The sequence below is a fragment of the Myotis lucifugus genome, unplaced genomic scaffold, assembly GCF_000147115.1.
Source record: "Myotis lucifugus unplaced genomic scaffold, Myoluc2.0 scaffold_110, whole genome shotgun sequence".
Lineage (NCBI taxonomy): Eukaryota > Metazoa > Chordata > Mammalia > Chiroptera > Vespertilionidae > Myotis > Myotis lucifugus.
The window spans coordinates 585,685-657,773 of NW_005871158.1; the positions used below are offsets into that span (position 1 = coordinate 585,685).

Below are 72,089 nucleotides of genomic sequence, written 5' to 3' on the forward strand. Positions count from 1 at the left end.
AGCTTGTTTGGCTCAGTGGATAGAGGAGTGAAGGGTCCCGGGTTTGATTCTGATCAAAGGCATGTATGTACCTGGGTTGTGGACTCGATCCCCACTTGGGGGCATGCAGGAGGCAACCGATCAATGATACTCTCTCATCATTGACGTTTCTATCTCACTCCTCCCTTCCTCTCTGAAATAAATAAAAAATATATTTAAAAAGAAAAAGAATACACTGGAAGGATTCAACAGTAGACTAGAAGAAGCTGAGGATCAAATAAGTGAATTAAAAGACAAGGTAGAAAAAACACCCATTCAGATAAGCAATTGGAAAAAAATTAAAAAGCAGGAGGAGAGTTTAAGGGAGTTCTGGGACGACATAAAACTAAGAGCATACACATAATAGGGGTACCAGAAGAAGAATCTGAGCAAGGAATAGAGAATCTATTTGAAGAAATAATGACAGGAAACTTCCCTGACCTGGCAAAGAAAAAAAATGACACAAGTCCAGGAAACACAGAAAATTCCAATCAAGATGAACCAAAAAGACTCACATCAAGACACATCATAATTAAAATGGAAAATGTTAAAGACAAAGAAAGAATCTTAAAGGCTGAGAGAGAGAGAGAGAGAATTACCTATGGAGCTCCCATTAAACTGTCATCTGACTTCTCAATAGAAACACTTCAGGCCTGAAGTATACAAAGTAATGAAAAGCAAGGGACTGAATCTAAGACCACTCTATCCAGCAAGGATATCATTCAAAATTGAAGGTGAAATTAGGAGCTTCACAGACAAAAAAAACACACACACCCCAAAAATGGCTAAAGGAGTTTATTACCATCAAACCAGCAAAGCAAGAAATGCTAACAGGACTGTTGTAAGAAGAAGAAATAGAGAGAAAGGGAGGAACACGGGCATAAAGAATTAAAATGGCAACAAATAAGTACCTGTCAATAATAGACTTAAATGTAAATGGATTAAATGCACCAATAAAAAGACATAGCGTAGTTGAATGGATAAGAAAACAAGACCCATATATATGCTGTCTACAAGAGACCCACCTCAGAACAAAAAAAATAATGCAGGGTGAAAGTGAAGGGATGGAAAAAAATATTCCATGCAAATGGGAATGAAAAGAAAAGCTGAGGTAGCAATACTCATATCTGACAAAATAGACTTCAAAATGAAGGCCATAACAAGAGACAATGAAGACCACTTCATAATACTAAAGGGATTGATACAACAACATGATGTAACCCTGGCAAAAATCTATATATATAAAAGGCTAATATGCGAAGTGTCCTTCCCACTGTCCAACCAGTCATTATGACACTCACTGATCACCAGGGGCAGACACTCAATGCAGGAGCGGCCGTGATATGCACAGAGAAACGGCACCACGGACCTGGCACCAACAAAGCAACACTTGGCTTCCCCCAAGTGGGACACAGGCCCTGCCACCACCCCGAAGCAACAGCCCACCAAATCACAGCCGACGCTGCCATGGCACAAAATGTGGCCCCCAGCCCAGCCCAGCCCACAAACGGTGGCTGTGGGTGCCGGGCAATGACATTACGTTTTTGTTGACATTCTGAAGCCAAAATTGTTGACAATATGTCTGAAGACCAGCTATTGCCACAACATTTCTCTGAAGCCAAAAGAAGCTGGCATCGTCTACAGAATGTATCTGAAGACCAACTAATTAGCACAGTGTACCTCTGAGACTGAAAGAAAGTGACAACATCGACAGAATATGTCAGAAGAACAACTTTTGGCACAACGTACCTCTGAAGCCGAGAGAAAGCAACGTTGTCAACAGAACATGTCTGAAGAACTGTCATAGACAAGTAATACCAATACTGGTAGGAACTGCCTTCCTAGTGAAAATGAGGTAAATGAGGATGCAATTATCGAACACAGTTGTGGTGGAATGACTTACATGTCAATTTTGCCTATCCCTAAATTTCTCTTATGAAAAACCATATGATGGAAAATTTACTCAATGTTGTAGCAAAGGCAGAGTTTGTCCAAGTGATATAAATTTTCCAGAATACCTGGCATATTTTTAAAAAATTAATGATAAATGAAGATTCTGACAGTAAAAATTTCATGGAAAATATTTGTTGTTGTATCATGCTATTGTTTTTTATTAATCAATTTGTATATTATTTTCATGTACATTTTACTAATTTTCTTTCATCTCTGACAATTCTATTATAGAGAAAGGGCGAATAGTGATATTAAAATATTTATTCTAATTAATTTCCTTTCAATGTGCATGAATTCATGCACCGGGCCACTAGTATATGCATAATATAAGAGCACCTAAATATCTGAAAAAAGCTCTTGGAGAACTTTAAGGGGGAGATCAGAAGCAATTCAGTCACACTACCACTGACATCACTGAATAGATCTTCCAGATAAAAAAATCAACAAGGAAACAGCACCCTTAAATGACACATTAGATTAGATGGATTTAACTAATATTTACAGAACATTTCACCCCAAAACAGCAGAATATACATTCTTCTCACATGCACATGGGTCATTCTCAAAGATAGACCACATGTTACAACACAAACTAAGTCTCTAGATATTCAAGTGGATTGAAAACATATCAAGCATCTTCTTGGATCACAATGGCATGAGATCAACTACAATGAAAACATTCCAAAACATTCAAGCACATGGAGGCTAAATAGCATGTTATTAAACAATGAAGGGGTTACCAATGAAATCAAGGAAGAAATAAAATAACTTCCTGGAAACAAATGAAAATGAACACACAACAAATCAAAATCTGTGGGACTAAGTGAAAGCAGTCCTGAGAGGGAAGTTCATAGCACTACAGGCCTAACTCAGTCGAATGGTCGCTTAGGCTTTTACGTATATAGACAGTACTGGAAGTCCTAGCCACAGTGATCAGACAAGAAGAAGAGATACAAGGCATCCAAATTGGAAAAAAGGATGTAAAACTGTCATTATTCACAGATGACATAATATTGTACATAGAAAACACTAAAGATTCACTCCAAACTACTAGTTTTAATAAATGATTTTGGCAATGTAGCAAGATACAAAATTAATAGCCAGGCCCTAGCCGATTTGGCTCAGTGGACAGAGCATTGGTCTGTGGATTAAAGGGTCCCAGATTTGATTCCAGTCAAGGGCACATGCCTGGGCTGCAGGCTCGATCCCCAGTAGGGGGTGTACAGGATGCAACTGATCAATGATTCTCTCTCATCGTTGATGTTTCTATCTCTACCTCTCCCTTCTTCTCTGAAATCAATAAAATATATATTTTAAAAAATTAACACCCAGAAATCACTGGCATTTTCATACTCCAATAATGAACTCTCAGAAAGAGAAATTTTTTTTAAAAAATCCTAATTACCATTGTAACAACAAAAAAAATAAGATACTTAGGAATAAACTTAACCAAGGAGGTAAAAGACCTGTACTCGGAAAACCATGGAATGCTGGAAAAAAATAGATTGAAGAAGATATAAACAAGTGGAAGAATATACCTTGTTCATGGATTGGTAGAATCAGCATCATGAAAATGTTCATACTATCCAAAGCAATCTACAGATTCAATACAATCCCATTAAAATATCAATAGCATATTTCACAGATCTAGAACAAACACTCCAAAAGTTTAAATGGAACAACAACAAAAAATACCCCACATAGCTGCAGCAATCTTGAGAGAGAAGAACAAAGTTGGAGGGAGCACAATACCAGATATCAAGTTATACTACAAAGCCACTGTAATCAAAACAGCCTGGTACTAGCACAAGAACAGGCACATAGATCAATGGAACAGAACAGAGAACCCAGAAATTGACCCAAGCCATTGTGTTCAATTAATATTTTACATCAGAAGCAAGAGCATAGAGTAAAGATAGTTTTTTTAATAAATGGTGTTGGGTTCATTGGAAAGTACATGTAAAAAAAAAAAAAAGAAAAAGAAAGAAACTACACCACTAACATCATACACGAGAATAAACTCAAAATGGATAAAAGACTTAAATGTAAATCATGAAACTATAAAAATCCTTGAAGAAAATTCCTAGAAAAATACAACCTTCCAAAACTCAAACAGGAAGAATCTAAAAACCTCAATAGGCCAATAACTATGGAAGAAATTGAAGCAGTCATCAGAAAGCTTCCAGCAAACAAAAGCCCAGGGCCAGACGGCTTCACAGGGGAGTTTTACCAAACATTCAAGGAAGAACTAAAACCTACCCTCCTCAGACTACTACAAAAAATTCAAGAGGAAGGAACGCTTCCAAGCTCATTCTATGAAGCCAGCATCACCCTAATACCAAAACCAGGTAAAGACATCACAATGAAAGAGAATTACAGGCCAATATCCCTCATGAACATAGATGCCAAAATCCTCAACAAAATCTTAGCAAATCGGATCCAGCAGTACATCAGAAGGATCATACACCATGACCAAGTAGGATTTATCCCAGAGATGCAAGGATGGTACAACATCCGTAAATCAATAAATGTGATACATCACATAAACAAATTGAAAGAGAAAAACCACATGGTCATATCAATTGATGCAGAAAAAGCATTCGACAAAATCCAACACCCATTTTTGATAAAAACTCTCAGAAAGGTGGGAATAGAAGGATCATACCTCAACATAATAAAAGCCATATATGACAGGCCCACAGCCAACATCATACTCAATGGACAAAAACTAACACCATTTCCCCTAAGAACAGGAACAAGACAGGGATGCCCACTCTCACCACTCCTGTTCAACATAGTACTGGAAGTATTAGCCATTGCAATTAGGCAAGAAGAAGAAATAAAAGGCATCCAAATTGGAAAAGAGGAAGTAAAACTGTCCTTATTTGCAGATGACATGATATTATACATACAAAACCCTAGAGACTCCATCAAAAAGCTACTAGTCTTAATACATGAATTTGGCAATGTAGCAGGATACAAAATTAACCCCAAGAAATCTGAGGCATTTCTATACTCCAATAGTGAACTTTCAGAAAGAGAGATTAGGAAAACAATCCCATTTACCATCGCACCAAAAAAATTAAGATACCTAGGAATAAACTTAACTAAAGAGATTAAAGACCTCTACTCAGAAAACTACAGGACGTTGAAAAAAGAGATAGAGGAAGACATAAACAGATGGAAGAACATACCATGTTCTTGGATTGGTAGAATCAACATCATTAAAATGTCTATACTACCCAAAGCAATCTATACATTCAACGCACTCCCCATTAAAATACCAATGGCCTTCTTCAAAGATCTAGAACGAACTCTCCAAAAATTCATCTGGAATAAAAAAAGACCCCGAATAGCTGCAACGATCCTGAGAAAGAACAAAGTAGGCGGGATCTCAATGCCAGATATCAAGCTGTATTACAAAGCCACTGTTCTCAAAACTGCCTGGTACTGGCACAAGAACAGACATATAGATCAGTGGAATAGAATAGAGAGTCCAGAAATTAGCCCGAACCAATATGCTCAATTAATTTTTGACAAAGGAGGCATGAACATACAATGGAGCCAAGATAGTCTCTTCAATAAATGGTGTTGGGAAAATTGGACAGATATATGCAAGAAAATGAAACTAGACCACCAACTTACACCATACACAAGAATAAACTCAAAATGGATAAAGGACTTAAATGTACGACAGGAAACCATAAAAATTCTAGAAGAATACAAAGGCAACAAAATCTCAGACATATGCCAAAACAATTTCTTCACTGATACAGCTCCTAGGGCACTTGAAACTAAAGAGAAAATGAACAAATGGGACTACATCAAAATAAAAAGCTTCTGCACAGCAAAAGAAACCATCAACAAAACAACAAGAAAACCCACCTCGTGGGAAAACATATTTGCCAACGTCATATCTGATAAGGGCTTAATCTCCAAAATTTATAGGGAACTCATACAACTTAACAAAAAGAAGATAAACAATCCAATCAAAAAATGGGCAAAGGATCTAAATAGACACCTTTCAAAAGAGGACATTCAGAAAGCCAAGAGACATATGAAAACATGCTCAAAGTCACTAATCATCCGAGAGATGCAAATCAAAACAACAATGAGGTACCATCTCACACCTGTCAGAATGGCCATCATCAACAAATCAACAAACGACAAGTGCTGGAGAGGATGTGGAGAAAAAGGAACACTTGTGCACTGCTGGTGGGAATGCAGACTGGTGCAGCCACTATGGAAGGCAGTATGGAGGTTCCTCAAAAAATTGGAAATGGAACTCCCATTTGACCCTGCGATCCCACTTCTAGAAATATATCCCAAGAAACCAGAAACACCAATCAGAAAGGATATATGCACCCAGATGTTCATAGCAGCACAATTCACCATAGCTAAGATCTGGAAACAGCCTAAGTGCCCATCAGTAGATGAATGGATTAGAAAACTGTGGTACATCTACACGATGGAATACTATGCTGCTGTTAAAAAGAAGGAACTCTTACCATTTGCAACAGCATGGATGGAACTGGAGAGCATTATGCTAAGTGAAACAAGCCAGTCAATGAAGGAAAAATACCACATGATCTCACTCTTTCGTGGATAATTAAGACCATTACAAACTTTCGAACAATAATAAATACAGTGGCAGAACTGCCTCAAACTGATTGTCGAACTGCAGTGGGAAGGCCAGGGAGGGTTGGGGGACAGGAGGGAGGGGAGTAAGAGATCAACCGAAGGACTTGTATGCATCCATATAACCATAACTAATGGACATAAGACAATGGGGGGTAAGGGAGGGCAGGGGCTTGTCAAGGGTGGGGGGGGGGAAAGGACACTTATGTAATACCCTTTGTAATACTTTTAGCGAAAAATAAAAATAAAAATAAAAATAAAAATAAAAATAAAATAAAAATCCTTGAAGAAAATGTAGCCAGCAAAATATCAGACATCTCATGTAGCAAAATTGTCACTGATAAGATGCCTTTGCAAGACTAACAAATGAAAAAAATAAACGAATGGGACTACATTAAAATAAAAAGCTTCTGTACAGCAAAAGAAATCAGCAAAATGAAAAGGGAACCCGCTGTATGGGAGAACATATTTGCCAATGATACATCTGATAAACGGTTAATTTCCAAAAGATATAAAGTACTCAGACAACTTAACAAAAGGAAGATAAGCAACCCAATAAAAAAATGGGCAGAGTACCTAAATAGACATTTCTCCAAAGTGCACATAGAAATGCCAAGAGACATCTGAAAAAATGCTCAATGTCACTAATCATCAGAGAGATGCCAATTAAAACAGCAGTGAGGTATCACCTCACACCTGCCAGATTGGCTACTATCAATTAAGTCAACAAATGATAAGTTCCGGCAAGGATGTGGAAAAAAAGGAACCCTAGTACTCTGCTGGTGGAAATGCAGACTGGTACAGCCACTATTGTAAACAGTGTGGAGGTGCCTCAAAAATTAAATATGGAATTGCCATTTGACCCAGTGATCCCACTTCTAGGAATATATCCTAAGAATTCTAAAACACCAATCCGAAAGAATATATGCACCCCTATGTACATAGCAGTGTTATTTATAACAGCTAAGATCTGGAAAAAGCCCGAGTGCCCATCAGTAGATGAGTGGATAAAAAACAACAACACTGTGATACATTTACACAATGGAATACTATGCAGCTGTAAAAAAGAAGGATCTCTTACCCTTTGAAACAGCATGGAGGGACCTGGAGAGTATTATGCTAAGTGAAATAAGCCAGTCACAGAAAGACAAGTATCATATGATCTCACTTTTATGTGGAACCTAAAGAACAAAATAAACATAAAAAAATAGATCCAGAGACAAAGAAGGATGCAACAGACAGGATTCTCAGAGGGAAGGGGTGAGGGCAGGAAGGGATCAACCAAAGTACTTATAAGCATATATGCGTAACCTATGGACACAGATAATAGTGAGGCAAAAACCTGGTGAGGAGATGGACGCGGGGAGGAGGGGCTCAATGGGGGGAAAGGGGAGATCTGTAATACTTTCAACAATAAAGATCAATTTTAAAAAATTTACTATGTTCAGAGATACTAAATGCTCTGGAGAAAACTAAGGCAGGGCAGGAGGAAACAGAGTGCTGGGTCTGTGGGTGGGGTTGTAATTTTACACCGACTTTGCAGTATTATCCAAACAAGGGCTGGTGAAGGCTTGGACCAGAGTGACAGTGACAGAGATGGTGAAATGTGGTTGGAATCTGGATAAGTTTCAGCAAGTCCTGAAGAAGGTCAGGGGTTGGGCCACGCAGATAACAACAAGAGGAGAATTCCAGACAAAGGATACTGGAAATGCAAAGCCCTGAGGAAGGAGTGAACCTGTTGTTCAAGCAGTTCCAATGTGGCTGGAGCAAAGCAAGAATGAAGGAGAAGGCTATGCCAGTGGTATTGGGGTTGGGGGAGTGCCAAGTATGAAGGGCCTTGTGAGATTTTTGTACAGATTTTGGCTTTTCCTCTGAGAAATAATTTTGAGCAAAGGAGAAACTCAATAATTTAATAGATCATTCTGGCTGCTCAGTTGAAACTTATCTGTATGAGTCAATGGTAGAAGCAGGGAGACCAATTATGAGGCTACTGCAATAATATATTTGAAAGATGATGATGACATGGACCAGGGTGATAGCAATGGAGATGAGTCAGAAATGATTACCATCTGGATACATTTTTGATAATTTGTTGCTTTTAAATAAATGTCTATCTAATATTTTCCTGATTCCTCTTAAAAGATAGAGTCTCAAAGTCTAGTAAGGGACCCAAATGATGCTTGTTATAGCAAACGATTACCTTTCTGGCTCTTGAATACTACAAGTTCAGTATCTTTTTTTTTAAAGAATGACGGTATTGTTCATTTGTTGCACTTCTGAGTCACCATAACTTCCCACAGTCCTCACTTTCCCATTTTTCTGCACTTGTGTGTTGCTGGTCATTTGCCATTAAGTTTCTTGACCCCAGTCATCAATGGTCACTACTGCACTGCCATTGCTTAGCACACACCTGTTCTTCTCTTCTTGCGGTCTTTACCTTATTCCATAGCAGGGCGAGTGTCACTGAGGCAGTCAATGAGAGTAAAGGAAAGAATATGATACTGCTAATGTTATAAAGGAGCCCAAGGTTCCAAATCAATCAGGCTAAGAACACCTCTTTTCTCATTCTTATCTTCTCTCTTCCAACTCACTGAACAAGTCAAAGAAAGATTTTCCTTTTCAACCTCCACATAAATCTCCTAAGAGGCCTTTTATGCCTTCTTTGCCTAAGCATAATGTAGGTGTCATGAAAAAGTGCAGAGTTGCAAAAGAAATCTAGTGGTTCTTTTCCCCAAAACCAAGTGCACCTAACCCTAAATTCTGGTATTCACAGAAATGTTTCTGTTATATATGTTTCACAAGTGGGAGAATTCTAGAATAGATATGCACTCATTTTTTTCATTCATTCATTCACTCATTCAGCAACTATTCAGTATTTTGTTTGTTTGTTTATGTTCCAGGCACTGTTCTGCATACTGGGAGATAAGAGTGAACAAAACAAAGCCCCCTTTTCTAATGGAATTTACCTTGTAAGGCGGGAGACAGAACAAAACACAAGTAAGCACATGTGTAATATATCAATTAAGATAATGCTGTTGAGAAAAGTAACTTGGAGGATGAAAAAGGGAATGCTGGGATGGTGTGCTACTGGTGTTGGCAAGTTGGTGTTAATACTGTAAATATGATGATCAGAGAATGTGTCTCTGATAAGACATTTGTGCAGAAAAATACAGGAAGCGAGAGAGTGATCCAATCCCACATCTGGTTGGAAAATGCCCCTTGCTGCTGGAAATCCTTAGGTAGTTTTCTTCTCTCTATATACTTCCTACGCGACTCCATTCTCTCCCGTGGCTTTAACTACTTCCTGTACCCTAATCATTCCCAAATGTACATCCTCAGGCCAGATCTTTCAACACTAGCCTAATGCATCCAACTGTTAATGGAGCCCCTCCACCTGGACGGCTGACATCTCGGGTTTAACATGTCTCTGACGAAACTCCTCCCCACCCCCTCCCCACAGCTGCTCCTCTGTAGCTTCCCCCTCCCTTTAGTAAATGGCAATTCCATCCTTTCTGATTTTCAAAGTCAGAAATCTTAGTGTCATCTCCCTGTCTCAACCCCCACATCGATCCATCAGGTAGATCATGCATTCCTTAAATCAGGGAAGACTCGAGAAGGAAGAATTTGGGAAGCTGGGATGAAGAAATTGAGGTAAAATAGAAAGCAGGGCAGTAACAGAAGTATCTGCAAGGTGGCCTCTGATGATATGAAGAAAACTGAGGCTGAGGGAACGTGAGCTGGGGAACTCAGGTTGATGTGAAATCACACCAAAGTCAGATTCCTCTAACAGAGCTGCAACTTCTGAGTTCAATACGTTCGGATATGTCTTCACGTCAAAAATTAGTTGGCAGAACTAAGGCTGTGGCGCCATGGATTGGACAGAGACATTAGGTACCCTTGGGAATTCTCTGGAAACATTGTGGGGCCTGAATGGGAAAGGCAAAATGCAGAGTCATAATTTTTAAAAAGCAGTGAACATTTGAACCATTTTTTTTAAAGGAAAACTAATCCTCTCTGTGGGTGCATCCGCGATAAAGCAAAACACTTCACTGAAACACCAGGGAAGGGAGATTCTGATCATTTTCTAGGGACAAGAGGTGGTTAATAATTGTCTTGCCCAAATTAATTGGAACAAGAACAATGAAAAGGAAGTAAGTAGTCACTGTCCTTCTATTTTAATTTGGTGTACATTTCCCAGTATTCAAATTCCCGGTACAAAGGGTTCTTGTTGCTTTGCTGCACTGAGTTCCTAGAAATCACACACTTTTCCCACTAAAGGGTTGGAACTGCGTGGAATTTGGGGATTGCGTTCTCCACCCAAGGGATTAGCACCAGACAAAAGAAATTGGTGTAAACAAGAGTACAGCCTAAAGGCCTCCTGTGGCTGCGGTAAAATTCTGTTTTTCTGGAAGAGTAAGTCCCATACCAGTAATTCCTTTACAGAGAGAAGCTGAGTCCTTTCTAACCTTTAAAGAAATCTTTCCTCAGACTGGACTTCTCTCCCAGCACCAGATTTTAGGCTAGAGCGTGCAAATCGCAAATATGCCCTGAATTCAGTCCTCAGATAGCGAACTGCCCAAATAGATGTTTTTGCCCATGGATGACAGGGCTAAATTTCCATAAAGGAGGTTGTTAGAGACGAAAAAATTTCTCTCATGAAGTCGAATGAGCTTGGGCATTGGCATCTGACAGACCTGAGTGGGAGTTTTGCTGTGCCATTCACAGGCTTTGCAACCTTGGAGAAATTATTTAGTCTGCACATTTCCTTCATCGTAGAGCCAAGATAGTACCTACCTCATGGTTTTAACATGGAAGTTAAAAAGAAAGCTCAACAGATAACATTAATGCCGGGCAATTAAGAGGCACAAAAATATTAAAAGTTCATGGTTATACTTTTTCTTTCCCATTTAACACAAATGTTTCTTTCAAAGTTTGTTTCTTATATTTTTATAAATAATTATTTTTTAGTGTGATACCTCAAGTTAGAACTAGAGGCTGCAAACACCAAGGAATTCTTACTCTTAATAGTAAACCCTATTTCACATTTATCAAGTTTGATTATTAGCTTTATTGATAGTATATTGAATGCTACTTTCCTACCCAGTACTGTAATTAATGTTTGCCACGATTATCCCTTACATACTTTACAACCCTGTGAAAGAAACTATACCCTTTTCCCCATTTTAAATATGAGGAAACAGAAGGATTTAGTGACCTGCTCATGGTCACCCAACGTACAAGTGGCAGAGCCAGGATCGAGAAGGAGACACTTGGACTTCAGTGCTGTGCCCCCAGCCACTATAATGCTATATTAATATGAACGTCTGGTCTGGTCTTAATTACCAGAGATGATCACCTCCAAAAAAAGTAGAGATCGATCATAGGAAATGTAACCTATTCCTTACGTTTGTTTGTTTTTTCTTTTGCCTTTTCTTGTTAATAAAGCCAGAGCTCTAGAATGAGTGGAAGTTCTGTACCATTTGGGGAAAAGTGAGTGGGTGGAAATAATACAAAAGCTGAACATTAAAAATCATTTAAGATCACATGTCACTGAAGAAAGCCTAATTTGATCGCTGCAGACACTTTGCTCCCCCCTATTTAATAATGTGAGTTAAAGAAAAGAAAGGTACTGGGTATTTATTAGTTCAGCTTAATCCTTATTACTATGCTTCTCCTCCCTTGGATATTTTCTTTCTTTAATCCGTTTATATGTTTTTTTCCTGTCGCCATGGTAAAGCTCATTCCATGATGGGAGAGACCTTATGCTGAAGAAAGTTTTCTTAAATGTCAAGTCGCACATTTTCACTTCCACATTTTATCTTGGTGTTACTAGGACAACCCAAATAATTTCATTTTTTCTTTGAAGTTGATACCTTTAAAGCTGTTATACCCTCCTGCTGACTCACTCATGTTGTTCTGATTTTTTTTTCTCATTTAATTCCAGTAACTGCTTTATTTACACAGCTATTTCTATAATAGCTGATGTACTGTTGGTGTAGTGTTTACGTATTTGGGGGGATTATAAATCCCACTGAGGATTTAAAAAGTGCTGTGGACCTTCTCACCAGGAAAAATAAAAAAGCCAGTTTAAGAAATAACGGGTAAACATAACAATGGGGGAGAGATTGTCTTTTCAATAAACGGTGTTGGGAAAACTGGACAGCCACTATCTTACCAAACACAAAAATTAACTCAAAATGTGTTAAAGACGAATTTAAGACCTGAAACCATAAAACTCCTAGAAGAAAACATAAGGTGTCAGATTCTTGACATCAGTCTTAACAATATTTTTTGGATTTGACACCAAATCAAAGGCAACGAGAGCAAAAAGAAATAAGTGGGATTACAGCAAACTGAAAAGCTTCTGTGCAGCAAAGAAGCCATTAACAAGAAGAAAAGGCAACCTATGGAATGGGAAAAATATTTGTAAATAATATATCTGCTAAGGGGTTAATATTCAAAATATATAAAGAACTCATATAACTCAATAGAAAAAAAAAACTAATCTGCTTTAAAAAAAAAAGGCAGAGGACCTACATAGACATTTTTCCAAAGAAGACATACAAATGGCCAGCAAGTACATGAAAAGGTGCTCAGCATCGCTAATCAGGAAAATGCAAATCAAAACCACAAGGAAATATCATCTTATACCTGTTAGAATGTTTATTATATATATAAAAAAGGAAATAGTAAGTGTTGGGAAGGATTTGGAGAAAAGGTTGGTGGGAATGTATGTTGGTGCAGCCACTATGGAAAACAGCATGAAGGTTCCTCAAAGGACAAAAAATAAAACTACCATATGATCCAGAAATTCTGCTTCTGAGTATTTATCCAAAGGAAACGAAAACACTAACTTAAAAAGATACCTGCATCCCTTGTTCATTGCAGCATTATTACAATAGCCAAGACATGGAAACAACCTAAGTGTTCATCAATAGATAACACAAATGTGAGAAATATGTATGCATATTATGTATATAATTTAGCCATAAAAAAAGACAGGAATCCTACCATTTGCAACAACATGGATGGACCTTATGCAACATGAAAACTTTATGGTAAATGAAGTAAGTGAGACAAAGAAAGATAAATACTATGTGATCTCACGTATATGTAGATCCTAAAAATAATTTTTTAAAAAACTGAACTCATAGATATAGAGATCAAATTGGTAGTTACCAGAGGCAGGGAGCAGGTATGAAATGGGTAAGGTGGTTAAAAGGTACAAATTTCCATTTATAAGATAAATAAATCCCAGAGATATAATGTACAGCATGGTGACTATAGTTAACTGTACTGTATTGTATTTTCCAGAATTGCTAAGAGAGTGGATTTTAAAAGTTCTCATCATAAGAAAAACAAATTGTAACTATGTGTTGTGATGGATGTTAACTAAACTTATTCTGGTAATCATTTCACAATATATACATATATCTAATCATTGTTATTAGTACATACCTAAAACTAATGTAGTATTGTATGTCAATAAAAAATAAATAATGGATGGAAATATTTAATAAATAGCATCTCTAATAGTACCTCTTTTTAAAAAACATTTTTATTGACTTCAGAGAGGATGGGAGAGGGAGAGAGAGACAGAAACATCAGTGATGAGAAAGAATCATTGATCAGCTGTCTCCTGCATGGCCCCTGCTCAGGATCAAGCCCACAATCCGGGCATGTGCTCCAACAAGGAATCAAACTGTGACCTCCCAGTTCATAGGTCAACGCTCATTCACTGAGCCACGCAGGCCAGGCTCATAGTACCTCTTATTATCCAAATCTATTTGGTTCTTGAGTTTTGAATATCAAGTTACAATTCATATAGCAGGGGATTTATATTAAAAAATATCTATCCCAAACTATTCTGTTTCTAAGTTCAGATTGTAAAAGTTAAGGTAGCTGTTTATTTCCATTTCCATTTTTACTTCATCCCAGGGCAATCTCGTGCTAGGTTTTATATCTCTGACCTTTTGGCAAACTACCTGTAGGGGTTAAATGGCCATGTGGCGTGTATCTTTTTAATGCTGGTCTGGCTCACACAAACCCTTGGGGTTTGAATCCATAGAAAGTGCTGAGGAGCAAAGAGAAGGGATAGCACGTTTTGAGTCTCCTTGTTTACAGATCTATTCCCCACATATTCAATTACAGCTTCTTATTTATCTTTTATCCCTAATACTTGACACATAGTAATTGGATAACGAATGATTAAAGAAGTAGGGAGGGAGGAAAGGGGGAGGACAGGAGTAAGAAATAAAAGGAAGAAAAAAAGGATATATCAAAGGGAACAAAGAAGAAAATTTAAAAACAGCCCAAAGGAGACTATCCTCCAGCCAGAGACTGAATATCCTCAGAAGTCCATTCCTAAGCAGGAACTGGAACCTAAGTGTGTTATCTACCCTGCAGCCTGGACCATGTTTGGGCAGATGCAGGGGAGAGCAGCAGTCTTTGGCCCTCATAGTTGCCACTTCTGTTCAGTCCCAGGAAATTACTGAGCAGCCCCCTCACTGATATGACTGGCCCACTGAGGTTCTAGAACAGTGATGGCGAACCTATGACACCTCTGACACGCGAACTCATTTTTTTGGTTGATTTTTCTTTGTTAAATGGCATTTAAATATATAAAATAAATATCAAACATATAAGTCTTTGTTTTACTATGGTTGCAAATATCAAAAAATTTCTATATGTGACACGGCACCAGAGTTAAGTTAGGGTTTTTCAAAATGCTGACACGCCAAGCTCAAAAGGTTCGCCATCACTGCTCTAGAATGATGCTCACTATTTGTGATGAGAATTTTGTAAATTCAGTACAAGCGTGGGCTACTCAACCAGAACTTTGGGCGTCTTCACACTGCATTAACAAGAGTTGAGGCGTCACGTGGAGGATGACCCAGGAGACCCAGTGGAGATTGGTCCACGTGTCTTAGAAGACAGTTTAGCAGCAGGAAAAACTGTTTCGGTCTACAGGCTTCTACAAAAAGGTTGCTTGGGGTAGATTTGCATAAATGCCTTAGATAAAGACTCGGTGAGTCTTGGTGGCTTTTTGCCATTTTAGTCTGAGAACATGTAACTTACTGCTCCCTTGGTCTCACGGAATCGGGACCAGCTCAGGCTACCCTGTGTCTCCAGAGACAGAAAATATGAGGTCCACCCTAATTCAAAATAAACAAAAACAAAATATTTATAGTGAGTGATGGAGGGCAAAATGATACATCTCGGAGGGTGGGACAAAAAGCCATTACACTGCAGACCTTTCATCCTGCCCAGCATGTTCTCCTGGCCCTGGCCTCCAACTGTCCCTAGATAACCATTCCCACCTGTCCTTCATGTTTCCATGCAGCATCACTTCTAACCCCCAGTAGCTCAGGCGCCTCAGTGTACTATCAGAGTATCCTAAACTCCCACTTCCTCACACCTATCCCAATTTTGACTAAATGGTTTTGTGTAATTATTTACTACCTGTCTTTCCAACGTAATGTAAGGTACATAAGGTCAGTGGTTATGTCTCTCTTACTCTCTGTATAGCCACATTTCTGAGCTTAATGTCTTGCAGGTGAAAGCTACCCTAGTACTCAGAGAAAGAATGACTAATGCTTCCAGGCCCTGTAGTAGGTGCTAGGGAGATAAAGATTTTCAAAGTCATTCACTGCTTTTATCCTTGGGAAACTTTGTCCTCCTGGAGTAGCAATATCCAATGGTACTTCATCCCTCTCTCAGCCTCCAGAAGGAGCCCAGGGTGAATTAAGGTCTGATGGCTCTCTCCATCGTATTCTCCCAAACCCCACTTCTTTCCCACAAGAATCCTGACACTGACCCTGTTTGTAACGAAGGACATTGAGTAGATGTGAACCAACGTGTCTTCCCACCATTTCTATTTCTCTGTTGAATGGAAATGTATTTTGTTTTTAAACAATTTTAATTTATGTTTGTGTAACCATTTTTTAGGCCCCTAAAACATTGGGCTGTTAAGTTTTTAACATGGAAAAAAAGTTTTTAACATGGGTCATCTGAAAAATAGTATCAACATTAAACAACAACCAAAAACAAACAAATCCCACAGTTGTTCCATAAACGTTCTCTTTTCCCTTGACCCTACGCCACCCAAAAGATCATCCACTCATTCCGAAATCCCACTTTTCTTCCGAACTTCCAACAAAGGTTTTGAGATGTTTGACTTTTAAAAGTAAGTTTCTTTTTGCTTCTTTCTTAGCTTTTTCTACTAAAGCTAATGTTTTAAATAAATTTTTGTGACCTTGCTACACTATTTTTTTTTACTTTTTAGGATTGTGATTAATACTTAAAACCTCCCAATTTAACAACTCTTGAACTAGTTTTGCTCCTTTTAAGCATCCCGTATCCACCTTTTCATCCCATTGATGAAGTTACTGGATAAAACCACTTCTGAAACTGTCTTACGATAACTAGGTGTCACCATGCCAGTTGGTATATTGCTCAGCTTCAGTATCTTGTCTTCTGGGTCTCTCAACCACTTTAAATTGGGCAGGGTTCTCAATGTCTTTGAGATAGTTTTCTCAGGAAGACTTTATCTGGCCCCAAGCCGTCTTTCTGATTAGCAATAGCAACGGCAAGTAAATAGTTTCCAAATACTATACAATTTGTCTATAAAGATGGTATTGAGTTGGGTCTTACTCCAAACTGCTGACAAAGTATTCAAATGAGTAAGTCTGAGCTCTCACACTTACACTATTCTCATGACTTTGTTTTTAATCCATTATTCTTTTATTTGCTGGATAAATGTTGAGCACCTATTATGTGCCAAAGACTGTTTGGTGCTGGGAAAACAGTGGAGACTGACATTAATCTAAGAACCACACGGATGAATGGAGAATGGTGTCTGTGACAGGGGCCCGCCATCAAGGGAAGTCCACTGTGCTGTGGGGGCCTCTGGTGCTGGATTTGACCTGGTCAGGGATGGCTTCCGTGAGCAGGTGGTGTTAGAGCTGAGCTCTGCAGATTGTATCAGAGTCTGCAAAGCAAGGGGGGATTGAAAGAACATTCCAGTTACAGTATTAGCACCACAAGGCCCTGCTACTATTGCGTGTATCTCCTTTTAGTGACCTTTGAGAGCCACATATATCACTTGACCTTTGCAATTATGTAATGTCTATCACCTAGTTTCACTGTTTCCTTTGTGATAGTTTTTGTTGTTCTTCTTTGTTGTTTTTAACTAAATAACTCGCTTCAAAAACAGATGTATTTTCCTGAATGATTCATATAATCCAAGCATTTCTTCTGTTTAGATTTTTGTCAAAGTCTAGGTCTGAGAGGCAAGTGGCCTTTGACCTCTTCTCCTAGAGCAGTGGTTCTCAACCTTCTGTCCCTTTAAATACAGTTCCTCATGTTGTGACCCAACCATAAAATTATTTTCATTGCTACTTCATAACTGTAATGTTGCTACTGTTATGAATCGTAATGTAAGTATCTGATATGCAGGATGGTCTTAGGCGACCGCTGTGAAAGGGTCGTTCGACTGCCAAAGGGGTCGCGACCCACAGGTTGAGAACCACTGTCCTAGAGCCTTGTATGTCTCCCTCAGATTCTAGGATCTGAGACTCTAGGACTATTGAATATCAACACATTAGATTTTATTTAGCTTTGCTGTGAGAAATAATGTCTTACTTGGAAAAGATGGCCATTAAATCAATATGTTAAATTTAGAGCCAAACTCAAAAAAATATTTTTCTTGTAGGCACGCAGTCTTGAATTAAATATTTATTGGTTGGATGGACAGAAACCAAATATTCTAATGCTCAGGTACATTCATGGCAGTTTTAATATTCTGACAGTGAACGTCTGGTAGTTGCTGACTTCCTCCTGCAGAGTTGGGATTTTATTTCTTCCCTGGAGGCTGGAGACCTAAACATCTTTCTTCCATCACTTATGGAGCACATCCAGGGGGAAAGACAATGAGCTGACTTCCTGAGAACCCTCTTGAAAAGCCCCAAACAGAATTACTCAGCAGTTAGTTTTTCTGCTATTAGGAACCCTTCTAAGATCCCTGATCTTAAAAAGGAAATTTTGGATGGTAGATTCCAGTAAAGATGAGTTTAATAATAAAAAGGACGATAAAAATGATCAGACTATAAATCCATTCGTCTTTTAATCTCTCACTTTAAACACCAATCTCTTGTTTCCGGAGCAATGTTTACTGTTTCCTACTTGTTGTATTTAACGTAGCTGGAAATTTAAAAATTTTATCCCATTAAAAACAAAAAGCTTAGTGGGAAAGTTTTGATAACAAGTTGCTTTAACTTCCCTGGCACACTTTTGGTTGACTGTTTTTATAAGTACCAGTCTATCTGTATTTGTGAAAAGGTATTTGTAAAACACACCAAGCTTCCTGTTGGAACAAAAAAGACAACTCCCCCTCCACCCCCCTAGAATCATTTGGAATTTAACTCAACAAACTATTGAGCATTTTAGGCCATGGAGCTAGCAATATGAACTAAAAGGGGACCCTTGCCTTTTCAGATTATTGTACACTCCAGAGGGTGAAAAATAAACAAAAAACATTCGTTTAAATGTTCTGAAGGGCAGGACTTTTACTGTGTTCTCCTCCACCGTTCTCTCCTTGGATCCCTTCATCAGGAAAACAGGAGCCCTCCTCATAGACTCTCCAAACTTGTTTGGTTTGCATTTTCTGGCCTGTACATACATGTATGTTCATGTTATGTCTGCTGCTTAGCACTATTGGGCTTTCTTTGCTCCAGGGGAAAAGTGGATTGGAGATAAACCTCAGTCTCTTTTTTTCCTGGAAGAAGACATACCAGTAGTCTTCGAAAACAATCATTACAAACTACAAAAACAAATTCTAGGCTTCATTTTTTAATGTTGAGACTGATAAAAAAGAACTGAAACCTTGTCTAAATCACATTTGAATGATATCAAGAGTTTGAGGGGAAACACATAGTCTTTTCAAGGATTTGGGATCCTATAGGGGGAGGGGTGGGTAAGTATACACTCTGCCTTCTGGAAAATTGTACCTGATTTAAGGGAGATAGAGACAACATGGAATGAAGAGGTGACCAAGAAGACCAGTGGGATGCAGAGAGAGCTGAAGCCATATTTCTCAGAGAGGCTCTAGGTATATTCAGAATAACAGAGATGAGGGAGGGAATGAGTAGCATCTGGTGATAATCTTTTCTGGTCCAGTTTTTTAAAGACTATTAGATTACACGTTAGCCTCATTTCAGAAAAGAAAAAAATTTCTGAATTTAAATTTAGTTAAAATATACAGAATAAGCATTAAATAATTATTATTGTCATACTGATGTATAAATGAAGTATTCCAAACCATTATATTATAGACAAGACTTTTATGTTTGGATGTATTTTCTGTCACTTGTTTCTTAACAGTGTAATGTTCTGATAAGGAAGTCCAAAAATTCAGCCATTGGGTACAAGCTGAGACCTAAGAAGTCATTGGTCCAACATCCTGTTTATAACAATGACAGAACATTGTGTATTAAAATTCCGGTGAACCTTAACTTTGAAATTATAAATTATTCCTGACTCTTCCTCTTCTCCAGCTTTCTCTTTGGTAGTGGATATTCTTTGAATAATCATTACTTATAATGTGAAGCTATATAATAATAGTCACTCTTTTATTTATCATAGTGTCAAAGTTTATAACAAGATCTATACTAATCAAAGGGTAATAAAAGGGTAATATGAAGGTGGTCGGGACACCCTAACGCATAACGACCAATCAGCTGGAGCCTGTGTGCGCAGCAGGTGTGGGTGGGCGGGAACTTGCAGCGTTGGGGCGGGCCTCCCCTGGCTCTGCCCTACCTCTTTGGGGCAATCTACCAAGGAGGCCTGGATGGGTGGGCAGGGCCTACCTCTTTGGGGTGATGGATCACAGGGCTTCTGCACTGTGACAGGGCACTGAGCCACTAGCCCTATAAAATAAAAGCCTAATATGCTAAGTGTCTGACTGTTTGACCATTTGACCAGTCACTATGACGCACACTGACCACCAGGGGGCAGACGCTCTGACTGGTAGGTTAGCTTGCTGCTGGTGTCCAGCTGATTGGGACTGGGCAAGATGGGCTGGACACGCCTGGAGCCCTCGTACGGTCCCTCCCTGGCCCCGATCATGCACTGGTGAGGTCCCGCGGCCTAGCCTGCACCCTCTCGCAATCCAGGACCCCTCGGGGGATGTCAGAGAGCCGGTTTCGGCCCGATTTCCGCAGGCTAGGCCGAGGGACCCCCCACCAGTACACGAATCCATGCACTGGGCCTCTAGTAATAACATAATAGCATTTACTACAAAATGCTTGATAGTGTGTGTGTATTTGTGAGTATCTGTGTATGTTTAGGTCTAATTTAATTTAGCAAATATTTATTTAGGGTCTATTCAAAGGGATTGTGCCATATTCTAGAAGATGCAGAGATAAACAAGATATAAACCCTATTCTCAGTGAAATAAAAACAACCACTTCTTAAAGTGCACCATTGGCACAGGAAACAATAACCACATGTACAAAGATCAGTCACAACAATAAAAAATTTAAATTAAAAATCATCAGTTACAAATCATGCTTTTACAGAAATCACTTTAATGCGCATTCTCCCATGAGGATACATGTGAGTGAGGGTAGGCACTTTGCTTTGTTCACTTTCATTTCCCCAGGATCTAGCACAGTGCCTGACATATCTTATATTCATAATTAGTTAGAGCACGTGCACAAGTAAATGAGGGTAATCTATGCTTGTGAGAGAAAAATCGCTGCTGACCATATGTAACAAATTGTTAGTGGATTCAAAGGCTTATGAATACGATAAACATAACTGTGGAAACTGTCATGTAAAGCAGAGCCCTTGAGATGGACGGCTTGAAGTAAAGTGATTAAAAGGATTTTTCTTTATATGTGTGCAAAGTATAAGGAGGAAGAGGTATAACATCTTCCTGTTATGAGAGAGAATAAGAGTTGCTAGAGAAGAGTCATGTGGCTCCCGACCACCACTACCCTTAGGAAAACAAGCTCAATTTGAATATTTTCCATATAATGTGATGGGGCCACTAATTTAATGTATGATATCATAGAAATATCAAAGGGGATGATAATACAGAAGTATATTGGGTTGCAAGTTCAACCTGCCTCTTACTATTCCTTCTGAGTCTAAAGTTCTCATTTATGGGACTATAAGAACACTCTAGCTTAAGAATCATTTAAATGTATTCATAACATTTTATTTAAAAAATTTTATATTGTCAAATAGGAGCATGAAAAGAGAAATTGAGTATGGGAGATGTTCTACTTAAACTATTTGTTTCTTAGTGTATGATAGATTCGTTACATCCGAATCAGCGTGATGTAGTATTAACTAAGAACAATAGAGTAAGGAGTAAGATTTGGTTAGAAGTCAGGACTCACCATTAGCTGTGGCCCTTGGGCAAGTCACCTAATCTCTCTTGACTCAAGCTTTTCACTCCTAAAATGAGAGTTATGGACTGGATGACCTCTGAAGTGCCTTTCGGGTTTTATAATTTTATAACCCACTTGTAATTTTTAAATTAAATATATTTCTATAGAGCCATATAATTACGGTCTTCTTCAGTGGATTTTTCTAGAAATAGTTTGTTTCATGTACCACAGCTGCAGAGTAAAATACAATCTAGAGTCATGCTCTCCCAAGAGAGAAAGATATCATTTTTTATGTAATTGGAAAACTTGGCTTTTTCTCCTGATTTTTATTTACATCTGTGCAAGCTAAAGGAAAAGCAGTTGTTTCATAATTGAGCATATCATGATGACTTTATTTTGATTTATGGATCCTTTGGGTACAACTGAGAAGAACCATAAATGAATCGTGGCGTTTCTGGCCTGTTCCTTTTTTGCACTCTTTGTCCTACTGGCCTCAGATGTGCAAATGTCCTGGCCCTGTGCTGCAGGATTGTCCTCCCCTGACATTACTCAGACACATACTTGGCCTTTCCAATTATTATTTCTAAAATGAAAGGCAATTACACCACTTTTCTTCATTATAATTACTACATCTTCACTAATTTATTCAGCAAATATTGAGTGCCTACCATATGCCAAGCGGTATTTTCTAGGTAGTTGGGATACATCACTCTACAAAACAGAACTGGCAAAGTCCCTGCCTTCATGAAACTTATATTCTTGTCAGAGGAGACAGACAACATATTAAGGAACATATAATAAGTATTTGTTGACAGGTTGGATTGGGGGTGTAAGAGACAAAGCAGAGCCAGGGATGACTCCAAGACATATGGCCTCAGCAGCTGGAAAGAGGAGTTGCCATCAACTATGACAGGAAAGTTCTGAGAGAAGAGCTTTGGTGGGCATACAGGAGGTGGGGAGAAGGGAATGGAGCTAGAGTTGGTTTGGAACATAATGAATTTCATGTGTCTAGTGGCTGTCCAGATGGAGATGTCAAGTAGGCAGCTGGTTCCATGACTCAATACTGGTATAAATTTGTGTTTAGTACAGATGCTAATTAAAGCATTGTGACTAGATGTATCTCCAGGAGAATGAGTGAGTTAGGGAAAAGAAAACCCCAAAGACTAAGCACTGGGCACTCCTCAGACAGGCCAGGGAGAAGAGAAGGGAACAGCAAAGAAGTTAAGAAGGAACAGCCAAGGAAGTAGGAAAATTTAATGGCTCTGATGTCCTGCAAGTCAAGTAAAGAATGGTCCTGCCCTAGCCGAGTTGGCTCAGTAGATAGAGCATCGGCCTAGAGACCAAAGGGGCCCAGGTTTGATTCCGGTCAAGGGCTCATACCTTGGTTGGAGGCTCCTCCCTGGCCCAGGCCCTGATTGGGGCTCGTGTAGGAGGCAACCAATTTGATGTGTTTCTCTCACATCGATGTTTCTGTCTTTCCCTCTCTCTTCCACTTTCCCTAAAAATCAATAGAAAAATATCTTCGGGTGAGGATTAACTAAAAAAATTTTAAAAAGAAAAATATGGTCATATTGTGCCAATGCTGCTGATAGAGTAAGTAGGTGAGGGCTAAGAATTGACTGTTAGATTTAGCAACATAGGTGAATAATGTATGTAGTGGGGGAGGGGGGAGGTTCTGTAGAATTCATATTTGACATGCTCAGGAATTATTGAATTGTTTAATTTCACTTTTAAGGAGCCACTCACCATGTTACTGATATGATAGAATGGGCCCTTGTTTCCTTGAACCGTGTATAATTGTACTGTCTAAAGATGATGCCAGAAAAAATCTGGAACAAAGCACAAGTTAGCTGTTTCCACCTGATAGCCATAGAGGAACAATGTTAACAGTCAAGTTTGAATCAAAGTAGAATAAGTTTGATGTTCTTCAAGTCATGGGTTAAAAGAGTAGAATTTGTTCTGTGTCATTAATTCTGGAAAATATAATACTAAAATTCTCCTGAGAGGAATGAAGATAGTTTCAGGAAGAGTCAAATAAATAAAAGCAATAAAAAAAACTCTGGATTTGCAACCACTTTACCAATATTCTTTAACAAAGGATTATATGCCATGATAAATTTGAGAGGTAAAGGTTTTTGGCTAATAAAGCCATTAAGATGACTTTTGATAATAAATGTTTTAATAAAGGAAGTGCACATTGATTTCTGCAATAGGACACAGAGCAGAAAAATTTAAAACTTTATATATATTTTAATTTAAAAATACTAGAATCTCTTGATTGAAGTTGAAATGCCATATTTCCAAAGACATTACTTAATTAGACAAACTAAAATCTTACATAACAAGTTGGAGATTGGAGTTTAAAAAATATATAAAGATATCATCTGCATTTCTACTAGTAAAACAAACAAAAAATTTAGTAAAAATAAAATTATGCTGATTGAGCTTCTGGGGGAAAAAAATATTTAATCCCAGCAGTTTATTCAGAAATGACTGCTACAGCTTAAGATGTTAGTTCTTGAAATGGTCACAAATCACATGGAAACTATAATAATAATGAAAGAAATCAAGTGTGGTTGTCACTGTAATGTATGACTTTCAGAGGTGCTGAAATTTGTGTAAGAAGAATACTAAACAGTTTTTAGTTAAGAAAGCAAAAGGTCTATCATCCTCTTTTCAGTTTTGGAGTTTTTTATTCAACACTCCCCCCTTTTTTTGCATTAAAACTTATTCCAAAGATTACTGCTGTGCTAGATATTGACTTTGAGCCTTGTGATATGTTAAAACAATAAAGTCTGTATGTACTTACATCTGTGTGTATATTATACATCTAACTACATTTATGTGTAGTATTTATGTACATACATATATGAGCATGTACATACAAGGTGCACATAAACACACACACACACACAAGAGGTTATGTACATTGAGTTGAGTGATAACACTAAAAGGCTATGTCATTTTGACCAGCTGTTTCTCTAACAAGTCTTGAAATCCATCTTAACTAGGCTGTGCCAATATTAGGAAGCAGTAGATAACCCTTACGTTTCTTAGATTCTTAGTCTATTTTCCATGTTAAGAGAATGATGCCTGTGAAGACAATTCAGCCAAAGCCAATTCACCTCACCTGTAATGAATGCCCAGGATTTTTTCAAGGAGAGCTATAGATAAAGGAACATGAACCTCTACCTTAGTGGTTCTCAAAGTGTGGTTCATGGAACCCTGGTAGTCTAAACCTTTTTAAGGGGTCCACAAGGTCAAAATTATTATTTTTTAATTCTCATCTGAGGATATGTTTTATTGATTTTTAGAGAGAGAGGAAGGGAGAGAAAGAAACATTGATGTAAGAAAGAAACATTGATCGGTTCTTCCCCCTCAACCTAGGTATGTGCCCTGACTGGGAATCAAACCCACAATGTTCTAACCAACTGAACCACCCAGGCGGGGCCCAAATTATTTTTTAATGCTAAGATGTTTTTTGCCTTTTTCACTGGTGGTACAAAAGCGATGGTGGGTGAGGTGTCTTAGCATGAATCAAAATAGAGGCACCAGACTGTACTATAGAGATTGTATTCTTCATTTGCACACACTGCTTTAAAAAAATGGCCAGTTTTATGTAATGTCCTCATTGCAGCAGTAAAATTACGATTTTAATAACTCTCAACCCTTGGCTGCATATTGTATTAATACCCTGTGGTGAGGGTGAAGAACATATAAAATAAGTATAATGCGTGTCTCAAGAGAAAGTCCTTACTTGAGTTGAAAGTTGAATTAGCTCCTTTATCATATTACACCATTTTTACTTGAATGAAACAAATGATTATTCAGACTTCAGTATGTGGAAGACATTTTTTCAAAATGAACAAAATGACACTTTAAAAAGAACAACTGATATATCAGTTATACGTGCTGCCAGAAATGAAATTCAGACTTTCAAATGATGATTAAAATTTTGGAAATCTTATACTCACCACTATGAGTTTGACAGCTTTGCATTACTTAAAAGCGTTTCTGATGAAAGTAGTGGTGATATTAATGAATATGATTTTTTTAATCCTCACCCAATGATATTTTTTCCATTGATTTTTTTTTTAAAGAGAGAGTGGAGGGGATGTAGGAAGGGAAAAGAGAGACAAACATCAATGTGAGAGAGACATCGATTGGTTCCCTCTCACACGCTCCCCTACCAGGAACAGGGATCAAACCTACAACCAGGGTACGTTCCCTTGACCAGGAATCAAAACTGCAACCCTTCAGTCCATGAGCAGATATTCCAACCACTGATCAAACCGGCCAGGGCATGAACATGAATTTTAATATAATTTGTAAACATTTGGAAGAGCTACATAACTCAGCGATCTAATATTCTCCAGATGACCAATGCATATTGTTAAAAATCATGCATAGGTAAAAGATCAATTCAAAGTGCAAGATAGGTGAATGAGTTTTAATATCAACAGTTTGAAAAGTTGATAGTTTTCAGATTCCATATTGCAGCTAACCAAGTCAGTTTGATATGTTATCAAAAATTAATATCCACAATTATATGAAAAGGCTATGAAGGCACTTCTCCCTTTTCCAAACACGTATCTGATTCATAAATTTTAATCAAGACAACATATTTCAACAGATTGAATGCAGAAGCAGATATGAGGACCCAGTTATCTTCTATTAAGCCAGATGTTAAAGAGATTTGCAAAAATGTAAAACAAGCCCTAACTGGTTTGGCTCAGTGGATAGAGCGTCGGCCTGCGGACTGAAGGGTCCCGGGTTCGATTTCGGTCAAGGGCATGTACCTTGGTTGTGGGCACATCCCCAGTGGGGGTGTGCAGGAGGCAGCTGAGCGATGTTTCTCTCTCATCGGTGTTTCTGATTCTCTATCCCTCTTCCTTCCTCTCTGTGAAAATCAATAAAATATATATTTTTTTAAAAAAAACATAAAACAATGCCATTCTTATTTTTTGTTTTATAGAATATAATTATTTTTATAGCATATTTTATGTTACCATGAAATGGGTTTATTATTTTAAATGAATGAATATATATTTTTTTAATTTCTTGGTTTTAACTTCTAATATGGTAAATGTTGATAAGTACAGCCCACATTTAAAAAAAAGCTCTTTGAACACCCCATCTATTTTAGAATGTGAAGGAGTCCTGAGATAAAAAAGTTTTGGGGTTTTTTGTTTTGTTTTGTTTTTGTTATTTCTCACCCAAGGATATTTTTCCATGATTTTTAAAAGAGTGGAAGAGAGGGGTGGAGGGGGAAAGTGAGAGAAACATCATCGATTGATTGCCTCCTACAAAAGTCCCAACCAGGCTGGGTATTGAACCTGAAACCCAGGTACATGCCCTTGACCAGGAATTGAACCTGTGACCCTTGGTGTGATAGCCGACACTCTAACCACCAGCCAGGACAAGATTAAAAAGTTTGAGGACCAGTTCTTTACATAGGTGCATTTTATTCCTGAAATTGCTCCCCACTTCAAAGAGCAAGCCCAAATCCTTCCAAGGTGTTCAGCAACCTATCATGAAGGACACAGCAACCAAATCTATCAAAGAAGGTGGACTAGAGCACAGGTACTGAACTTGTCACTGCAGCAGAGTAGGGCCACCCCAGATCTGATTTGGACAAGCGTTGCTCCATGAACAAGCATCCGAATTCACTCATTTATTTACTCAACAGACAGTGTTGAGGGCTTCTTGTTCGCAGACGCTGCGGTGAGTGATGGGGATGTGAAATAGAAGATGATAGCTTCTGAAGCAAGCTTGGAAATTAAGATGAGTTGGTGTCTGTCTGTGACTACTGCTGGAACAACCATGACTTGAAACATTCGAGGCAGTGAGATTGCATGGATTCATTGAGAAAAGAGGTCATGAAGTGTCAGAAAAATCAAACTTTGAGCTAGTTTGGAATTTTAATGGCACTAAGAATACACATTTATTTAGCTTGCGTGGCTTACCTACAACATGTTTTGGAGAATGCATCTGTGTAACATAGGTTCTACCTTCAAATAGCTTGCAGCCTAGTGTTAGTAACAAAATGGAGTTAAGAAAGTTGTGTTTTGGTAAAATAAGGAAGTCATATCAAATGCACAGATGCCAAGTAGATAGGTCTTAGGTGAGAGCTGCACCAAGCAGCTGAATTTTCAACACTGTATTAAGAAACAAATCCAAGAGGAAGACATATTGCTGCTTAAGAAAAGGTCAGATAAAGCAGCAAGACAGAATGGGTAACATTATAATGGTTTCCAAAGATAACCACCAGTAAATTCAAAGAACAGTGGCTTTTCTTTGCGCTGTTTATTGTACAGCCTTTAATTCGGCATTAGGGAAGAGAGCTCCAGGAAACAAAGAAGGCTTGGGAGAATAAGCACTAAATGTAGCCTTTCCCCTGTCTTAATTAGACTCTTTAATAACCAGGACAAATGTAGTAGTGAGCTAGATTATTGGATCCAACGATGGCAAAAGGGTGAGAAATTTCCTTTTAGTCCTCCTTAGCCACTCTTTCTTGTTGCCATAAGGTAAGGAAAGAATATTCCTTCTCACAGTAGCAGGATGAGTAGCTTCAAGTCCTCGATCTTAATAAAAGCAGTGGGACTGAGCGCTGAGAAAGGGGAATACAGACTAAGAAAAGGATGCGGCCAATTCCCATTTTCCCAGAGTCTCCAGTGCGGCCTATTCATTTATCTTCTGTCATTTAGATAGAGGTAAGTGTTTTCAGGACCAACTGATTTCTCAGAAGAGATAAAGGATAAGTTTGAGGCTCACAGTAAAATGTGATAAGTACAGGAAATAGAAAAAGATATCAAGTCAAAAGAACAGGGACCAAAAGGGGGGGGGGTGTTGCAACAAAATGAAGATCACCCCAGTCCCCCTCTGCCCCTACCACCACCATCAATGAAAATCTTCCCTCTTACAAGACAAGGACCATATGGCAAAGTTGTTTGCCTTCCCCAAGGAGCAAGCAAAATACTTTACATATAGGGTGCAGTAGAAAATGAACACAAACCAATGCTGAGATGACACTTACAAAATAGTTTAAAGCAGCAACCCAAAATGGTAAGATTAATAGCAAAAATATATCTAAGGCTAGGCTCTGCTTTCTCTGGTGCCCTCTTGTTCTGTTTAAGAGAGAATCCAGGAAATAATGGATTCTGAGACTGCTCTGCCATGGACTGTCTGGTCCATGTAGAGCCAAAGGGAACCAGCTTACTGGACAGTAGTGAGTGAAGGAACTTGTCTTTTTCCTGCGAGGCTCCTTATTTTAGTCAATGACTTATGAAAACACCAACGTGCCGTGATCACTACTATTGTAACTCAGATCACTATTTCTGGAGGGTTGAAGCAGCATCTCGAATGTTGTTAACAATGGAGTATGTTGTGCATGCAGATCAATGAGTTCACCAATAATCTCTCCTTTCTCAGAAACATGATTCCCGTGACAGAGTTCCGGCAGTTCTCTGAGCAGCAGCCTGCCTTCCGGGTGCTGAAGCCGTGGTGGGATGTGTTCACCGATTACCTCTCCGTGGCCATGCTGATGATCGGGGTGTTTGGTTGTACTTTACAGGTAGGTGCCTAGACTCATGTCAGATGGAGCCACAGCAAGATGGTCATTGAAACCCTTACAAGAGCTGGCTCTGTGATTTTCACCAAGTAAATGTTAGTTGCTCTTCAATCCTTGTGGATGATGCTTATAATCATGGCAGGGAGCCTGAAGCCCTGATTTACTGGACTTTTCTAATAAGGTAAATATGGTACTCGTAAGGTTTCACTGAGCCCAAACAGAAGTAAGGGGAGTCAAATAGTATTTGATGTCACTAACATTAAAGGTAGTCCTTTATCTTTCAAAGTTGGCTTTATGGTAAAATATAGCATGTATAGCCACGGCGCCATTTATATTGTCAAAATGGAACTCTTTTCTTTACCTCTTCACTAACCCCTGATAATATTTTATGGAAGAACATTTTTATGATATATCATTATTAATTTTATCCATTGTTTAGTTTTGAATTAAAAGGTAGCCCAATCAAAATTTATTCTATATAGATGCTATGTATTCATATATTGAATCCAGGTAATTTTTGTATGCCTACTATGTGCCAGGCACTGTACTTTGAGGGTATATATATATATATATATATATAGAGAGAGAGAGAGAGAGAGAGAGAGAGAGAGTTTATTTGGGAGGTAAAACTGAATAAACCGGCAATCAGGAAAGGTTGTATTAACTCTGATGGGTGTATCCATAAGCAATAAGGGAGTGCAAAGGAGGGGTGCTTGGCTTGGGAACAAGAGAAAAGGGGATGGTTGTATTAAAATTTAGACAACCAGCTGAAGTTAGGGAGAGGGAGATGAGGGTGGAGAGGGTGCCAGGAAGAGGAAGGGAAGTTCTAAGTCATGGACGTGAGAAAGAACAGGGCAACTTCAGGAAATTCAGTGAGTGTCATCAGCATGAGAGTTGAAGCCTGAATGGAATCACACAAGGGGAACTGGCCAGTGAGATGATGTTAGTGATAACATTAAAGAGTGATTGAAGGAAAAAGGGTGCATCTGAAGAAGACTAAGAAGAGGCAGCTGTAAGAACGGGTGGAAACGGGAGGAGGGGCTCAGAAGTCAAAGGCAGGTGTGGTTAATGATGGCAGGCAGTACAACTAGTTCATGGACTACGGAGAGAAAAGTAGCAACTAGGCCAGCCATGGGCAAACTACGGCCCGCGGGCCGGATCTGGCCCGTTTGAAATGAATAAAACTAAAAAAAAAAAAAGACCGTACCCTTTTATGTAATGATGTTTACTTTGAATTTATATTAGTTCACACAAACACTCCATCCATGCTTTTGTTCCGGCCCTCCGGTCCAGTTTAAGAACCCATTGTGGCCCTCGAGTCAAAAAGTTTGCCCACCCCTGAACTAGGCCATTAGAAATCTTAGTTTCAGTGGGTGGATGGAAGTTAAAGTAAAGGCTGGGGCGAGGTACTTCAGAATCCCTTCACCGTTTGCACCCAGAAGTACAACTTGGCAGTTACAGAATAGTCACAGGGATGTAGATTATAGCATAGGAAATATTGTCAGTAATACTGTAATAACCATGTACAGTGCCAGTTGGGTACTTGAAATATCAGGGGGAACACTTTGTCAAGTATACGATTGCCTAACCCCTCTGCTGTACACCTGAAACCAGTACAAAATAATATTGAATGTAAACTGTAATTGAAAACAAAAGGCTGTGGGGTAGAGTGACTTTCAGGTAAAACAGCTGAGAGGAAGAGGGGTTTGGAAGAGAGAAAAGTAGAAGTGGTGCAGAGTAAAAATAAAGGCCTTTTTAAAGCCGATTTTAACTCTAGTTAACACGTAGTGCTTCCTCTGTGTCAGGCATTATTCTGAACATGTTACATATATTTTAACTCATTCATCCTCATGGCAACCCTAAGACGGAGGTACTGCTATTATCCCCATTTACAAATGAGACAGCTCAGGCACAGAGCGTTTTGGGCATCCTCCCAAGGTGGGTGGCAAAGCCCTTATCAAACCCAGACAGTTTGGCCCCAACTTTCCTGTTCTTAATCCCTAACACCATGCTACCTTTTACTTGGCTGAAAAAATGTTGCCTTTTCCCTTTCTCCAAAAAAAAAAAAAAAAAGAGCAATGAAAACCTAGAGTTTGAAAGAGAGGAAAGGCATAAATTCATCTATAAATAAAACAAATAGTTGTTGAAGAATCTACTGTGTGCCAGGCACTGTTCTAGGAGCCAAGAATTATCAATACAGGTTGGAAAAAAATAAAAGAATTAATGTCCCAACCTTAGGGAACTTATATTCTATGGAAAAAACCAGCAGCAGAAGGAAAATCAATTAGTAAAGTACATATGTTAGAAGGTAATAAGGGCAATGGAAAAAAAATCGAACATACGAGGACTGTAGGAGGTCCCAGCAGCTGAGATTAGGAGTTGCAATTCTCAAACAGGCTGACCTGAAGGGGACTTAGACCAAGGAATTGCAGGAGGTGCAGGAGCAGGCCATGCAGATGTCCGGGGAGGAGCCTTCCAGGCAGAGGGAACAGCAAGAGCAAGGAACACATAGGCAGAGGGTTCACACAGGACCCTTCTGTGGGAGAATTTGACATTTACTTTCTCAGCTTGCTAACACTGTGTTTCTGGAGACCTGATAAAGGTAGAATGTTAGTGTTACTAGGCAACATTGTTTATGATGTAAGTGACTGCTGATTGGTCAACGGCAGCTGGGCTGGTAGGAAGCCATAGTATAGAACTTCCGTGATTGTGGTGACATTAGTAACTAGGCATGTCCTTTGACACGTGGAAGAGGTATCTATTGGGTTACAAGAGATGTGGGCTCCTTTGGAACATAAGGCTTTTAAGCCAGGGTAAATCCAGACTCTGCCTACAGTGGAAGTCTTTTCCTTGCACCTGGGCTGATCCAGGGAGGAGAGGCTCAGGAAGAGCCTAGCTCCTGGGCAGCAGCGTGGACCACTATACAGACAGTGACAAGATCCCCCAAAGGGGGAAGCCTGATGTCACCGTGCTGGCAAGCTGTGACTCCATCCTCTACCTTTCTAAGTGATTCTGGTGCTGAGGGAGGTTTGTAATAGTCTTGTAAGTCTGAATGTGGAGATGAACCTAGAAAGACCCCAGGTGATGTTATAGGCCTGAAGCAGGGGCATCCCTGACATGTTGAAGGAAAAGCCAGGAGGCCAGAGAAGAGTGCGTGAGTGGAGGAGAAGAATGAAGTCCGGAGAAGCCTTGGAGTCTTTGTAAAGGTATTGGCTTTGCCCTGAGTGAGATGGGACATGTTTGGAGGAGTCTGAGCAGAGGGTGGTCAGTATGTGACTTAGGTTTGAACAAGACCCTTCTGGGTGCTGAGAGTGCAGTGCGGCGGCAAGGACAGAAGCGGGATTATTTAGAAGGCCACCACAATGAACCAGGCAAGACATGAAGCAGATGGCTTGGACCAGGATTAAAGTAGTGGTTCTGGATATATTTTAAAAGAAAATCACTAAGATTTGTTGAAAGATGGAATGTGAGGTATGAGAGAAAACGAGAAATAAAAAATGACTCTAACAGTGGTTAGGTCTGAGCAACTGGAAAATGTTTTAAGCATGTTAAGTTAGAGATATGTGTTAGCTCCCCAAGTAGAAATGTTAAATAGGCAGTTGGATACAAGACGCAGGAGATCAGGGAAGTGAAGAGCGATCATCTCAGGAGGAAGGAGGTGATGGAACCAGGCTGGAGGATCATCCTTGACTTGGTCGAGGGAGCACCTTCCACCAACATTGGGATGGTGGGTATAGGTGCATTTTATTGGGGCAGAGGGAGGAGAGAGGCAGAGAGAGACGGGCGTGTATGCCTCATGGCTTCTGTGGAATAGAAAGTGGCACATGTGCTGAGAGATTGAGGGTGAGGAAGACAGGATGTGGCAACAAGGAAGGGAGCAGAGTAGGATCCTTAAGGAGAAGGGCAAAGATTTGGAATGGCCAGTTCAGGAAACAGAGGGAGGTGACACAGAGCAGCAGGAAGACTGCACATCCGCCTTCCTTTGTCATTGTACCCAGCACCCAGCACCACCACAAGCACGAGGTTCGCTTCTCTGTGTACATAGTCCATGGCAGGAGGAAATGCAGAAAAGAGAAACCTCACAGGAAATCTTTAAGAGCTAGTAGTGAACTTGGAAAAAATGAACACAAAAGGAGAGCATGTGCCTATGAAAATATCTGTAATGAACATCACTTGGGAGGTGTGCCGCAGTGACTGCAGGAGGGGATTCCAGCACAACTTCAGCATCTTTCCTGGCCCACGGTCAGAATCACCTCCCCAGGCCCAGCCCCCATCGTGGGTCTCTGCTGTACAGAAGCTCTCTCTCGCTCCACTTAGCACCCTACTCTGCACCACCCCCACCACCACCACCCACATTCTTTGCCCACTCCTCAGGCACATAACCTAACCTGGGCCCGTCGCACATAGGCCTATTTCATCCTTCCAGCCTTTCAAAAGAAAATGGAGGCAGCTGACTGTGTACAGGAAATGTAGTCTGAGATGTCAGGGTTCTGAAAAGAGACTGAGATGCCCCAAAGGAATGTTGCATCAGAATATGAAGACCACCAGGCTCAGCACATTTATGGAGTGGACCACCTTATTCAACATATCTCTGAGCACCAGTGATATAGCAGGCATTGTGTGGGGCTACAGACACTGAAAGAGAAATACCGTGCAGCCCCTGCCATCAGGTTACTAATAGTCTAAAGCGCATAGAAATACATAAGCAATGTCATTCAGTGTATAAGCGCCTTTAGAACCTTAAATATGACGCTATCATCTCAGCTACTGGGAGTTAGAGACTTGAGGAGGTAAAAATTGAGCCTAGTCTCAAAGAATGAGTATACAAAATTAAATGTATATTTTACAAATCATATTTCTTTTATTTTTTAATATTTTTATTGATTTCAGAGAGAGGGAGAGAGAGAGAAACATCAATGATGAGAGATAATCAATGATTGGCTGCCTCCTGCACACCCCACACTGGCGATCGAGCCCGCAACCCGGCATGTGCCCTGACCAGGAATTGAACCGTGACTTCCTGGTTCATAGGTAAATGCTCAACCACTGAGCCACACCGGCCAGGCTTAAATATATATTTTAGAAAGAGGAATGGAAGAAAAAGGTCAGTGGAATCATGTCACAAAGCCCTGTAGTGTGATTGTGTCACAAAGCCCTCATTAATTGGCGCAGATGGCATTTAGGGGCATTTCCTCACACATCCCGTCCTATCCAGAGTGCTAATAGCGCTTGCATTGAGTGACATTGGTAAAGACCCTGTGCTAGGACCTATATGTGCTTTAGCTCCCAGAATGAACCTGTGGAAGAAGAAGATAGTTCTGAAGCATAAAAGGTTCCGTAACTTGCCCCAGAGCCAAGAGGGAAGCAGCAAGCGTTCAGATCTCAGGATGATTTTGTAGCATGTGTCTTTCACCCCTGTGCTCACTGGTATGGAATACAGTGGGGCCTTGACTTAAGAGTGTCCCCGACTAACGAGTTTTTCGAGATACGAGCTGTCTCTCGGCCGATTTTTTGCTTTGAGTTTCGAGCTAAAATTCGGGTTATGAGCCAGCTTCAGATACCCCACCGCTAGTTGGCGCAGTGAACGTCACAGTGATTTGACATACGAGTAATTTGAGTTACGAGCTCCGTCACGGAAGGAATTAAACTCGTAAGTCAAGGCCCCACTGTATTATGGAACTACTACACTTGTACAGATTGTGTGGCCAACTGTGGGCTTGTAAAACAGGATTTTAAATATAAAAACAAATGCAAATGACTAAGGGTTTAAAATAGAAAGTTATAAAAAGAGTGACTTTTCTGTTTGACAGTTTAGATTTTTTTAAAAAATTATTTACCTGCTATAAAAAAGAATAACTTTCAAACTATATAAACATATTTTTAAAAAAGGAAATATGTTGCAAATTACTAAAGGAAGTAAAACCAACCAGTATCCATATAACAAGTGAATGTTCCTTAGGAAAATGTAAGTTCTTATTTTAGCCCTACTGTGATAATTGACTTATGATTGATAACTTCATAAATAAAGGTTCTCTGTGATGCTCAAATATTTTTCCTGTTTACAAGGTGATATTACAATCTATCTATATAAAAGCCTAAGCAACCATTACGACCAGTCAACCGCTCAACTGGTCACTATGATGCGCACTGACCACCAGGGGGCAGTCGCTCAATGCAGGAGCTGCCCCCTGGTGGTAAATGCTCTCCCATAGTGGGAGCACAGCCCAGCCAGAAGCCAGCAGTAGGCGCAGTGGGCCTGGGCGCTGCAGGAGCAGCCAGGCTTGGGCTCTTTCCCGGCCCCCTACCGCTTCAGGCCCTGCTATATCTCTGGGGGATCAGGCCAAAACCAGCAGTCTGACATCCCCCAAGGGGTCCCGGGTTATGAGAGGGTGCAGGCCAGGCTGAGGGACTCCACTGGTGCACGAATTTGATTTTCCTTTTATAAAGTGAAAATGCAATCATTGTTTCTGATCTTATTTATACAACAAATTAATTCTTAGGGTTTGAAAACCGGACAAATCAAATCTCAGGTAGGGTGAGAAGAGCATAGATTGGTGATAAAATAGTAATCCAATAACTTTTTGATTGTTTTCTAAATCAGCAGTCGCCAACCGGTGGTCCTCGGACCACTGGTGGTCCATGAGGTCCGAAAGGTTGGCGACCCCTGTTCTAAATGACTTCTTCCAATGGCAAATAATAGTTGAGTCTCTCTCTGTTTACTCCTAAAAGATTATGTTCCTAAAGATTTAACACTACACAGCTTTGAAAATACTGGGGGAAAGAGGAAGTTATTATTTGCCAATACAGTGTTGATTTTTTTCTTGCCCTGATGTAAAAGAATTAGAATCCACACTCTTGTCTCACTCATCTGACAAGTATTTGTTCATTTCTTAGCAAGTAGCTGTTTTCAAGTCTGCCATGGAATAAGAGCGCATACTATAAAGAGCACTGCTTAGATTACATCTGCCCACATAAGAAACAAATATAAACTCATTGTAAAGCAAGCGAGTGCGTGTAGTATCCTATTCCGGTACAGTCATACACCCTCAAGGACCAATCGTGTAAACACCCAACGCTGTGCTATAAACAACACTATTCAAAAACTCAACACACTTAATAAAATAGACCAAATCCTCAAAGGTCAACACGTTGCCTCCTGGAAAAATAAGATTGCTTTAGATCTCTGCTCAGTGACTCAGGTTATCTTATTAATACCAAATCCAAAACAGCCCACAGACAGGTCATTACCAAATATAGAGTTAGCAGTTAGAAACCAGAAACAGGAACTGGAAGATACAAGCCCCCTGGAAGCCCTAGGGGACAGCTCTGTGACTATTACACAGGAAAGACATTTCCTGCTTTCTGAATTGTGTGTGTGTGTGGGGGGGGGGGGGGGGAGTGTTGAAGGGAGGTGGAGAGAATGATTTCAATGGCTTGAAACCACCTACAAAAAGTCCCTGCAGACTTAACCCAATCACCAGGAGCAAACTGGCTGAAGTTAACTTCTGCTTCTCTGAGTTGGAGCCAATAGTGCCAACTCCATGGCCAATGGCCTTCAGGAGAAAATGCTCACAAACAGTTCACTGGAAACTGTAGTTGGTAAATAATAGAGACGCCAGAGTGATTTCAGAGGAGCTCACTTTGATAATGTGCCCTGAATTTTTGCTTCTGTCTCCCTCCCCCTCCTCTGTCCCACACTGTCTGGATTTCTAGTATATCTTTCTCTTTTGCTCAATCTCAATTTAGAGATCGAAGCTCAGAAATTCATACTTAGATTGGCCTATTGTTAAAGGTGAAACTCAGAGCACAGATGAAATCGCTGATAGCACTAATGGGTAGCCTTATAATGAAGACCTCCTCTATTTTAGAGTATCTATATACCCACATGCCACCCACCATTCTACTTGGGTGTTTGGAGAATATGAAACAAAAGTCATTTGTTGGTGAAAATAATTTTAAAGAACAGCCTTTCTCACATCTGTAGGGATAGTGGTGGATATTTTAAGAGAAAAACACTGTTTCAAAATCCCTGTTACATCTAGAAACAAAAATATGCCTTAGTTAGGAAGTCTTGTCATGGTGGTTTATTCAAACTGATACTTTTCATTTTCCCTAGAACTTTACCTCTTGTCATCTGTCACCTTGACAATTTAATGTGCAGTGCATGCCTGGCCGCAAGAATAATATACGAGTGCCTTTCACCTCACCCTCTTGGGTTTAACACAGGGCATGAATCTAAATGCCTTTTTTAGATCTTCTGATGCCACCCAATGCCAATCAGTGGATGAGGGGCATTTCCTTTGCTCTCACTGTTATGGATGGTTATGATCATGTTGCCTATTGATTAATGATACATCTTTTCCCTCAACAAATTATTGACAGAGCACTGGGTTTTTCCTATAAGAAGCAAGTGAGATTTACTCTCTGTAGTTGATCTGTGGGTGTAAATCACCGAAACCTGTGTTTAAAGGTCTCTATTAAGTGGGTTTGCTGTGATATGGACGCGATGATCTTGTGTTTCAAATCTGAGCCCTGGACTTGGTGGTGCTCCCCAAGCCCCTGACCCTATCAGGCAAACAGATCCACTCTTCCTCTTCTGCCCTCACTCGGTTCCTCTCACAGTCCTCTCTTTCTCGTTTCACTGAGAACATCTGACTCCTCTCAGTCACCACACAAAGGCCCTGTGGTAAGGATTCGGCCAATATCGGGACAACATTTTTATTGCAAAGCTGGGAAGTTTCTAGGTTATGTCTGGAGTCTTCTCTTTAACATAGAGTGCTGTTCCTTCTTCCCCTATGCTACTGTTTTCCTTTATAAACGCCTACATTTTTATGTTTATTTTATAATGCCTACTGTTGTGAAACACCTAGTTTTATATAACAAAAACAAAATTAATTCAGTGTTTGTTTTGTATCCACTTTTCAAAATATGAAATAAAATACTCCCAATGAGAAAGATACATGACAACTAAGAGATATGTAACAAAAAATAAGATACCATTCAAAATAACAGTAAAAATGATTAAGTATCTAGATATTAAGCTGACCAAGAATACATAAGAACTCCATAGAAAACTTTTAAAATGTCTAATAAATGACATGTAAAACAATTTGGATAAATAGAAAGATATTGTATGTCCTTGGATGGCACAGACTTGATATTATAAAGATGTCCAATCCCCACAAATTATATTATTAATTAAAAGCAATATTTACAAAATTCAGACTTGATTTTTTGAGAAATTTTATAATCATATCAAAATTTATATGAAGAGTACTCACTTGTGGTAGTGGGGAATAGGATGGCATAAGGGGGTGGATGAAAAGAAAGGGGAGGGGAGGGGAGGGGAAGAAAAAAGAAGAGGGAGAAAGGAACTGATTTACTATGCATTGAGTAACATAGATAATTCAACCCTCCACCCTTGAGGTCCCCCTCTCCCTACCCACCCCCCCGCCCACGGACACACATACACACACACACCACCCTGACTATATAAACTAATTTCTTCAAGTTTTGTTTACAGACTCTGAGTCAGATGCTCCATCTAAATCCTATTCATTTCTTCAACTGTAAACTTCTAAATCTCTATGCAAATATTTCTTTTGTATTTCATAAGAGGGAAATTTAACTCTAAATTTCATAATTGTGGAAAATCATTAGCTTTAAGATATCTCATCCTTTTGTTTCAAAAACAAAAATTTGTTGGCAAATTACCTCTAATTGACATAAACTCCATAAGGCTAAGCTTTATCAGTAGGATTTACTCCTGTATTCCCAGAACCGAGAACAGTATCAGGCACATATAGGAGCTCACCAGAATTTGTTCTGCAGAATAAAGGGGGTGAGTGAGTGGGAAATGTAGATGAGACATTTTTGTGTACAGTGACCATCTAATGGCCTTAGAAGGGGGCTGAGACCTTTGAATTACTATGTGCATTTTTTAGTATTTTACACCATAACCAAAGTCATTGTGAACAGTAGAAGAGAGAGACCAAAGACCCTTACAAGAGGCCTGGGTGAAGGTATTCTTAGCCTAAAATTGAGAAGATTAAAGGGAACATGAGAACAGACAGCAGATACCTGAAGGGCTGTTCCTGGAGATGCCCTTTCAGAGACCGAATGCCCTGGTGAGGGGGAGGCTGCAAGGAGAATCCATGTGTCATGAGAACCATGTTCATTTGTTCTTTACATATAATAAATAGTTCTTGGCAGTGCAGTTAGGCCATGATAAAAATGGCAAGATCCTGCCAAAAAAATAACCAACTACAATGTCAGATATAAGTGCTTTGAGAAAAATAAAACCATGTAAGGGAGAGAGTGACAGAGGTCCTCTTTAAATAGGGGGTCAAGGAAGTTCTCTTGGAAGAGGTGACATTTGAGCAGAACTAAAGGACCTGAGAGAGGGGGGGTCTGTGGGTACCTGGAAGAAGAACATTCCAGGCAAAGGAAACGGAAGAGGCCAGTGTGGCAGGTACAGAAGGAACCCGGGGGGAGTGACCCCTTTCAGTTTTTTCTTGCTTGGATCTACTTTGTTAGGCTTGACATCATCATTGACCCAAATTGAGTATCACCACTAATGCTTTGGAGCACTCGTGCTTCCACAAATATCAGGTGTCTTAGAGTTAAGCTTCCAGCTTTCAATATTATGACTTGTCAAAGTTAGGACAAAAGACTTAATCCTACAGTGTTTGGAAACTGGGACCTAGGGACTGCCAAAGCAATTAGCATTACCTCTTTGTTGACAGTTAATTGGCCACAGTGTGGCAGAAAATGTTAAGAGCATATATCATTGCCACTACAGGACTTTAAGCTGCCAAATAGGCAGGATTTATATATATATGGTTCATCTTTATTTGTCTGCTTGTCTTAGACTGAACATACACCCAACAAATGCGTTGAGTGAATTAATCCGCTCCAGCATCTCAAAGAAATCATCGTCTTAATAAAAATAATTATGCTGCCCTTATTGGGTGGCTCATTAGGTTGGAGCATCGCCATACTCCAAAAAGGTTGCCGGTTCAATCCTTGGTCCGGGAGTGCACAGGAGGCAATTGATAAATGTTTCTCTCTCCCCCTTCCTCTCTCTCTCAAATCAATAAAAGCATATCCTCGAGTGAGGATTAAAAATAATTATCATGCAAATGCAATTTAAAACTGCATTATAAACGGATGGAGGAAAGTTTTATGTGAGGTAATTATAAAAGTCTAAAAAGCAGCCAGTAGCAAAATGATTTTTCTTTGATTAACCGTAGCCTTCTGCAGATGATCATCCTTAGAATAATTAGCATAAATCCAGTGCCAAAGAAATGAGACAGGGCCTTATGTTTGTGCAGTAAACTTGGAGGAAAAGCCCTTTGAGGATGTGCTGTAATAGTGTGTTAATAAGAGATAAATCCTGATTTATATATGGTTATATGCCCTTATATGTTGGAAAACCATAGCTAAAATTTGTATAGAAAAAGAAATCATGCTGTTATGGCAAAGAAACGTAAAAAGCTACAGAAATTGAGGCACCTCATAAACCAAGTCATAGAGTTTTCTCAGTAAGACCTATGGAAGTATATGGGGTGAGGCAAAAGTAGGTTTACAGTTGTTCATATGGCAAATAATACAATAATTTATAAATAATAATACAAGAATAAACTCTGTTTCATGTACTCACAACTATAAACCTACTTTTGCCCCACCCTATATTTTACAGAACTGAGAATTTGTTATGTTTTGGCCATATGTAGTTGTTTTATAATAAATTTTTAATCGACTGCCATGATGAGAAGCAGGTTGCCCTGACCCGATGACTGCCCTTTCATACGGATGCTGTGTGAAGCATATTGCCAGCATCCTGCAGTAAGCCCCATGATGAGTGGTGAAAAAGGTCTATAACAGTGTTAGTGCTTGACTTTGTACCCGGGATTGGACTTTGATGAGCTGCCCTGACAATCTGAAAACCTCCATGTTGTTTTGTGGGAAAATGCTTCCTTCATTCTAAACAACCAATTTTCAAGTGAACTTTTGAGGGCTTGCTTATGTTTATCAACTATTTCATTTACTTCAGTCTTTAAGGAATTTTTAAAAATGTATTTAAGTTTAGTGGCTTTTTAGTAATGTTGATGTTTTCATGATATTGGTTTATTCTAATTCATAAAGGTTGTAGTCCTGTGCTAGTTACATTTCTTTTAAAATATAAAAATAACAATTTCAAAAGTGGGAGAGAATTTAGAGGTGATCATGTTTAAGTTCCCATTCAATGTAAAAATCTCTTTTATAACATTCTTGACAGATTACTCTCTAGCTTCTGTTTGTATATATATGTGGATTAGGGAGAAGTGTTATGCTTAACTGCAAATTAATCAGTGCATATTTATTGAATTTGACTAGGTTCCCAGCACTGTGTTAGGCAATATGGGAATACAAAATAATTTAAGGTTTCATCTATGTTTCAAGGGAGCTTAAGAAACAGTTGGAGGGGCAAAATGATGAAAAGTCACTGGGTATATCCTTCTAAAACATAAGATAATTGCTGCAGTGTGTGTGTGTAGAGAGAGAGAGAGAGAGAGAGAGAGAGATCATATTGTAATAACCAGATATTGCAATGGCTGCAAAGGAGGAAGAACAGTTAGGTCTACCTGGGGAAATCAATTTTCTCTATATTCTGTATAGGGTGGTTTAAATTATATTCGGGGGGGGAGGGGGCGCATAATATGGTGTATTACAAAGAATAAAACTTATTTTTTTAAAATATATTTTATTGATTTTTTACAGAGAGGAAGGGAGAGAGATAGTTAGAAACATCGATGAGAGAGAAACATCGATCAGCTGCCTCCTGCACATCTCCTACTGGGGATGTGCCCGCAACCCAGGTACCTGCCCTTGACCGGAATCGAACCTGGGACCCTTCAGTCCGCAGGCCGACGCTCTATCCACTGAGCCAAACCGGTTTCGGCAAAACTTATTTTTTTTTTAATTAAATCTTTATTGTTCAGATTACATTTGTTCCTCTTTTTTTTCCCCCCCTAACTCCCCTCCTCCCAGTTCCCGCCCCACCCTCCGCCCTCACTCCCCACCCACTGTCCTCATCCATAGGTGCACGATTTTTGTCCAGTCTCTTCCCGAATCTCCCACTCCCCTTTCCCCCCCAAGAATAGTCAGTCCATTCCCTTTCTATGTCCCTGATTCATTATACTCACCAGTTCATTCTGTACATCAGATTATTTATTCACTTGATTCTTAGATTCACTTGTTGATAGATGCATGTTTGTTGTTCATAATTTGTATCTTTACCTTTTTCTTCTTCTTCCTCTTCTTAAAGGATACCTTTCAGCATTTCGTATAATACTGGTTTAGTGGTGATGAACTCCTTTAGCATTTCCTTATCTGTGAAGCTCTTTATCTGACCTTCAATTCTGAATGATAGCTTTGCTGGATAAAGTAATCTTGGTTGTAGGTTCTTGGTATTCATCACTTTGAATATTTCTTGCCATTCCCTTCTGGCCTGCAAAGTTTCTGTTGAGAAATCAGCTGACAGTCGTATGGGTATTCCCTTGTAGGTAACTGAGTTTCTTTCTCTTGCTGCTTTTAAGATTCTCTCTTTGTCTTTTGCTCTAGGCATTTTAATTATGATGTGTCTTGGTGTGGTCCTCTTTGGATTCCTTTTGTTTGGGGTTCTCTGCGCTTCTTGGACCTGTAAGTCCATTTCTTTCACCAGGTGGAGGAAGTTTTCTGTCATTATTTCTTCAAATAGGTTTTCAATATCTTGCTGTCTCTCATCTTCTGGTACCCCTATAATTCTGATGTTGGTGCGTTTGAAACTGTCCCAGAGGCTCCTTACACTATCTTCGTATTTTCGGATTCTTTTTTCATTTTGTTTTTCCGGTTGGGTGTTTTTTGCTTCTTCACATTTCAAATCTTTGACTTGATTCTTGCGCTCCTCTGGTCTGCTGTTGGGTGTCTGTATAATATTCTTTATTTCAGTCAGTGAATGCTTAATTTCTAGTTGGTTCTTTATCACAACATCGAGGGTCTCATTAGATTTCTTGAGGCTCTCATCAAGTTTATCGGCAGTTTCTAGCAAATTATTGAAAGCCCTCAAAAGTGCATTTTTTAGCTCTATATCCTCCATTTCTGTCATGTTTTTTTGTCTCCGCATTTTTTATGCTTTCTTGGTGCACCCCCTTGTGGTCTTTGTGCGCAGTCTTGTTGTAGTTAAGCCTTAATTGTTGTCGGCAATACTAGGGGTGAATTGACTTCCAGGCTAACTGGCTATGAGAGTCAGCTGTGTCTGCAGTGGGAGAGCAAAAACTTATTTTTTTAAAAAAATAAGACTTGTGAGGTAAAGTAAAATTTTAAAAATGTCCATTTGGAAGTTTCTAGCAAATAAAGACTTTCAATTTCTTTGATGTAATAGCACTTCCTATTTCTAGGAATAAAGGAATAAAAGCTTTTAAATGTACCCAGTGACTTTTCATCATGTAATAGCAAATTCAAAACATTAGCTTCCCTAAGAAGTAAACTATGCTGAGTGGCAGTGTTAGAGTAAGCTATTTTATAAATTGAGCTGACATATCCCTACTCAAGGTAAGGTAGTCCTTCAGAGCTGGTGAGAGTCTTTGCATTGATATCTAAAACTAAGGGTATGTAACCTTAAGTTCAAATATGTTAGCTTATGTTTTGGGATATTGATATTAACCTTTAAAATGTAGGTGTTAGATATTGGACTCAGAAAATACATAATGCATGATCAAAAAACATTTCCTTCTAGATTACTTTGTGCATGATTATATTGATTAGTCACTTAATTTTATATTTTTAGAAATTCTGGACTATAAGCCACAAATTTTTTATCTAACAAATACACCATCAACTACATCATCATTTTACCTCGTAAGAGACCTCAGATGCTCACTGGAAATACAAAATCTGGGTTGATTTTTATAATTTCAGTTAGGTCAAATAAGTTTAAAGAGAAAAGCTAAATTTTTTCTCCAAAACTTCACACAGAAAACATGGAGATATTACAATCATATTAGAGTTCAAGTGGCTGGGGCTCTCTGATATGATTGTAGGTAAAACACATGCATTTCTCCTGAGCTTCAGTTTTATTAAATGAGCAGGATAGGCATTTCCATTTCACAGATTGATTGTGAAAAATAAGATGGCGAAGTATGACTTTTAGTCTCTTTATAGACTTCAGATGTCTTGTCCTCGTTTGGGGCATTTCCAATATAGTCCTCATTGTGATTAGTTGCATCTCCGTCAAACAGAGTGAGAGAAGTCTAAGATCTAGGACCAGATGCCCCAGTTCTTCCTGCCCATCACTCCCTGCTTCCTTCTCTCAGAGGAATTTGTAGGAGCTATATAGACAGAGGACAAGAACAGCTAAGCTCTGGCCCCAGACTTTGCTATCAATCTTCTGGTGACTCAGCCAGACTTCAGGTAAGCACTGAAGGCCTATGTGCCTATGTGACCTGGACCAGAAGAAGGTAGAGGGGCAGCTCAAGAAGCCTCCTCATCCTCCACGCCCCCCCCCCTCGCACTTGAGAGCAAACAAAGGGGAACCCAGGCAAGGAAGAGTCAGAGGGAGGAGGGGAAAGGGAAGAGACAAGAGAGGAGCAGATTATTGATTGTCCCTAAGGCCAGGAGTAGAGCTTGTCTGAGCTGTTCTTATAGGGTACGATCCACTTCTAAGAGGCAGCTTCAGACCCAGCACATCACACCAGCTTCCAGCTTCCAGGAATAAGAGAAATTTCACATTGATGACTCCCAAGAGAAGCTCTGAAGAGAGAGTTCAACAGAGAGCCCCAGCCACTTGAACTCTAAACCTTAAACCCTGTCAGCACCAAGGTTCAGTACTTTTCCTTTGACATTACCATCTCTACCAGCCCACTTTCTCCTAGAAAGAAGGAGGAACAAAGAATAGTCTCGAGTTCTAACCAGAGATAAGTCAGGTAAAAGAAAAAAATCCCATAACTGAAGTTCGATCTATTTGCCTGGAATGTGTGGAACCTTTCTTATCCAAATTAATGGTATTTCTGGAGTCCAGATAGCTTAACTTCCACAAAGCACATGACTGAAAAATGAAACTGTCCTACCATCCAACGCATCTAAATGACTAAGAATTGTAATGACTCTTGTCTTACCTGCAATTCTTCTATGATGTAACAAGGTACAGCTCATTCTCTCTCATAAGTGATACCATCTATTCCTTCACATAGATTGGACCACAGCCTGGAAGTTGACATCATTCATTGCTGAGCACTATAGCAAATTATTCTTTTGATTATTATAGTAAATTTCTAAAATAAATGATCATTTTTTAAAAATATGCTTTCAGTCCAGTTATGTATTGTTGTTGTTATTTGGATTCTTCCGATGTTTAGAATTCTGTAACTTTGTGCTGTTTGACATAGTGTGTGGATAGTCTGAAGGATTTATGTTTCTGTTTGGACTCTCCCAATTTTTTTTTTAATCTTCCTCCTACTCACAGATCTGTCAGTGAACTGCAGGGTGTCCCGATTTTAGTCAGTTGAGTACAGAACTAAGAGTTCAGTTCCTAATGGTGGATTCAAAAAGAGCTTGTCCTTCATTATCTCAAGAGCATAATTATAAATACTTCAAAATTTTCAAACAACTGAAACAAGTTGTCTCTCATGAATCATAAATTGTATGTTCCTAATGTTTATCTATAGTTCTTGTATATCCACTGAATTTTCTCACATGGTTTTGATTTTGAAATGAGTGCTTTGCACTTAAGTCTTAGATTGCCATGGGTTAGGTAATTTGCTAGTCTACTTGGCTTATGGAAAACTGCGATGAAGCAAAATGAAAACAGTTTTGAATTGCATTCACTCCCTCATTTTTGATAATTTTTTTTCTAATTGCTTTTGTGTCATGGAGCAGCTTTCCTCAAAAAAAAAAAAAAAAAGAAAGCAAATGCAACTAAGATGCAACTACAGAAATGAAAGCATCTTTGATGGCTGGAAAGTCTCGGGCTCTCAAGGGTTTAAAATATTAACATTCAGGTGTGGCTCAGTGGTTGAGTGGCAACCTATGAAGTAGGAGGTCATAGTTTAATTCCCTGTCAGGGCACAGGCCCGGGTTGCAGGCTTGATCCCCAGTGAGGGGCATGCAGGAGGCAGCCAATCAATGATTCTCTCTCATCATTGATGTTTCTATCTCTCTCTCCTCTCCCTTCCTCTCTGAAATCAATAAAAATATATGTTTATTTTTTAAATTAACATACATAGTATGTATAGTGATCTTTACCCATGGAAAAATCAGTTTTTCTATATTTACAGTGATAGTAGAATTGCCTTTATGGAATTATCAAAATGTAGACATCCTAATGTAGATTTGATGGTTTTTTACTTAGGAATAAATGGGTAGTGCCTCCCAAGTCTGGCACCGTTTGTGTTTCTTAAATGAGTCAGCACTTCGCTCTGGCTTTAGGAATCACTAGGCTGACATCACTTGCCAATTTGGAGGATGTGTGAAATGAATTATTTCATCTCAGAGGAAAGTAGCTAGCAGGCGAATATCTCCAGATGTCCCCTGGCATCTGATTTTATAATGTGTGTACTTGCTATTGTTGTGCTTTGTTTTCCTTTGAGTTGGCGGGGCACAGTGTTCGTTTATTGTATATCTAATTTGTGCCAGTCAATGTCAAGAAAGATGAAGCCTACTTTTAAGGAGTTTAAAGGTCTAGGAAGTAAAATGATAAGAAAAAAAACAAGTAATTTTACACTATGTTTTCTTTGGTGCTCTGATAGAGGGAGAATCAGAATGTAAAAACACCGGTCCAATTTTGTTTAACTATATATTCTTGTTCTGTATAGTAATGACTCAGGAAATTATGGTGTATGTTTTTCAGTGTTTAGTTCTTCTACCAGACTAGTGTCATTTACTGGTCCTCAAGCACAGAAATCTCTGACAATGCTTAACGTGAGAAGATGTGCTTCATGTCTGGTTTTTAATCATGTTCAGAAGAACCCTATAGCAAGTGTACTGTTGTTATACCTTACTACGGAGAGAATGCATAACTTCAGAAATTCAAGTTTTAATCAGCTCATCCCTCCAATCCCTTAGATATTTTTCTAAGAACATCAACTCCATGCCTCAGAGCTGCCAGGCTATGATTTTTCTCCTCCTTTTTCTGTTGCTCTTGGAGAAATGAGCAACCAATAAAAACAGCAGCCCTTGGATCTATTAATAAACACTTTCAAATTTGGTAGGTTGCTTAGACCTTTTTTCTCTCTCTCTTTACTATCTGGATCTAATCTTTGCCCATACACAATGTGTTGCTTCCTGTTGATCATATACATTTTAAATATCATTAACAAAAAAGAGAACGTGTGCACAGTGGGCAGGAAATGACGGGGCCACACCCTTGCAGTTATGCTTTGCCATCTCGACAAGGACCTGGCTGTGCTGGAGAGAGTGAGGCAGTGTCTGTGGTGCCCATGGGTGTGTTTTTGTGCTCCAGTGGCGATGGCCACCAAGTATTCACGGATTGGATTTGGAGAATAGCAAGACTAAGGAATAAGACACTTACTGGAAATGAAAGCATGCAGATGTTCTCCCCTCTGGAACCATCTTCTCTGCCTTCTCAGTTCCTTTTCTTTCCCACCAAGATATTTTTTGGACTTAAAATATTTTCAGGACGTAGTTAGCCTTGAAACTAAATGTGCATCTTCAGAGTTAATTCTGCACTGATAAGGGTGACTCTCACGCCTCTGGAGGATAGAGGCTTTGTCCTCCAGCACCTCGCTTCTGGGAGAACATGATTAATTAAGATTGTACATTAACTGATAACTTAGTGACATGAAAATTAATTCTCTTCCCTTACATCTCCATCCCTTTTGCCAGGAGAAATGGGTCTACCTTAGAAAGGAAGAGCAACAGTCCACCTTCTTTAGCTTTTCCCTTGCTCTTCCTAAATGCAGACCTTTGGTGCTGTCTGTGGAACCCACAAGGTTCTGACCTTACACTTCCCCAGGGACCTGTCCAAACCCAGGAACTTTGAGGTCCCAGGGAAGCTGCTCCTATTCCATCACGCCTTCCCTGCTCACTCCAAGCCTGAGCACTTACTATACTTACCACACTATTCACGACGTACATGTATTGCCTCGTTCGCACTCCTGTTTGACTTTTCATATGGCTATTTATGTCTCTCCAGCAAGATTTTAAGTGCTTTCAGAGTAGTGAACATTGGTTCTGACTCCTTGATTTTCTTATGATGCTTAGCAAATAGTAGATATTCACTAAGTTTTAGCTGATAAAGGACAGTCTGTCCTTGGTAAGGATGAACAGATCCAGGGGAGTAGGTCTTTGCAATCTGTTTTGCTAGGTCATTCTTTGGTCAGCAGGAGATAACTGGGTTTGTTAACAGAATGGGGACAAATCTGGGTGATCAGCTTTAGGGTAGAACCATCAGGAACCAGCTGTATTTGAGTCTGTGGAGCGGAGAGGGGGTAAAAGATAAAATAAATCACCTTTATATTGGCCCACGGCCCTTTCTGTGGCTCCAGTCTTCCTGTTTTTATCACACTTGCCATAACAATATGAAAGCACTGTCTAAAGAATAAACTGCAATGTGAAGAGTACCCCTGGATGACAAGTTAACGTATAATAACACCAGTTGTTTTATCATACGCAGCAAATTGTCTCACTTCTTTTGGTGATAACATAGTCATAATTATGATTTCAAGTCTAAACTGGGGAAATAGTTATTGGGGGATTGTTCATAGAAAAATAGTAATGGACTTAATTGTTGAAGTTGTAGGAAGATAAGTGCTTTATCTGCTGCTAGTGGGAGATGTGTAAAGACATTCGGCCTCTTTTTCGTGGGGAGGGGAATTTGGCATTACAGGTTTGCCTTGTTTTGCACTACCCACAGAATGCAGAATGCTGATTTTCCATGTGAGTCTGGACACTAATTTTTATTGAAAACACCCACACCCACACTGTGTCTTCTGGAAAAGACAGATAAAGCAAGTCTTATACTTCAAAATATTTCCTCTGTTCAATGGCTCTAGCCATGAGAGATAAAGTATAGAAAGATAACAAAAATTCAGACATGGACTCAAAAGCAAGATACACATTTCTGTCGAGTACAAATGAAAGCCTGAGTGGGGCTAAACAACTGCTGGGCTCTCGTCCAAAAGGAGGTAGTAGCAGCCAGGGCCTTAGCTCCTGCCAGTAAAGGGAACTAGAAATGCATGGGCTTGATAAGAGCCTGGAGCCTGGTCACTGTTGGAAGCCAGCGGCCCCCATTCCCAAAAGGAAGCTGAGAAGAATGGCGATTGACTGGATGCTGGGTCTGGTGCCTTAGAGGAAGCTGTGCATCGGGGTGCCTCCCAACCAGGAACTGAGTCAGCCTGCCACGGGCTTCGGGAATGGATTCGTGAGATCCTGACATTACAGTGGAACATCAGAATACCATGAGAAGACCTACTGGTGGATTCGGGGCCTGGGGGTTGGGTGCAGGAAACCACAAAAGAGCGTGTGAGAGGTGGTGGAAAACAGTCTTCTTCTCAGAACAAGCCTAACGCCCAGAACACATGAAGAAAACGATGCTAGGAAAGGCTCTCAACAAAATTAGCAGTTGAAACATTGGTTCCCTTACAATGAAACTAAGCTTTGAAACAAACAATGAAGTTAAAATAGGTATATTTATAATGGCCAAAGGGATGAAGACATAACATAAAAAAGGAGGTAGATAAGACATAAGAGCAAATGGATATAAAAAAAGTTAAAAATCTTGGAAATAAAAAAGTCACCGAATTTAAAAATATCAGCAAGTGGAATAACTAAATTGCACTTAGTTGCTGAAAGAAGTGATGAATCGGATAAGAGTTCTGAGCTTACTCAGAGCTTCGCACACAGAGACAAGGATTTAAAACCACACACACCCATGGAAGACAATCACAGGCTCTAACCTGCATGTAATAGGAATTGCAGAAAAAAGGGAAGAAATGATGAAGCAAGTTGTAAAGCAATATTTAAAGAGATGTTGCTAAAATTTTCCCAAATTGTACAAAGTCCTTAACTACAGATATCGAGCAGTGTTAATTCACATAAATATAAAATAAGCTGTAAAAGATGTGGGATTAACAGTAAGATATTTAAAGCTACCATCAAGAAAAATAGATTGCCCACAAAAGAAGAAACTCAAGCAGGCTTCTTATTGGCAAAAATATAGGCCAGAAGAAAATGGAATAAAACTGTTTTAAAGTGCTGAAGGCAAATTACTATCAACAGAGAATTTTATAACTTACTAAACTATTACTTAAGATTGAAAACAATATAGACATGTTCAAACATACAGATAAATGAGTTTTCTACCCACAAATCCTTATTAAAAGAATTATCAAGGGATATATTTCAACCGACAGGAAAATGAACCCAGGGAGATAATATGAGAATCTAAGAAAACTGGTGAGCACATGATTTAATAAATATATAAATAATTACAATCAATTATGATCATACAAAAAAAGTGTGCTTCAAAAGAAAGCTAAAAGGAATTCTGGGTAGTTCAGTGAGTAATTAAAACACGCTTGGAAGGGTGTAGAGAAAACCTGTAAGTGTGCATGTACTTATAGAAGTACAATCTGCATTATAGAAATAACAGTGTATACTTTCCTAACCAGCTGAGGTGGGAAATTTTATATGGAAAGTGTTATCAATGCAATTGAAGGCTGGAATAAGGAAGGAAGGATATTTAGAAAAATAAAAAATACAGAAATAAATCTGAATATTAGTAAATAAGTATGAGTGAGCAAAATAATGTAACTGATTAAATTCACTTGTGAAGCGGAAGAGGTGATTAACTTGAATTTTTTAAAATAAAATTGCTAAAAAATTAAAGAACAATATGAAAAAACAAAAAAGTAGCTGGTGGATTACTGTTAGTATTAGATAGCATTTAGCTCTCCCTCATCAAGAATGCTCTCTTACCGGGCTGGCATGGCTCAGAGATTGAGCATTGACCTATGAACTAAGAGGTCATAGTTCGATTCCTACTCAGGACACATGCTAAGATTGCAGGCTCAATCCCCAGTGGGAGGCATGCCGGAGCATTCGATCAATGATTCTCATCATTGATGTTTCTGTCTCTCTCCCTCTCCCTTCCTCTCTGAAATCAATAAAAATATATTTAAAAAAGAAGAAGAATGCTGTGCTCTTTATCATCCAGGCCAGTGGGCTCAATGGTTAGAACATCGGCCCTTGCACTGAAGGGTTGTGGGTTCAATTTTCAGTCAAGGGCATGTATCTGGATTGTAGGTTCAATCCCCAGACCCAGTCGGGGCACATGCTGGAGGTAACCAAACTCTCTCTCTCTCTCTCTCTCTCTCTCTCTCTCTCTCTCTCTCTCTTTTTCTCTCTCTGTTTCCCCCTCCCTCCTTCCACTCTCTCTAAAAATCAATGGGAAAAAATATCCTCAGGTAAGGATTAACAAAAAATAAATAAGAATGCACTCTTTATCAAATCAAGATATATATTTGAGTTTTAAAACATGTACACCACCACAAAAATGCTACAAAAGAATCTCAACACCACAAGGAATTCCCTGGTGCTGAGCCTTTGCAGTGAACCTCTGGCAGCCGCTGATCTGGTTTCGGTTCTACTTTATAGAATGTCATGTAAAATCAGACAGCATGTAATTTTTTGAGACTGGTACTTCTTTCAGTAGAAAAGTTGCCTAAATGCACATCATCATGGGAATGTGATTAATAAATTACATAGTGCCTCCTCGCTGTGATTCTGTGTTCCTTAGAATGAATTAAATCCCTGTGTGCCAATGTGTTAAGGTCTCCAAGACATGCTGTGAGAATGGAAAACTCCAGGTGCAGGAACAATACACATAGTGAGGTCCCATGTGTTTATATATCAGACAGATGTGAATGCACAGGTGTAGATCTGGAAGAGCATGCAACAGACTCATCAGGGTTTACTAAGAATCAGCTTGGGGGTGTGGAAAGGTGAAGGGAGGACTCTCCCTTTTGTTAAAAGTAAGTGTTTTTTAAGAAAAATAGATTTATGATAGCAAAAAATATTTAAGCATAACTTAATAAATATCCAAAATCTATGTGAGGAAAGTAATAAAACACTCCCGAAAAACACAAAATTAGATGTGAACAAATGGAAACCCACACCATGGAGAGGAATAATCAACACCATAAAGATGTTATTCATAAATTAATTTATAAATGTAGTCTAATCTCAAAAATAACATCAATGCGGTGTTGTTGTTTTTTCTGTATCTAGAGAAGTTGATTATAAAGATCATTGTGATAGACTAGCCTGAATTTGAGCACTTATCACACTAATTGCAGATGTGGTTGTCTCTCTCCTGTGCTTGACCTTGAGGGCTAATCTTTCTTGGTATCCCTAACATAATAGCTGACCTATAGCAGATCCTCCAACTTTTCCTGAGGGCGCACTCAGGACTACTCAGTATTTATGTTCTACATGGTCCTACACCACCCCATTCATGTCATTTATATCTCTGACAGCTCATAACTAAGCGTGGTCCTTACATTGCTCTATCTTTGTTATTTGAAGCTGTTGTACTGAAGCTAAGTGGTTTTGTTTTGTTTTGTTTTGTCTTGTTTTGTTTTAACTTCAGCCCTCTGGTTTCTCATTCATGCAAATATGGTACTTTTTCAACTTGTTATCCTGCAGGGTTTTGCTTTCATTGCAGTGCTTTTCTGGAAACTGCCTAAATTAAGATCTTACTTTTTTCCATTGTAGTGGTGTTATGATTCTAACAAAGGACTGAGAATCAAATAACAGTCATCAAAGGTATATCATACAGTCAAAGATTATGAACATTCATGATTTAAAATTGTGAAAATTACTATTAAAAGGCCCTAATATTGAATTGTCTATGCAAGATAATTCTGTATGAAATAAAGTTTGCACAACTCCTAGTTCATGGGTTGACACTCAACTACTGAGCCACACCAGCTGGTCCTTTTTTTTTCTTTTTTTTTAAGAATCCTGTCTGACTTATTCTTTTATCTTCCTTCTCTTTACTATACTTTTGAAAATACTGATCCTTCTCCCAGTTCTTCTCCAAGTTGTAGTGTTCAGAAATACAGTTTCCATTAAACATGGAGGATAACTGGATAACTTCCTCTCTTTTTTAAATTATTTTACTGTTTAAATCTCCACACTCTTTACTGGTGAGCTCCATAAACTGCCTTGTTCCTTTTCATAGTTTTGGTTTAGACAGCTTGCCATCGCCTTCCTTGCGAAGTCTACTCTGAGCTGTGTTTCTGCTGGAGTCTTCTTAGCATATGTTCTCTTAGCAGCGCAAGCAGTTACTGTTCTTCGTGACTCAAGTTAGTATTTTTTCTACTCTGCACTCAGTTCTCAGAGTTTAACAGCTTCTGGAAAATAGGCCACTGTCTTTACCCTTCTGGGATTTAAGTAGGCACATTTTAAAATTTATATCTTTGTGAAGATTGAAAGAGAAATAGATGCCAAAGGCTGAAAGGAGTTTCTGGAGACCATCTATGTATTAATTACCCTCCTACCCTGGGCCGTTCTCTATAAAGGCATCCTAGCAGAAGCTTGGTGAGTTGGGGAGACTGTGTGGAGTGGTAGAAGGACAGTAGGTTGTGGAAAAGATGGGTTCAAATTCCTGCTTCATCATTTTCTAGCTATGTGAACTTGGGCAAGTATGTTACCTTGGTCGATTTCTTCTGTAGAATGGGGAGAATATGACCTGCCTCCCTAGCATGGCAGAAATAAAAGGACCCCCTACTGTGTGGCCATAGCCAAGCCAGGTGCCCCTTAGCTGGGCACCCTGGTGCAGTGCATAACCTGTAACCTACCCAACCACGGTGCAGAGGTCTATCACCTTCCATCATTAGGAGCAAGCCTGGGAAAGGGCTGGGCAGGGGGACAGTAATGGGGCTGCCTGGTTGCTTGGCAGGGATTTAGCACCTTAGGAAGGTGCCTGCCTTTTTACCTTCTAACTGCTTTCACACCGGTTTTCATCACACCACTGGCAATGTCATATTAGCATGTTAGCACAAAGGCGTCACTCTTGGAGAAGGTGCTCAGGGAAGCAATCCCTTTTCCCTGCTGGTCTCAGGCCCCCGCCTTCTGCCTCCTCCACAGACTGTTGAAGTCCTTCTGAGACCACGAATAGGAAAACATTCAGAACATAACAAACACTGACTTTCTTACTCGTTCTCTTTTATATTCCTCCAAGGTAGTCTGGCATTTGTTTACGCTTTCTCCTACTGTTTTCTGTTCCTGGGATTCCATGGTATAGTGCTTGACCCCAAGATAAATGAAGGACGCTCCACTTAGATATTAGATAAAAATTAAAAGTTTTACTTATATTTACCTTAAAGGGAAAAGAACCAAGCTTTTCTAATATTTGACATAGAGATTGACAGTACTTTATGGATATACTTATGAATAAACATAGGTATACTGAATGGGCATGCTCAACATTTTTTCTCTAGCATGGGTAAGTGATAATATTCTATGAAGACCACTGTTCAGTTCTCACACCTCTGTAGCCACTGAATCCTCTGAATGCAATTACGTTTGTTATTCTTCTTTTGATTTATATAAGTATTGGCCCCCTGGTTTACATTCTAGGACAGAGCTTTTATAAACCCTGTGGTGAAACTTGCCCTCCCCCCCCTTCCTCTAACCTCTCTTTTTTACATTGTTATCTGCTTAGGATATGGGAAAATTTAAGCTTTTCCCCCAAAACAGGAATAACTCATATAAGGTAATTTTTAAATTACTATCAGGTTGGGATCCTTTTGGTTTAATCCTAGAAATTCAGTAAAATAAAATAAGAATGTTGACTCTGGGTCCTGGTGGGCTGGGCTAGATGACATGAGCGAGTGACGTAACCTTTCTGGTTTTGGTCTCCTCATCTGTGAAATGGGAATAATAGGAGTGCCTGCCTCATCAGGTTGAGGTGACAATTAAAAGAATTAATACCCATGACATTTTTAAAATAAGTCAGTTGCATGTTAAATACAACATAAGCTTGCTGCTGCGTTACTATAATAACCATCCTTATCTTCATTTCTAGAAGAGATGTGGTCCACACACAGACCTATGGCAACTCTGAATTGGAAGGACTAGTGTCAGTTCTGGGTTCATTCACTTTCTCAGCAAATGTATGCTGGTGGTCTCCTATGTACCAGGCACTCTACTCTGTTGGATGCTCCACCTCATTGTCAGACCTTGTAATTCTGTCTGGTGGGCTGTATCTCCCATGTCACCAGTTTGTGGCCTTAGCAGTCCGCTTTGCAGTGGATTCAGTTTCTACTTCTCTAGTCAATATAAAGGACTTAGCTGTTGCCAAATTACTAAACATTTGCTGTTGCAGAATTACTGAACACTATGGATTTCTAGTCATTTGATATTTTAAGGTACAAGGAGACTTTCCCTGCATTATTAATTCCACATATTATTGCTGTCAATTCCTTGGTTATTACTCCTCTGAACTGTTTGCTTATTGTTCACTGAGTCCCAGTTCCGTGTGTTTCTCTCTGGAGGTGACTCCTCCAGATCGATTCAAGCTGTATTCTGCCTCATACTACCTAATCTTCTCAAAGGATACATTCTCTCTTACCCAAATTGCAATCTTAGGAGACTGCTAGACATTCTTATGCTGGCTTAAAATTTTTTCAACAAATTGCAGTATTTATTGAGGGAGAGAAGTTCTCAATGTAATACTTTGAAAAGCGAGCAAGATTAAAAATACCTGTTTCACTCTTGAACACCTGTGTATTCTTTCCCCTCTCTCTGAAGATATGGTTTCTATAAAAGCTTGGGAAATTCCCATCCTATTAAAACCATTCACTTTCATCTGTGCATGTCGTCCAGGGTATGGTTAGAAGGAGAAGAGGAAATTGTAAAGACAGGCATTTCTTCCATATTTTCTCCTTTCAACCCTTTCACTTCTCATACACAAGTGAATCTAAATCTTGGGAGCCATCCAGCTCAAGATTGAGCCTGATAAAGGGATGTACTTCCCAGACCAATGACTGGTTCTCCCAGGCCCCAGCAAGAGAGAGAAAATGCAACATTTTAAAAATACATGACAGTTATTTAAAGATTTATTTTGTTATGAATCATTCCGTGTCAACAAAACTGCGGTGTTTTATGTCATAACTTAGACGTGATTAACAAAGTCATAAATTTTCATTTTTCCAACATGCGGGTTAAGAATAAAACATTGTGCAGGAATTGAACATTGTATTCTCCAGACAAAGGAAATGGACATTTATTGGATGTTATTGCTGCTTTCTTTGCACTAATGACATTATGAAAGCTCTTTGAATAATATAATTTGAAAATATTATTTCTGTGTTTCAGGTCATGCAAGACAAGATCATTTGCCTTCCGAAAAGAGTTCAGCCGTCTGAGAACCACTCTTCCATTCTGAATGTCTCTCAAGCCGTTGCCGGAACCACCCCACTGCCTCCACCTAACCCATCTTCGACGAACCCGGTCACTGTGGAAATGAAAGGCCTGAAGACAGATCTGGACCTTCAGCAGTACAGCTTTATAAACCAGATGTGCTATGAGCGAGCCCTCCACTGGTATGCCAAGTACTTCCCTTACCTCGTCCTCATCCACACCCTGATCTTCATGCTGTGCAGTAACTTTTGGTTCAAGTTCCCTGGTTCCAGCTCCAAAATAGAACATTTCATCTCCATCCTGGGGAAGTGTTTCGACTCTCCCTGGACCACACGGGCTTTATCCGAAGTGTCCGGGGAGGACTCAGAAGAGAAGGACAACAGGAAGAACAACATGAGCAGGTCCAACACCACCCAGTCTGGTCCAGAAGGCACCCTGGTCAACTCGCAGTCATTAAAGTCAATTCCTGAGAAGTTTGTGGTAGACAAATCCACTGCAGGGGCTCTGGATAAGAAGGAAGGGGAGCAAGCGAAGGCCTTATTTGAGAAGGTGAAGAAGTTCAGGCTGCATGTAGAAGAAGGTGATATACTATATGCTATGTATGTTCGCCAGACTGTACTTAAGGTTATAAAATTCCTAATCATCATTGCATACAACAGCGCCCTGGTTTCCAAGGTCCAGTTTACAGTGGACTGTAATGTTGACATCCAGGACATGACTGGGTATAAGAACTTTTCTTGCAATCACACCATGGCGCACTTGTTCTCAAAACTCTCCTTTTGCTACCTGTGCTTCGTAAGCATCTACGGGCTGACGTGCCTTTACACCTTATACTGGCTGTTCTACCGCTCTCTAAAGGAATACTCTTTTGAGTATGTCCGGCAGGAGACTGGAATCGATGATATTCCAGACGTGAAAAATGACTTTGCTTTTATGCTTCATATGATAGATCAGTATGACCCTCTGTATTCCAAGCGATTTGCAGTGTTTCTGTCTGAAGTGAGTGAAAACAAATTAAAGCAGCTGAACTTAAATAACGAGTGGACTCCCGACAAGCTGAGGCAGAAGCTGCAGACGAATGCCCACAACCGCCTGGAATTGCCTCTCATCATGCTCTCTGGCCTTCCAGACACTGTCTTTGAAATTACAGAGTTGCAGTCGCTAAAGCTTGAGATCATTAAGAACGTGATGATACCAGCCACCGTTGCACAGCTAGACAATCTCCAAGAGCTCTCTCTCCACCAGTGCTCGGTCAAAATCCACAGCGCGGCGCTCTCCTTCCTGAAGGAAAACCTCAAGGTCCTGAGCGTCAAGTTTGATGACATGAGGGAGCTGCCCCCCTGGATGTATGGACTCCGGAATCTGGAAGAGCTCTACCTGGTTGGCTCTCTAAGTCACGATATTTCCAAAAACGTCGCCCTGGAGTCTCTGAGGGACCTCAAAAGCCTTAAAATCCTCTCTATCAAAAGCAACCTTTCCAAGATCCCTCAGGCAGTGGTGGATGTGTCCAGCCATCTCCAGAAGATGTGCATACATAACGATGGCACCAAGCTGGTGATGCTCAACAATTTAAAGAAGATGACCAACCTGACGGAGCTGGAGCTGGTGCACTGTGACCTGGAGCGCATCCCTCACGCCGTGTTCAGCCTGCTCAGCCTCCAGGAATTGGACCTCAAGGAGAATAATCTGAAATCTATAGAAGAGATCGTTAGCTTCCAGCACCTGAGGAAGTTGACAGTGTTAAAACTGTGGCATAACAGCATCGCCTATATCCCAGAGCATATAAAGAAACTCACCAGCCTGGAGCGTCTGTCCTTCAGTCACAACAAAATAGAGGTGCTGCCTTCCCACCTCTTCCTATGCAACAAAATCCGATACTTGGACTTGTCCTACAATGACATTCGTTTTATCCCCCCTGAAGTCGGAGTTCTACAAAGTTTACAGTATTTTTCCATCACTTGTAACAAAGTGGAGAACCTTCCAGACGAACTCTACTTCTGCAAGAAACTTAAAACTCTGAAGATTGGGAAAAACAGCCTATCAGTACTTTCACCAAAAATTGGAAATTTACTGTTCCTTTCCTACTTAGATCTTAAAGGCAATCACTTTGAAACCCTTCCTCCCGAACTAGGTGACTGTCGAGCTCTGAAGAGAGCTGGTTTAGTTGTGGAAGATGCCCTGTTTGACACTCTGCCTTCTGATGTCCGGGAGCAAATGAAAACAGAATAACTTATTTTTGTTTAAAGTTTGACTGAAACATGCTTCTACCAAATACAGTATAAATAATTAGGTAGTGTTAACGCCTTTCCAGTTTTTCTTTTCACACAAAACAAAATGTACACAAAGATCAAGTCAGGAGTATGTATTTTTTAATAAAAATTTAATTGTATTTTTTCAATATTAATATTTTAAAGTTTTATTTGTCTTGGAACCTAATGTACCTATTATTGTTTTTTACTAACAGAAACTGATGGTTCCATCTGTTTTTTGTTTTGTTTTTGTTGTTTTTGTTGTCGTTGTTTTTCAGTTAATTCTTGTGAAAGGGAAAGCATTTTAAGTTGCATGCTTCTAGGTGTTTTTTTAAATAGATGAAGATATTTTGCCAAGGTCATTGTTAGCTTGTTTACACCTGTACAGTTCCTTGCTCTTTCTGTCATTGTGTGTATACCAAGGAATCTGTGCTAGTTATTTTAATACCAGCTGCCTTCTCCATTGACCAAGCCCTTCATTCTATAAAACACTCTTTTCTGGAGTTTAAATTCACATAAGTGCATTGACACAAACTATTTTCTTTAAATTCGCCCCCCCCCCCCTCCAAGAGAATCCTAAATTACGTTATTTCATATACCTGACAGTTAAAGTTATCCTTAGGCAAGGATTTTTTTTAAGAGAGTGAAGATAATAACTTCCCATAGTTGGCATGCTTGAATTCGTCATTTATAATTTAATCAATTACCATTTTTACCAATATTTAAAAGCTAAATACAGAGGCTCCCCCCATAAATCTCAATATAGCTAAGTAGTACTGGTGAGCAACCTTAGAGAAGCTAGATTTATTTTCATTAAAACAGGTAATTAAATTTAAAAATCATAGAATTAGAAGCCTGGTTTTTTGAGTAATTTAATCATCTTTGATGTCTTGATATGTAGATACATCAGATGGAAAAATATTTCACTACTAAAGCATTCTGTTAAAGAGCTGGTACACGCCAGTCAGGCCCACTGGTTCCTCCGGCAGTGTGGCAGTGGAATCTATTCAAATTCTGCCTGCTGCACAAAATAATCCACATATTTATATATATAATCAATTCCCCTCAAGTCTGCCCTTGCTGTGACACTAGTGATTCAAACACAGGAACCCTGTATGTTCTCTTTGGCTTAAAATAAGTATATCATGTAGAATGGTTCTATTACATTTTTCTGAAATTGCTAAGTGGATATCACTTAGCAATTTTGCCTGATGGTCAGTAGAGCTTTCATGTCTTTGTACTTAAAAATCCAACATTTTCTAAGTCGTGGGCAAAATTTTTCGCTAACTGTAAAAGTGTTTGGAACAGAAAATGAAAACACTATTTGTGCCCACAATCCAGGACCAGTACTACTGATCATGGAATTTTGTTCTGTTTACCAGATCACCTGGACCATTTGCCAAGCCCTAGTCTCCTCTACGAAAGTTCTGTGGCTTAACAATGAGAGAAAGTAGGAAGATGCTTTGGGGTTTCAAAATGCTGCCTTTAAAATTTGCCCCTTGATCCTGGTGACGTTGCTCAGTGCTACTTTGAGTCATATGAAACACAACCACAGGAACTACTCAGCAGATACATGTGCCTCAGTCGTGTGTTTAATGTTGCAGTACAGCATGGGGTGAAGAATTGGGGAAAGATGCTTTTCATTTACTTAATAATCTAATCCTGTAGACCAAAGTGCTTCACATTTCTGCTCTATGTCCACGGGTTAGAATGGTGATTGATATAACTGATTTATTTCTACCTGTAATTGAAACAATAGGCTCAAAATAGTAACATGGTTATATTTCTTGTAGGGTAAAATATTCAACTCCAGAATATTGTTAGGATCCTGATTATGAACAGTGTCCTGCTGCACAAAATAATCCACATAATCTCTCATATTAATGTGCTATATTTAGAAACATAGGCCTGTTTTAAACAAACAAAAACCTGGAAGGTTGTCCTCAGCTGAGGATGACAAAAACACCCCCTTGAAAGGTAAACTTCAAGAGCTACTGTTAAAACACTGGGTGCACTATTTTTCTGTATAAAATTTATGGTTATTTTCTGTATCACTCTTCAAAAGGGATCTATTCAGGTTCAAAATCATATTGATGCTAAAGTCTTTATCTGGTGTTAACTCATAATCTCACATGGGTTCATAACTGAAGCAAGTCACTAGTAATTATTTTTCACTTATAACAACTTGCTCAAAATTCCAAAAGAACTCAATTTGCTTTCTTAAAGAGTCCGCAGGCTGACCCTTCACCCAAGTTCTAAATAACATCCAATAAATCAGCATAGTTCCACGACTTTCTGTTTTCACTAAAAAGGAAAATTCATAGATGTTTCTATTAGATTTTATAAAAATTCAAAATTCTCAAACTCTATCTTGAGTCAAAATTTTTTAACGCTGGCCCATTTTAATATTATAAATTTTTGTTCACATTCTTAAGTAAAAAATCATTCAAGTATTTAGCCTTTAAAAGATAAACTCAGGTAACTAATCTGCTCACTTTTCTAAAGTCCTTTAATAGATCCGCTTCATATAAAAGGGATGTTTACCTAATCTTTTCCCATATTTTATAAGTGTTCTTGCTAAAAAAAAAAAAGAGAGAGAACTTCTATAGGATCCATGGGAAACTGCTTGTATAAATATAAAAGCACCATATATACTCTAACTCCTTTGGGTGCTTGAAGCCCATAACAGCTACTCTTTTTGGTCTGTTTCAATGGTTAAGTATAGATAGCCTGGCCGATGGGCTGGTTGAAATGGAGCGTATTAAGTATATCCCAATGGAACTCGCCTAAAATCACACCTCAGAAAACGTTATCTGTTGGGTTTTCATTTCATTTGTTTTTAACCGCACTTTTAATATACAGGTTCTTGATACAGTAAAATCTGTTATTTACAATTTTTTATTGTTCACCCACCCTTTTTCCTGCCACACATTCCCCGTATAGCTAATCGTAGTGAGTTCTAACAGTTTACGTGGCATCATCCTGCTTTTTCATAACGGTATGGGAAATATGCCTGCTGTCAGTATTTTGTTCATTTAGCGGTGACTCCTTATCTGTCTCTCAAGGCCTTGAGTTACTTGGGATGAGGAAAGTTTAAGTTCCTGCAATATGATCTCTGATATTAAGGAAGAGAAGACAAAATCTTCACATCTCTTATTGCCATGTCCCCCAAGAGGTGTTTTGCTGTTATTTATTTTTCTCATTCTACTGTAAGAAAAGTTCATTTTTAAGTAGTTTATTTTACTCTCTAATTTCATACCTGATCAACAGTAATGACATATTTACTTAAACAGTGGGCATTCATGATCCATCTGTATGCAAACTGTCAGTAGTACTTAGTAATGAACAGATAAATTTCAATATAATTTCAATTTGTGTTTAGAGACTAAATTAAGATTCAATTCACATTCTCCTATTAATACTGAATGTGATCATGTTATTCAGACAGTTCACATTGGGTAGGATCTCAATAACTCAGGGTCCAGTTCCATACTAAACCTAAATTAGCAAAACAACACAGTTGTTAGTGAAGGGGATGTCTCGAAGGTCTAAGCTTTTCTCATCTTTCCCTGTCTATTAAGACACATTGTAAGAAAATCTGGACAGTCTCAACCAGACCTGCCACTGGCTTTTCAGATTCACGCTTCAGTGACATGCTTAGGGATCCACTCTTATTTCATGTTCTCAAGCCAGTCACTGACACAGGTAACATCCCTAGGTTCATTTTGGGTAGAAGGAAAAAGGACCTCCTCCCACCCCCAAGGAAATTTTTTTTAATTAGAAGACCTTGAAAGGGGATATATACATTTGAACTTAATTTCTTGACCATATTAAAAACAGTTAGTACGCATGGTTTTTAATGTGATATAAATTTGCTTTCTGCTAATTACCATTCCCCCTCCCACCTGATTCTGTCTCTTTAATGACTATTTTACTAAGTTTGAAATCCAACGCCTTACGTGCTCACTCAGTTTTCCCTCTGCCTCGTGTTTTCTCTCCCTGTCTATATGTTCACATTGTGTCGAATGCTGGCAAAACCTCTAAGACTGTCAAGAAAATGCTTGAAATTTGATTTGTCGTCGTGCAAATTCATGGTAAAATGTCTTAATGTTATTTGGCTATGTAGTACGTAGGAACAGAAAATAACTTAAATAAAGTCATTTTTGTAATGTAAAATTGGGATTTGTCCCTTCCTTACTCATTTGAAGAACTCCTGTTTACCTTTGGCATTTCTGTTGTGTTTTTGCATATTCTGTTACTAAGGCTCCCTGTACTCTGCAGGAAATGGGCTGCATGCATTCTTTCACTTTGTGTTTAGCCAGTTTCTGCAATTGTGACTAATTATTTCCTTCCTTAATTCACTCTACTGCATCTACCCAAGGTGCCCCTGGAGTTTCATTTGGGTAATTAGTGCCATAATGTGTAATATGCAATGTCTGTACATGTGCCAGATCAGATTGTAGAATTGCTGTCCAGCCAGCCCAGCTTTCTGTAAATACTTGGTAAATGACCGTGGTTACTTAAAGGGATCAGAATGGTTCTGCACAGCTAGGAGGACTCCCCTGGTTAACCACGTATGCTCCAGGAGTAGGAAAGCCTTTCATAAGAACACTTGTACCACTTATACATAAAAGTTTGTGATTGGTAACTTTTGAAACTAAATTATGACTTTGCATATTTTTCTAGGGTCACTTATGGCTCAGTTATTTTACTGATAACCAACTGACAGTCCTTTGAAGAAGGACTATTGAGATGAAGGACGGAGTGTGGCGGAAGGGGCCATGTGAATGTGTGCATCAGACACTTAGAAGGCATTGTGTGAGAGTTCTGGAGGAATTTTGGACAAGAACTGAGAAATGCAACATATGTAAATCTTTGAATACGGGTTATACTTTAAATTTCATACTTGAACATATTTGAACAAAGCAAGGTGCAAAAATGATCAGGATGCCATAAGTGATAGAGTGTTTTCAGAATTTGAATATTTTGCATAAAAGACACAGCATTAGGCAAAGATGTTAACACCAAACATCTAAACAAACTGGCCATTCTATTTACTATGATTCATGGATTCTTCTATTATAATTATACTAGAGGCCCGGTGCATGAAAATCCATGCACTGGAAGGGGGGTCCCTCAACCTGGCCTGCCCCCTCTCACAGTCCAGGAACCCTCAGGGGCAGGAGGCGACCCAGTGATCAGGGGAAGGTGACGCCCCATCACACCTATGCTGCTGCCACTGCCAGCAGCGCAAGCCTTGGCCGGCCCTGGTTACCTGCGCCTCGGGTGGCCCTGGGCAGCTGGGGGGCTAAGGGGACTGGGGGACTCTGGAGGCAGATGCGTGGAGCGGCTGGGCCCACCTGGGGGCTGAGGGGACTGGGCGCCACCATCTTGTGGCTGTGGGCGCTGCCATCTTTGAGAGTGTGGCAGTCAATTAGCATATTCCCTCCTTATTGGCTGTGGGCACCATCATCTTTGAGGGTGGGGCAGTCAATTAGCATATTCCCTCCTTATTGGCTGTGGGCGCTGCCATCTTTGCGACGGTGTGAGGGTCAATTAGCATATTCTTTATTAGATAGAAAAGTTTGGGAACAAGTGGAAGATGGACTTTCTCTTCAGTTTATTTCTTTAATTCTTTAAGGAATTAATTTCATTTCAACTCAAGTTACATCTAGATATCACCATTTTTAAAAAGGTGTTTTTGTTCCATCTTCTTAGTAGTCTCAGGCAACATAGATCTTGGGGAAAGTGACACAAAAGAAGCAACATGTAAGTTTTGTATTTTATCTCTCTTCCATAGTTCTTGTAAAAAAAAATCAACTTCCTAGCAGTGATTTTGATAAAGAAAACATTATAATATTTCTTCTATTTGATATGCAAAGATTCTTGGGGTTCCCTTATAATTTTACATAAACTATGTGGAGTAATTTTGTTAAAATAATACTCCAAGTAACATTTGGACAGCTTTGAACATACCATGTTAATTTAATCAAATAATAATTAAAACCAATGCAACACATTAAGGCATACTCACTGTAGGTTTGAAGACTAAATGTCCACAAATTTATGCAATAGTTGATGAGTTCCATTTGTGCCTATTGAGTTATATGTACAAATTATAATTCTTAGTGATTGAAATTGCTTTATGAAAAATACTTTGTAGCATAGCCAATCTCAGCAAAAACTTGAAAGCTCATGTATATCAATGATCTCTAAGTGGTGTTAAAGAAAAAATTATTCTGACATTTGTTAAAATGTTAAGGAAGACTTTATTCAGGATTTTTTCTTAACTCTCCCCAGGTCCTAGCCTTTGGTGTGTGACTCAGACTTTCTGGGTGGTCACTTTCCGAGCCTTAAGAGCCTTAACAAGGTCAGCACGCTAACAGATTTAGTTGTTCTATGCACCCAGAAACAATGACAGGATGTTGACAGCCTTTATTTAATGAGAAAATGTTTAAAATAAGTTTATGCTTGGGCAACTGAAAGCTAGAGATTTAGCTTCAACCAGAACTACTCAGTCTAACCATTTAGCTACATAAATATTTTGTTAAGTCCAGATAACCTGTGTCCAATGGCAAATATAAAGAATGCCACAGGAATTACATACCTGATTTACATTACATAAGACTTGTTTATGGAGGGGAGGAGGAAATGGAAGTGTGGGGGCAGAAAAGTAATTTTCCTTCTACCCTCCTAAATTCTTCTGTCTGGACTAATAATCAAATTGACATGAGACAGATTAACAGAAGAAAATGACCAAATGTATTATGTATGTACATACAGGGATTCTATAAGACTGTGAGACCTGAGGACATATTGGATAGTTGAGGCTTACATGCCATTCTGGACTAACGAGAGGGAGGGAGGAGTCTGGAATTTCAAAAGGAGCCAGGCGATTCACAGGTAGATGAGAAAGAGCAAACAAGTGGCAAATTTTTATTTGGCCGACTAAAAACAATGGGACACAACAATGGGAATCTAACAAACAGACCTTGCTGGTTCCTCCCTGTCTGCCACATTTAATTCATACATGCTAAGGGCAATACACCAAGGCTCCCTTCCCAAAGCAGCTTGTCCTTTTTGAATTTCTTAGGCTGGTAAGGAGGGGCAGGGGTAAAAACAAAACAGAAAACTTCTTCCATTTGTTGGGCTTTCATTGTTTTTAACTTGAAATAATCTACATGCCACTGTGGCACTTTCTGGAGAAACTAGTTCTGGACCCTACACTGAACTGGGAGCCTCCTGATAAAAGATGCTCAATACACTTTCTAAAATGCAAGCTGGTTTGCCCTACAAATTCTACCAACAACAATGTTAAAACAATCAAACCCCAGTATGGCAAACCAGCTAGACAATTATTTTTAGATAGCTTTCCCTAACTCACTAAATATAAAACTGCTAAAATATATTAGTAGAAAAATAAAAGTTTTCTTAAAAAGAAACTTCTAGTGACTTTTGAGGGCTTTAGTTATAAATCTGATCAAGAACTTGCATCAAAAATGTCTGAAAGTTGACTCCAAAACCTTAGGTAAAGGCATTCTTTTTTAAATCCTCACCCGAAGATATTTTTTTCCATTGATTTTTAGAGAGAGTGGAAGAGAGAGGGAAAGACAGAGAGAAATATCGATGTGAGAGAAACACATCAATTGTTTGCCTCCTACACATGCCCCAACCAGGGCCCGGGCCAGGGAGGAGCCTGCAATTGAGGTATGTGCCCTTGACTGGAATCGAACCCAGGACTCTTCTGCTTGCAGGCCAACACTCTATCCACTGAACCAAACCAGCTAGGGCTGAGAATCTGTTCCAGAACACTCTCCTGTCTTTCGGTGGTTTGTTAGCAATCCTAGGTGATTCTTGGCTTGTAGGTGCATCACCCCAGATCTCTGTCTTCGTGTTCATATGGCGTTCTCCCTGTGTGTGTCTATCTCTGTGTCCAAACTTCCCCATTTTATAAATACACAGTCATATTGGACTAGGGCCCACCCTAATGACTTCATCTTAACTTGATAATCTGCAAAAACCCTATCCTATACTAGAGGCCCAATGCATGAAAATTCATGCAAGAGTAGGCCTTCCTTCCCCTGGCTGCCAGCAGGCACCCAGGACCTGGGCTGGCTTCCCTCAGGCCCCGGCTTTGTCAAGAAGGTCGTCCGGAAGACGTCCAGTTAATTAGCATATTACCCTTCTGTTATTATCTACACTAATAAAAGACAAACATGCAAATTGACCATACCTTCGCTACACCTTAAGCCACGCCCACCAGCCAATCAGAGCGACTATATGCAAATTAACCCAACCAAGATGGCGGCCAGCAGCCACGGAGCTGGAGTGAGCAGGAGGCTTGTTTGCTCCAGTGATGGAGGAAGCCAAGCTTCCCACGGCCAGCTGTAGCCTCCTCAAAAGGCAACAAAGTTTCAATTATAGAAGGTAAATAAATCCCAGAATAAAAAAAAAAAAGAAAAAAAGGAGAGGCTGGGAGCTTCCATCACCGGGGGGGCTTGGCCAGCCTGAAAACGGCCCTCAGCCCCTCACCCAGGCTGGCCAGGCACCCCAGCGTGGACCCCCACCCTAAAGGGGGTGTGACCAGCCTGCAAACACCCATCAGCCCCTCACCCAGGCTGGCCAGGCACCCCAGTGGGACCCCCACCCTGATCTGGAACACCCTTCAGGGCATACCAGCCAGCCCCAACCCATGCACCAGGCCTCTATCCTATATAATAAAAGGGTAATATGCAAATTGACCCTGACAGCAGAACGACTGGGAATGACTGGTCACTATGACACACACTGACCACCAGGGGGCAGATGTTCAATGCAGGAGCTGTCCCCTGGTGGTCAGTGTGCTCCCACAGGGGGAGCTCTGCTCAGCCACAAGCCAGGCTGATGGCTGCCAGCACAGTGGTGGTGGCGGGAGCCTCTCCACCTCCTCAGCAGCACTAAGGATGTCCAACTTCAGCTTAGGTCTGCTCCCTGATGGTAAGTGGACATCCCCCGGGGCTGCCGGGCTGCCAGAGGAATGTCTGACTGCCAGCTTGGGCCCGATCCCCCAAGGAGCGGGCCTAAGCCAGAGGTGGACATCCTCCGAGGAGTCCCAGACTGCAAGAGGGCACAGGCTGGACTGAGGGACCCCCCCAAGTGCACAATTTTGTGCACTGGGCCTCTAGTAGATAATAAAAGCCTAATATGCTAAGTGTCTGGCCATCTGGCCGTTCATTCAACCAATCAAAGCATAATATGCTAATGATATGCTAAGGCCGCTCAACTGCTCACTATGACATTCACTGACCACCAGGGGGCAGATGCTCTGACTAGAAGGTTAGCTTGCTCCTGGGGTCCGGCTGATTGGGACTGAGCGAGACGGGCCAGACATGCCCTGGAGCTCTCCCGCAGTCCCTCCTTGGCTGGCCAACCTCCCATATCCTTCCCCGGCCCCGATCATGCACCAGTGGGGTCCCTCAGTCTGGCCTGTGCCCTCTCACAATCCGGGCTGATGGCACACTTCCCCCACACCCCCGGTGGAGTGCAAGAATTTTGTGCACCAGGCCTCCAGTTTCCAAATAAGGGTACATTCACAGATATTGGGGGTTAGTACTTCAACACCTTTGTGGCGGGACACAATTCAATTCATAACACTAGGTAAGGTACTTCTCTTTTTTGATGAACTATTACATTCCAGGTTTATTGGAAACATAGACTTTCTAGCCCTGGAATATTGGCTAGTCCGGAGGTTTTCAAATAGTGTTCCAAGGAGCTCTAACTCTCCAACGAAGTATCTCAGGAGGACTCAGGGACTGAATAGGGCTCCTATCTGTTCCAATGACAATTACCATGTACTAGTAACAAACCATCCCAAAACTTAGTAAGGTGAAACTCCTTCATTATACTCTCAGCATCTGTGGGTAAGGAATTTAGACAGGACACCACAAAGACAGCTTATCATCTCTGCTACACAATGTCTGGGAACCTCAGTTGGGAAGACTCAATGGCTGGGAGCTCAAATAATCTGCAGGCATCTTTACTCCTGTCATTTGTTCCTGGCTGTCAGCTGGATCCTCAGCTGGACATCTCTGTACAGCCTCGGCTTTCTGACAGCAGGGTGGTTTCCAGAGTCAGAGATTTTACATGATAATTTACAGTTTTAAAGCAACTATTCCTACAGATGGAGAGGATGCTGCATCACCTTTTGACCTAGCCTTGAAAGTCACATACATCATACTCTATTTGTTGAAGCAGTCAGAAAGCTTACGCAGTTCAGGGCTGCAGGAGAGGGGACACAGACCTCACCTTTTAATGGGAGGAGGACCAATGCTACATTGTAAGAAGAACGTGTGGAACAGAAAATATTGTTGCGGTCATCTGTGAAAAGTACAATCTGCCACACTCCCCACACCAACCTCTTCAACCATTGGGCAGCATCTCTCCCTGACTCTTTAATATTTACTAGCAATTGTAGGTAAGAAATACAGGATCCCTGTGGATTCTCAGAGGAAAGGTGGAGGTGGGTGGCTGGAGATCAACCAAAGAACTTGTATGCGTATATGCATAACCCATAGACACAGACAATAGTGTGGTGAAGGCCTGGGGTGGGGGCCAAGGATGGGCTAGAAGAGGCTAATTGGGGGAGGAAAGAGGACATATGTAATACTTTCAACAATAAAGATTTAATTTTTTAAAAAAGATATACCAGACCCTAACCAGTTTGGCTCAGTGGATAGAGCATCGGCCTGCGGACTGAAGGGTCTCAGGTTCAATTCCAGTCAAGGGCATGTACTTTGGTTGCAGGCACATCCCCAGTGGGGAGTATGCAGGAGGCAGCTGATCGATGTTTCTCTCTCATCGATGTTTCTAACTCTCTATCCCTCTCCCTTCCTCTCTGTAAAAAAAATCAATAAAATATATTACAAAAAAAAAAAAGATATACCAGATCCATGGAGGCCAAGTAACACATAAATTTCACATAATCTGTTAGCCTATCCAGTGATTATTGTAGAAAACCAGAAAATTGAAAAAGCTAGTAGTTTTCTTCACCTAGTTTTAAAATTTTTTTGCTTCTAATTTCCTTGGACAAGCTGGGAGAGTTTTGTAGAACTTCTATTATGAAATAACTGGAAGAAAGCCATCATTTTGTTTTACTGAATCGCATTTGCAAAATCATCAACTTTTTGACAGGGTTTAAACTAGTGCTTTCACAAATTTTATTTGCCTATCGTATGCTTCTCCCAATGTCGGCCAAAACTTCCTGAGTTGCTCAGAGACGCATGTGGACACACGCCTACACACAGCTTGGTCTGTGACTCACATCCTAGATAATAAAGAGCTAATGTGCTAATTAGACCGAACAGCAGACCGACCGTCCGGACGACCTTCCAGAAGAAGCCGGGGTTGTGAGGGCCAGCCCGGGCTGCGAGGGGCTGCGAGGGCCCGGGCCCCTTGCACGAATTTCGTGCATCAGGCCTCTAAACTAATAAGAGGAAAGGTCTCATCCTGTCTGTGGTGGAAAGTGAAGAGACCTGGAGCGGGGGCCCTTAGCCAGGTCCCTCGGCTTCTGTTCTAATCCAGGCTCAGGGTCTGCCCAGGCCCCAGCTCCCTGCGCCCTCCCCAGCCTCACCACCCCTCCCCGACTGGAGGAGAGGCAGCAAGAGCAGGTCTCAGAAGCCTCCCACCCCTGGCTTTGCAGCAAGCCTCTCTGGTAGGTCCCATCCTTCTAGCTCAGGAGGAACATTGTGGGGTTGGGAAAAGTTTTCTAGGAAACAATTACTCACAAACAAAGGGACCAGAAAAGTTTAAATGAATGACTCGCAGCTGGGCAGCCTGCCCTAGGGCAGCTCATGTGAACTGAATCTGTGTAATGCTGCGTTAGGATCCGTGTTCTCCCTCCAGCCTCATAAATCTTCAAACCCATTTATTGAGGGCTCCCCTCCCTCGTGTTCACTCTTATAAAATCCACCCACATATTAAGCTCATTCGGAAAGAATAAGGATTGAATAGCAGGTCTTCCATCATCGGGTTTTACCGCAGATGTCAGCTGGAGTCTGGGTGTCTCTGAAGATTTAAATGGCATTGGCCACACCCCCATCCAAGCCCTTTGGAAGTCCAGTACCCGCCCCAAGCTTTCCCGATTTCTGGTGTGTTCCTGATTTCAGGCTGCAGGCTGTTGGTTCTGAGACTGTTTCTATGAAATGTCTTCCACTGATCACATCATTCCACGTGTTCAGTCCCTGTCTATAGCTGAAAGATGAGTCCACCCTGTTCATTGGTTTCCCCCAACACTCACACCAGGCTTTTGTGCCTGTTAGAGACTTTAAGGAAGGTTTGGAGCAGGGGTCCTCAAACTTTTTAAGCAGGGGGCCAGTTCACTGTCCCTCAGACCGTTGGAGGGCCAGACTATAGTTTTTAAAAAAACTATGAACAAATTCCTATGCACACTGCACATATCTTATTTTGAAGTAAAAAAACAAAACGGGAACAAATACAATATTTGTATTTGCATGTGTCCCGCGGGCCGTAGTTTGAGGACCCCTGGTTTGGAGAGACAGCCGAGCATTCACGATTGCCACGCAGGCCTTTTAAAGGACCCGTATGGTACAAGCCCTTCAGCCCCAGAGTTACTCAGCCACCCCCTCTTGTCTCTCCCAGCCCTGTTCCACAACCTCCGTCTCAAATTCCTCACCCCCAGTGCAGAGCAGTGTAACTCCCTCTCTCATCTCCTGGCCTCTGCTCTGACCTCCTCACTCTTACCCTTTTCCTCTGGGCAGCTTATCAAAGTTTTTCTCAACACACTTCCATCCCTAAGAGGAATTTTGGTGTCTGCTGCTGCTTTATCAGCCTATTTGTTGCAAGTTGTCGCTCTGAGCTGCATTT

The 72,089-nt window shown here is 40.0% G+C and overlaps 1 protein-coding gene across 3 annotated transcripts; it reads left to right on the top strand.

The window, feature by feature from the left end:
• The first annotated feature begins 9,507 nt into the window (after positions 1 to 9,507).
• Positions 9,508 to 59,383, top strand: LRRC8C (leucine rich repeat containing 8 VRAC subunit C). Of its 3 annotated transcripts, none has more exons than XM_006093159.3 (3): positions 9,508 to 9,606; positions 29,436 to 29,577; positions 56,935 to 59,383. In XM_006093159.3, exons 2-3 carry the CDS (start codon positions 29,440 to 29,442, stop codon positions 59,206 to 59,208), a joined length of 2,412 nt encoding a protein of 803 aa, XP_006093221.1. In that variant the 5' UTR covers positions 9,508 to 9,606; positions 29,436 to 29,439; the 3' UTR covers positions 59,209 to 59,383. The 3 variants fall into 3 exon arrangements, with proteins under 3 accessions (XP_006093221.1, XP_023613437.1, XP_014315060.1); XM_023757669.1 differs by lacking the exon at positions 9,508 to 9,606 and adding an exon at positions 12,195 to 12,215; XM_014459574.2 differs by lacking the exons at positions 9,508 to 9,606; positions 29,436 to 29,577 and adding an exon at positions 29,584 to 29,755.
• The last annotated feature ends 12,706 nt before the right edge of the window (positions 59,384 to 72,089 follow it).

What these genes read in the sequence shown, in the direction of transcription:
- LRRC8C (XM_006093159.3), top strand. Translation starts at nt 29,440, where the DNA reads ATGATTCCCGTGACAGAGTTCCGGCAGTTCTCTGAGCAGCAGCCTGCC. An exon ending in TGTTTGGTTGTACTTTACAG is followed by an intron (nt 29,578 to 56,934) that starts GTAGGTGCCTAG and finishes TCTGTGTTTCAG; the next exon opens with GTCATGCAAGACAAGATCAT.